The 70,288-nt window shown below is 37.4% G+C and overlaps 6 protein-coding genes across 6 annotated transcripts in view; 5 read left to right on the top strand and 1 right to left on the bottom strand.

The window, feature by feature from the left end:
• Nucleotides 1-66, bottom strand: part of LOC117276515 (uncharacterized) — a 2,306-nt gene extending 2,240 nt beyond the window's left edge. Inside the window, exon 1 of the mRNA XM_033655839.1 lies at nucleotides 1-66. This exon is cut by the window's left edge and continues 200 nt beyond it. Within this exon, the coding sequence (XP_033511730.1) occupies nucleotides 1-66 (66 nt within the window).
• A 19,362-nt stretch (nucleotides 67-19,428) lies between these two features.
• Nucleotides 19,429-25,409, top strand: LOC104117241 (ankyrin repeat-containing protein At5g02620-like). Its single transcript, XM_009628267.4, has 3 exons — nucleotides 19,429-20,012; nucleotides 23,255-23,670; nucleotides 24,287-25,409. Exons 1-3 carry the CDS (start codon nucleotides 19,559-19,561, stop codon nucleotides 25,235-25,237), a joined length of 1,821 nt encoding a protein of 606 aa, XP_009626562.1. The 5' UTR covers nucleotides 19,429-19,558; the 3' UTR covers nucleotides 25,238-25,409.
• A 5,586-nt stretch (nucleotides 25,410-30,995) lies between these two features.
• On the top strand, nucleotides 30,996-40,174 carry LOC138897805 (uncharacterized). The gene is made up of 8 exons (XM_070183820.1): nucleotides 30,996-31,152; nucleotides 31,273-31,436; nucleotides 32,230-32,876; nucleotides 33,003-33,270; nucleotides 33,639-33,763; nucleotides 33,921-34,203; nucleotides 39,913-39,982; nucleotides 40,101-40,174. The coding sequence occupies exons 1-8, from the start codon at nucleotides 30,996-30,998 to the stop codon at nucleotides 40,172-40,174; spliced, it is 1,788 nt and encodes a 595-aa protein (XP_070039921.1).
• A 74-nt stretch (nucleotides 40,175-40,248) lies between these two features.
• LOC138897804 (uncharacterized) lies at nucleotides 40,249-40,713 on the top strand. The gene has a single exon (XM_070183819.1). The coding sequence runs from the start codon at nucleotides 40,249-40,251 to the stop codon at nucleotides 40,711-40,713; it is 465 nt and encodes a 154-aa protein (XP_070039920.1).
• Nucleotides 40,714-47,072: 6,359 nt separating this feature from the next.
• LOC138897803 (uncharacterized) lies at nucleotides 47,073-47,456 on the top strand. The gene has a single exon (XM_070183818.1). It carries the CDS (start codon nucleotides 47,073-47,075, stop codon nucleotides 47,454-47,456), a length of 384 nt encoding a protein of 127 aa, XP_070039919.1.
• Nucleotides 47,457-52,464: 5,008 nt separating this feature from the next.
• Nucleotides 52,465-53,717, top strand: LOC138897802 (uncharacterized). Its single transcript, XM_070183817.1, has 3 exons — nucleotides 52,465-52,644; nucleotides 52,689-53,000; nucleotides 53,559-53,717. Exons 1-3 carry the CDS (start codon nucleotides 52,465-52,467, stop codon nucleotides 53,715-53,717), a joined length of 651 nt encoding a protein of 216 aa, XP_070039918.1.
• The last annotated feature ends 16,571 nt before the right edge of the window (nucleotides 53,718-70,288 follow it).

The following is a 70,288-nucleotide window of genomic DNA, read 5'->3' as shown; positions in this document are numbered from 1 at the left end:
TAGATGAGCCAAATGATCCCCTGCATTAAGAGACTTAACTAATATATCATCAATATAAACTTCCATGATTTTACCAATTTAATATTTGAACATCTTATTAACGAGCCTTTGATAAGTGGCTCCAGTGTTTTTAAGCCCAAAAGACATCATATTATAGCAATATATCCAAAATTTGTGATAAACGAGGTTTTTCTTGATCCTCCGGGTGCATTCTAATTTGATGATAGCCGGAATACGCATTAAGAAAACTCATCAATTCATGCTCGGTCGTAGCATCGATTATTTGGTCAATATTTGGCAACGAGAAAGAATATTTATGGCATCTCTTATTTAAATCCTTATAATCTATACATATTCTAAATTTATTCTTCTTCTTGTGAACAATCACTACCTTAGTTAGTCAATCAAGATAATTTACCTCTCGAATTGAACCTATATTCAACAACCGGGTTACCTCTTCTTTAAAAAATCTGTTCCTGACCTCAGCTATTGGCCATTTATTCTGCTTTATCGGAGGGAAGTTAGGGTCCAAACTTAACTTGTGGACAACTACTTCTAACAAAATACTTGTCATATTTGAATGCGACCATGCAAAACAATCAATGTTAATTTTACTATCATACCCCAACCTTGGGAGGTGCGACCGGCACGATTCTCGAAGGTCCGTGCGAATCGACGCGTGCTCTTACATCTTTTTATTCATAAAGTCTGAGCATTGAGGCCTCCAAGTAATAATCACCAAAATTTAAAATGAGTACAACTGATTAACAAAAGAAATATTGGCCTTTTATATATGATCATCACTGCCATCAACATAGTCATACCCAACCTTTACATGCAACTGTACACTAGCTATTGTTTGCAAACCTCTAAGAGTACCACAAAAAATATATATTTACACAACTTGGTCGGGACGGGTCCTACCATACCCAAAATATTTATAACATCTATTTCAGTACCTATTGACTTCTGAACAGCTACTTCGAGGAAGTTGAGAGTAACAACCAACAGCTAAATCGTGCACCTACTGAGGAGGAACGCCACCGGGTCTATCTGTACATGTAGGCATGAACACAACGCTCAAAAGAAAAGGGATGTCAATACGGATAATATACTGAGTATGCAAGACTAAGAAAAACAAATAAATTAGAGTCATAGCATAAGAGATGTGAGTACGTGATTCCAACTTGAATATCGAGGACAAACTGTGGAAACAATACACCATGGGTCATAAATGCTTGCGAACTTTTGTAAAATAAAGTCACTCATTGGAGCCATGCATTAATTATAATATATATATATATATATATATATATATATATATATATATATATATATATATATATATATATATATATATATATATATATATATATATATATATATGTATATGTAGCTTCAGCCATTCTTTGGGGCAAATTTTATCACTCCATACCCGGTCTCATAGAGGACTTAGTCGTACTTAGGAGGGCTCGGTAACCTCACTTCATACATCACTCCATACCCGACCTCGTAGAGGACTTGGTCATACCCGGCCTCAGGAGGCCTCGGCTGTATGCGATCTCAACAGAACTCAGTGTAGCCAGCCTCAAGAGGACTCGGTAGCCTCACATTCACACATCATCATACCCGGGCACACAAGGGCTCGATAATGCCTCATATCATGTCTCATCATACCCAACTAATCAATGGTTACATAATAGATGTCGTACCCGACCGACTATAGTGCGACTCGATAGAGTAAAATAGATACATATATATATGTGCATTGCAGTACCAGTTTTAAGAGATAATAAGTTTAAACTCAGAATGGATCATACTCTCCGTCTCCGACCACATGATACCAAATGAAAAAAATATGAGCTTTGAAAGAAATGCTACCAGCAAGAACACACAAGAACATGATAACATCATTGAGAGAACTTAGAACTTACCATACCTTACAGTACCTGAATCATTTAGAAAGAATGAGTGACTTACGCTAATTCATGCCAAGAAGGAAGGTTGCCCTCCATACTTTATTGAAGAGCTAAATTTACTTCTATGGTGGTTAAATTTGACTTTAATAAAATTTCAGAATCAATATCACCAGACAATAGGTGTTACAGCAACGATTCCAAGTTTCTTCAAGCTAAATCCTGCTAGATTCAGATTCACCTTTGACGTTGCCTTGATTTGCTTGGAAATTCTAAAGGGGTGTTGAGAGTATTTGAGAGGGCTTATTTTGGTGATATCTTCTAGAATGAAAGATAATGAACCTCACTATCCTTTTATACTATTACCAAGCATAGGAATTTCTGCCATTTCACATGCAAAATGGGTCGCCCCGCCCCGATTGAAGCGTCCGGTGAGATATTTGGCTCAAATTCACTGGAATGTGTGACCACATTCTAGCCCAAACGTGTCACCAGCTGATTGGCCACGCTATAAGTCACACTTATCACACTTTATGTAGGTGTGGGATGTAACATTTACAAAAATCAATAATCTTAAGTCTTAATTCGAGACTCAACCTTATTCCCAAATGGAACTTCCTTTCCAAGAATTCTGATAACAAAGCGCCTTGTTCGAGGTCCTCTGTGTTTGGCCTCGTTGCATCTTTTTCTTCCAGTACCTGGAAAGATCTAGGTACCTGATAAAAATCCAATGACTCTTCTTCTCCATCACATTCAATCGGAATGGAAGCGGGCACCGATTTTTGTAGTTGCTATTTGCTCGTTCCTTCCACCTTGCTGCTAGATAGAGTTATTGTATTCATTTCCCTTGGTGCAGGATGATCACCTTTGATCTGCTTTGATCCCCTCCATTATTGGGAACTTCAACAAATGATGATAAGTCGATAGCATAACCTTCATTTCATGAATCCATGGCCTATCAAGAATCACGTTATATCCCATATCACCATCAACCACTTCAAACAAAGTGGTTTTTGTTACACCTTCGGTATGTGTGGGGTAGTAAAATCTTCCCTCAGGATTTTACACTTGTTAGGTTGAACTCGGCCTGAAGCTTTGTTACCGGAACTATGTTTTCAATTAACTTTGCTTGTTCCAAAATTCTCAACTAGATGATATTGACTGAACTACCTGGATCAACCAATACACGTTTAATTTTAAAATCTAAAACATTAAGTAATATTACCAGAGAGTTTTTGTGTGGTAAAAGAAGGCCATCAACATATTCTTCCGTGAAAATGATTTCATCATCTCCTGATGCTTCTCGCATTCTCTTGTCATGAGTTATTGATATCTTTGTCTTTTTTTGCTATCGAAAACGTCACCCCATTTACTTCAACTCCACCAAAAATCATATTTATTGTTAGACGAGGTGACCCTGTAGCTGGTTTGGCTAGTTCCGTAGCATCCCGATTTCTCCCATAGTTGTTCTTAGCCCGGTCACTAAAAAATTCTCTAAGATTACCATTATTTAATAGTGCTGCAACCTCTTCATGAAAATGCCGACACTCCCCAGTTCTGTTGCTATGCGTTCCGTAAAATTCACACTATAGATTAGGATCCCTTTGACTAGGATATGACCAAATTGACTTCAAAAATCTAGCTTCCTTGATGTTTATCATAGCTAAAACTTGTTATACCAAGCTAATATTGAAGGTGTAATCAGACAACCGAGGATATGCTAAATCCCGGGACCCCGATGGTTCCTTCTCCTATAAAGTTTTGTTACTCCAACCACGATCTACACTTCTATCCGATACAAACCTGTCCGATAATTGAAAACCTTTATTTCCTCGCCCACCAGCTCTTTCATAAGGTTGAAAATGACTCCTGGAAGGCCTATGGTCTGCATCAAAATCAATTTTGAACACTCCGATTCCGATCACGATTGCGACCTTTGGAAGACACCGAAGAACTCAATTGATCATCTTTAATTCTGATTTTTGATTCATAACGATTATGAACGTCTGCCCATGTGGTTTCCTAAAACTTCAACATGCTTTTCTTTAATTTCCTGGAGGCATTGGAGCTTAATGGATTGAGGCATTTGGTGAACGCTTCAGCTGCCCACTCATCCGGTTCCGCCGGCACCAATATCCTCTTCTTTTGAAATCTGATCATGAACTTTTGCAACAATTCAGATTCTCCTTAAGAAATTCTGAATATATCAGTTTTTCTAGCTTGGACTTTTCTCTCCCCAGCATGAGCCTTAATAAAAAAATCTACATGCATTTCAAGAGAGTCAATCGAATGTTCAGGTAAAAGAGAGTCCCATGTTAAAGTACCATTTGTTAGGGTTTCACCGAATTTCTTCATCAAGACAGATTCGGTCTAATGCGGGCCCAAATTATTCCCCTTTACATCCGTAGTGTAAGTTGTTATATGCTCTTGTGGATCCAAAGTTTCGTCATACTTCAGAATATTGGGCAGCTTGAATCTTTTTGGAATCAACTCCAGGGCTACACTTGGTTTGAACGGCAACTGTGTGTACTTCTTTAAATTCGGCCCCTTCAACACTGGTGGTGCTCCCGGGATCTGATCCATTCTGTCACACCCCTTTTCTACCCCAGAAGATATATGCGTATTTATATGGGTTGGGTTAAAGAGTGTTTCCAATTAAAGTGAATAACGTGAGTAGGGATTATTTTACTTACAGAGTCGCCACTTGGAATTGAATTTTGGGGTGTTTCAAGTCACCTTTTATTTGAATCCCTAGTCAAAGGAAGGTTTGACTCTATTGGTCTGCGAAAACAAAGTCCGGGTAAGGAATTCTGTTGACCGGAGAGAAGGTGTAAGGCATTCCCCGAGTCCCGTGGTTCTAGTACGGTCGCTTCATTGACTACAACTTGGCTTGAATTAATTTTAGATAAATTATAATTTATTGGTTTCCATGTTTTATCTAATCACTTTTAATTATTCAAATATGAAATTATCTTTGAAACAAATCACGTGTGTGAATTCATTTTTTATTGTGCCAAAATCATGTCACGCGTACGTGTACACAATTAATAGCATTTTATTATATTAAGATTATTTTGGCCAAAGTTGCGCGAACACGTACTTCGGTTTTAATTTTGAAAATTGTAATTATGTCACGCGAACGTATACATAACACACGATGATTTGATTAATTTAGGGCACGCTTAAAGTACTCTAACGTACTCAAAAATTGTTTTCCTAAGTTTAGGATTATTGTAATGCTTAAGAGTTATACATTCTTCCGACTTAACACCACTCATGGCCTATTCTAATTCCTTGCCAAGAAAGAAACAACTTTAATTTTCCATGTATCCAATTTAACAAACTCACTTAAATCACCACTTCAACATGCTAAAACAAAAGAAATGTAACATAACTATAAAAGTAAGAAAACTAAATCAAAGTCCATATCATATTTAACAGAAATCGTCCAAAACAAACCTACATGTACTCAAACGAATTAATCTTTAAAACCAATATATAAACCAAATAATATGCAATCTGAACACAAACAATACGAAAGAGATCAAGTATTTTCCATAGAGCAAATGAAATTCATCACGAGCAGATAGAAACACTAATATATCAAAGCAAGTGTATACTAAAAATGTAAACAAATATTGAGAAAAATGGATTCGAGTGGACCTTTATATTGATGAATAAAGCTGAAAATTTGCAACTCAATCGAAATAACAAATCAACAATCGTTGGACGGAAACGTCGAAATTGCGAATTGGAACCTCGACATAGAAGCCTTGCCTGACTGATGAAGATGGGAACAATTTTAGGTAGTTTAAAGCTGTTTTTGGAGTTGTTTAGTGGCTGAAGTTTGGTGGTTTCATGGCTGGTTTCAGGTATGGGTTCGAGTGAAGTTTCAGTTGGTTTTCATTGCTGTTTCAAGGCTGTTTTCAGGTGGGTATGGGGGTGGATTTCTAGCTCGTTTTTGGGGGTGTTTAACTAGAGAAAAGTGGCTGTTTTGGGGGGTTATCGACAGCTGTGGGTGGACTGGTTTTCAGCTCGTTTTTTGGGCTGTTTTCAGCTAGTTTTTGAGCTGTTGAGGGAGTTTTGGGGCTGGATTTGCAGCTATGTTTTTGCTGGTTTCTCCTCCCCCCTATGGATGATTTTTTCAGCAATTATATAGAGTGTTTTATTGGTATTTAGGGTGGAGATGAAGCTCCCTTTTTTGTGAGTGTCCATGTGTGTTTGTGGAAGGATCATGTGAGGGAAGTGTTTGTGTGAGTTGTTAAAGAGGAAGAGTGGAGTGTGAGTTGTTAAAGATGAAGAGTGGGGGTGTGAGTTGTGAGGGAATAATTATGTTGGTGGTAAGGTGTGTGTTAAGTGATGTGAGGGAGTTGGGAAAAATCCAAGCATGGTAAAAAATTAGGTGTTCACAGCATGCCCCTCTTTGCTTGGAAACATTAAGAGTTTTCAGGCAAAGAAAAGATGAGCGATATGACTAATATATGGCCATACCATTATTCAAAAAGGAAGAGTTAAGAGAAAAGAGTGCATCCGAGTCCCGATTTTAGACAACCTACATATCCCGGATTATAGGGGAATCAGGTCGTGTATAGTTCAAGGAAAATTATAGAATGATGAGTTGGAGAGTCGAGTGAGGTTCTGTTAAGACTCCGGTTCGTGGTCCTGCTATTACATCAAAATCAAACGAAACTAAACAAGCCTATCAGCTATGAGTTACAAGATTCCTATCTATAAGTCTTTTGAAGCTTGATCTTGAGTCTTGACTGGTTGTTCATGCAGACTCTGATCTGAACCTTGATGCTTGCTACAGCTTCTTCTAATAAAAATGGAAAGTGCAATGCTTGTGACTTCAGTCATGTCTTGAGCAATCCGCATCTTTTCCATATGCTTCTGCATTTGGATTCACTTCTTTTCCTTTTCTTTTCTGGATTGCGAATTCTTCTTTTGGTTATCTTGAACCTTGTGCCTCGAGGTAAAACCTGCCCAGACACCAGAACAAACAAACGAACGAAATTTTCTGCCCCCGTTTTCACTAGAAATATTTCGTGAGTTATTGTAACAAAATTCTAAACTACTTCTTTATTGAAAGCAATAAAAGATCGGGAATGGTGTACCCCAAAAAGATCATGTTGAGAAAATATGGCCAGGGAATGGTATACCCTATATTGGCAATGATATCAGAGAGTGGTGTACCCTGCATTTAAGATCAAATCAACTAGGGAATAGTGTACTTCTACCCAGAAATATGAGTTGGATCCCCCTAGGCGAAAAGGTTCTACCTGGGTTAAACTACGTAAAACAGCCTGGGCGAAGAGTACTTCTACCCAGAACTATGGGCTGGATCTCCCTAGGCGAAAATATTCTACCTGGGTTAAGCTACGAAAAATAAGTCTGGGCGAAGAGTAGTTCTACCCGAAAATATGAGCTGGATCCCCCTAGGCGAAAAGGTTCTACCCGGGTTAAGCTACGAAAAAACAAAAGCTTGGGTGAAGAGTACTTCTACTCGGAAATATGAGCTAGATCCCCCTAGGCAAAAAAGGTTCTACTTGGGTTAAGCTACGTAAAACAACCTGAGCGAAGAGTACTTCTACTCGGAACTATGAGCTGGATCTCCCATAGGCACAAAGGTTCTACCTGGGTTAAGCTATGAAAAACAGCCTGGGCGAAGAGTACATCCACCCGGAACTATGAGCTGGATCCCCTAGGCGAAAAGGTTCGACCTGGGTTAAGCTATGTAAAACATCCTGAGTGAAGAGTACTTCTACCTGGAACTATGAGCTGGATCCCCCTAGGCGAAAAGGTTCTACCTGGGTTAAGTTACGTAAAACAACCTGGGCGAAGAGTACTTCTACCCGGAACTATGAGCTGGATCCCCCTAGGCAAAAAGGTTTTACCTGGGTTAAGCTACGAAAAACAAGCCTGGGCGAAGAGTACTTCTACCCGGAACTATGAGCTGGATCCCCTTAGGAGAAAAGGTTCTACTTGAGTTAAGCTACAAAAAACAACCTGGGCGAAGAGTACTTCTACCGGAACTGTGAGCTGGATCCCCCTAGGCGAAAAGGTTCTACCTGGGTTAAGCTACGAAAAATAACCTGGGCGAAGAGTACTTCTACCCGGAACTATGAGCTGGATCCCCCTAGGCAAAAAGGTTCTACCTGGGTTAAGCTACGAAAAATGAGAGGTATGAACAGTAGTGATGCATGCTAAAAATAAAGGAAAATTGGAGATTTTAAGGAAACTTACCTTTGGTGACATCGTCCTTTAGGAATCACCATTCTGTACTGCTTTGTTCTTGCTGCAAACAAAGAAAAATTGTGATTTTTTAAAAACTGGTGGTTTGTGTGTGGCCTTGATGTCTTTGGCAGCTTGGCTTTGTGCCCATTTTCTTTTGATGATGATTTCAACCTGCCACTAGATGTTTCCTGAGTGCCACTTGCATTTCTGGCTCCAGAGAGTCTTTGGCTTTTCAAACTTTGCCAAAACTGTTAGTCACTTGGGACTTAACTTTTTCAATTCATTTTGGCCTTGTAGGAACTTTCAATTTGATTTCCTCCTTACAAGAGTTTTTGATTTTGAAGCATTGGCCACCATGGCCAGTCGAGGTCGACTTGATGCCCTTGCCGAGGCTGGGTGCCTTTTTTGCATATTAGCTTGTATCAAACGAGAGCCTTGTAAATCAGTCTTGCCATCCCTTCTTTACCTTAGTTTTTGGAACAAAGTTGGACCTAAAGGGATTCAAAGAACAACAAACAATGGAATGGACAATGAATTTAGACAAGAGGTATCCCTTTCGGAGAAAGGAAATAAGGACTTATCTGGAGTACATGCAGACTTCAATGAACATGACATACCTTGGACTGGACGCCTGATTATTGTAAACCGTCCGACCCTTAAATATTCATCACAACTTTTGCTTCGAAATTGAGAAACCTTGCTTGGGATTGTGTCGATGCTAGTGACTGGGAGGATCCTCTTTTTGATCAATAGTGCCCTTTGCGGATTTTTACCAGCTGGCCTCTCTCATTTCACTTCTCATCATTGCCTTGTAGTGCTCTTTGCGAGTTTTCACCACAAGACTCTCTCATTTTCATTTTCTCTGCTCGTCATCGCCCTATGGTGCCCGTGAGGGTTTTCACTAATAAGACTCTCTCATTTTATTTCTCTCATTTTGGTTGCATCAGATCCAAATGACTGTATCCTCCAATTCTTTAACATTCTCATTGATTGATTGAAAGGACTTGAAAAGGATTTGGGTAAAAAGGATTTGGATTGAATTACAACTATGGAACCTTTCACGCGAACCCACCGCTAAACCATTGTAACATCTGCCCCTGTTTCAATTTTTTTTTTAGGGAATGTGGATTTTTATTTTGGTGTGACTGAACCCTAGAAAGAGGCTGCCTACGTATCCTTTCGGAATCAAGTCGAACGTAGTTCAAGGTAACATGAACTGTTTTTTTTCTTTTGTCTTTCTGTCTGTTTTATTTTCTTTCTATTTCCTTTTCCTTTTTTTTTCTTTTTTTTTCTTTTTCTTTTCAATAACTCCTTTAGGTTCCAAATAGGGCAATCAAAGAAAGGTAACCAGCTCAAAGGGTAGGCAAAAAGGGTTAATGGTGTTTGGGTAGCGAGAATGAAAGCCTTCGTCATCAAAATCAAAGAGCATTAAAGGTGCGTGAAGGGTCAAACATAGTACCTTTTTGACTGCATCAATTAGGAGCCAATTTCCTTTAGCTTCTTCATGATGCGGGAGGATACATCTCAAAACGAGTTGCTCCACTTCAAATTTCCTGGGCCGCACTTTCTTGTTGTAGGCACTAGCCATTCTTTGTTGGTACAACTGCCCGTGACAAACTGCGGCCAATCGCTTTTCATCAATCAGTGTCAATTGTTCCAATCGATTCTTGACCCAATCTTTATCCTCAATCTCGGCTTCAACAATGATCCGAAGAGAAGGAATTTCAACTTCTTCTGATTTCATTCGGACATGGCCTAGGCCTACTATTCCAATTCTTTGTTTATTTTCTCACAAGCCTTATCTTCAACACATTCTGCTTCTTGATTCATTATTTCGAGGTCTGACAACATTTTAGGATCTAGGCATGAAATCCGCAAGCATGTCATGTCATTAAAATCTGCATTGACAGAACTGAAAAAAGAATAAGAAAGGTGACAAGATTAAGAAAAGAAACATTCAATGAAATATTAATTTCATTTAATTTGATTTTTTATTTTTAAAAAAAAAATTAAAGATAGAAGGGTTTACATCAGAAAGTAAAACAATAAAGTAAAATATCCGGATCACAACCTGAGATAATCCGAACACAGAAAGGATAGCAAGACTGGCTACCGAGACTCCCGTCTGATGGGGGACTTTCAGGCTTGGCGACCGTTTTTTTGGCTTTTCTTCTATCTCGGCAATGGTTATAATGGCCTTTAGTGCCGGATCAAATTCATCATCTTCATAGATCATTCCGACTACTGGCCCATTGGTGTGAGTAGGCAGAGGATTGTTCATCATATTAGGGGCCTCTTCATCCCTAAGCATTATTGCCTTGACCTCGATGAGGTCTTTTACTGCTCTCGTAAGAGTCCAAATACCACTACTCCAGAGTGGTATTCACATCTAGCATTAGCCGGTGCGAGAGAGACTCAGAGTTTGGCCGGTTCAGGGCTATTGGCTACAGTAGACCTAGCCTGACTAGCTTTAGAACAAATTTGAGTATGATTCACCAACAGGGGTGAACTGATTCCATCTCGGGAGACTCTTTTTTTTTCTTTTTTTTTTTGAATTTGTTTTTTCATTTTTTTCTTTCTCTTTTTGTTGTTTTTCGCTCTTTATTTTTCTCTGTTATTTTTTGTCACTCTTTTCTTTTTCACTCAATTTTTTTTTGTTCTGTTTTTTTCGATTTATTTTTTCACTCAATTTATTTATGGCTATGATCGAATTTGATGTGGATTGCCTACGTATCATGACACCGCATGAATCAGATAATTACGTAGTTCAGGAAAAATCAAGAATAAAGTAAAATAAAGTAACTCTTTTTTTTTTACTCATATACAAATAATCACAGTTTTATTTTTTGGAATATTCAAAAGAAATAATTTTTAAAAAAAGAAAGAAAATATTTAATTTTTTTTTGGTAAATTTAAAAAGACAGAAAATATTTTTTTGGATTTTGATTTTTTTTTTGAATTTTGGGAGAAAGATATTTTTTTTTTTAAAAAGGAAGAAAATATTTTTGGAATTTTGGATTTGACGTCTCAAATAAAGGCTTCTAAAGAAGGAATTAAACAAATTTTTTTTTTTGGATTTTTGAAAATTGGGGGCCGGAACCGATGAGGTTTGTCTACGTATCTTACATCCGGTGAGAATCAGACCTGCGTAGTTTGGTAAAAATCGACTATGTTTTTCTTTTTTTTTATATGAAAAATAATCTTTAAAAACCATATGCACTAGACCACATTATTTTTTTTTCTCTTCGTTCAACTGATTTATGCTAAAGTCGGTTGACATGCAAGCCTCCCAAATAATGCAACAAGTAGCACATAACATGATATAATGGTCTCAACAAGACCTGTCCTAAAACAGAACTCGACCCCTATGTCGAGTGCTGCTAAGTCAAATGCACATGATGCAAATAAAACGTAGCCTACTAGGGATATTCATTGCTTGTGGCTTGTTCTTCTAAGTTTGTAAATTCTAAAGGAGATGGTAACCCGAGCCGAGGAGCGTCAAGCGTCACCAGTAGTAGAACAGCACTAGCTAGCTAACGGCTCTCCCGCCTAAATATGTGTGACTAAATCCTTCACCAGAAGCTGGTAGGCTAGCTGGCTTTATCTCAAGACATATATTTTGTGATGCTGGTATGCGAACACAACATAACTAATTATCAGAAGACTCAGAGGGATGCGAGAGAGGATACAATTTATATGTACAGTTCAACAATATCAAAACGGTAAAAACTAGACAAGTAACAAGGCCCAAATAAATCAAAATATATATAAAAATTAATAAAGCCAAATAAAGTCAATGTACAAGCTCGAATTATTGAAGTTCCCCAGCAGAGTCGCCAGAGCTGTCACACCCCTTTTCTACCCCAGAAGATATATGCGTGTTTATATATGTTGGGTTAAAGAGTTTTCCAATTAAAGTGACAAACTTAAGTAGGGATTATTTTACTTACAGAGTCGCCACTTGAAATTGAGTTTTGGGGTGTTCCAAGTCACCTTTTATTTGAATCCCTAGTCAAAGGAAGGTTTGACTCTATTGGTATGTGAAAACAAAGTCCGGGTAAGGAATTTTGTTGACCGGAAAGAAGGTGTAAGGTATTTTCCGAGTTCCGTGGTTCTAGAACGGTTGCTTTATTGACTACAACTTGGCTTAAATTAATTTTGGATAAATTGTGATTTATTGATTTTCATATTTTATCTAATCACTTTTAATTATTCAAATATGAAATTATCTTTAAAACGAATCACGTGTGTGAATCCGATTTTTATTGTGCCAAAATTATGTCACGCGTACGTGTACACAATTAATAGCATTTTATTATATTAAGATTATTTTGGCCAAAGTTGTGCGAATACGTATTTCAGTTTTAATTTTGGTTATCGTAATTATGTCACGCGAACGTATACATAATATACGATGATTTGATTAATTTATGGCGCGCTTAAAGCATTCTAACGTACTCAAAAATTATTTTCCTAAGTTTGGGATTATTGTGATGCTTAAGAGTTATACATTCTTCTGACTTAACACCACTCATATCCTATTCTAATTCCTTGCCAAGAAAGAAACAACTTTAATTTTCCATGTATCTAATTTAACAAACTCACTTAAATTACCACTTCAACATGCTAAAACAAAAGAAATGTAACATAACCATATAAGTAAGAAAACTAAATCAAAGTCCATATCATATTTAACAGAAATCGTCCAAAACAAACTTATATGTACTCAAATGAATTAATCTTTAAAACCAATATATAAACCAAATAATATACAATCTGAACACAAACAATACGAAAGAGATCAAGTATTTTCCATAGAGCAAATGAAATTTATCATGAGCAGATAGAAACACTAATATATCAAAGCAAGTGTATACTAAAAATATAAACAAATACTGAAAAAAATAAATTCGAATGGACCTTTATATTGATGAATAAAGCTAAAAATTTACAACTCAATCGAAATAACAAATCAACAATCGTTGGACGAAAACGCCGAAATTGCGAACCGGAACCTCGACATAGAAGCCTTGCCTGACCGATGAAGACGGGAACAGTTTTAGGTAGTTTAAAGCAGTTTTTGGAGTTGTTTAGTGGCTGAAGTTTGGTGGTTTCATGGCTGGTTTCAGGTGTGGGTTCGAGTGAAGTTTCAGTTGATTTTCATGGCTGTTTCAAGACTATTTTCAGGTTGGTTTGGGGGTGGATTTTCAGCTCATTTTTTTTGGGGAGAGGGGGGGGGGGGGGTTAACTGGAGAAAAGTGGTTGTTTTGGGGGGTTATCGGCAGCTGTGGGTGGACTGGTTTTCAGCTCGTTTTTTGGGCTGCTTTCAGCTCGCTTTTGAGCTGTTTTGAGGGAGTTTTGGGGCTGGATTTGCAGCTCGTTTTTTGCTGCTTTCTCCTCCCCCCTATGGCTGATTTTTGAAGCAATTATATAGAGTGTTTTGTTGGTCTTTAGGGTGGAGATGAAGCTCCCTTTTTTGTGAGTGTCCATATGTGTTTGTAGAGGGATCATGTGAGGGAAGTGTTTGTGTGAGTTGTTAAAGAGGAAGAGTGGAGTGTGAGTTGTTAAAGATGAAGAGTGGGAGTGTGAGTTGTGAGGGAATAATTGTGTTGGTGGTAAGGTGTGTGTTAAGTGATGTGAGGGAGTTGGGAAAAATCCAAGCATGGTCAAAAATTAGGTGTTCACATATCCGTGCATAGAATTCCTTAGCATTTTGATCCATTCGTTCGTTCATTTCCCTCATGAATCTCTTGAGCTCAGTTTTGAAAGGATCATTGGTACTATCATTACTCCCGGATCCACTACCTGCTTGATTTTTATTGAAACCGAACTCCTCCCTCAAAGCAACGTTACCGGTTCTTTACGCTATTTGATTTGCAGGCACGCCGTGAGGGGCTCGAACTCTTCCATTAGAATTATTGGAAGCAACCGAAAGTGCTTGCTTCAGCTCCGTCATTACACTGTCTTGTCTTGAGAGATGATTCATAATTTTTCTTTGTTGCGCTCTCAAAACTTTTACCGTTTCAACAACAGGTTCATCGTTCATGTCATCAGGAGTTTGACTTCTCACACGACGAGGATTTCGTTCTTCGCGAACTAGATTTGTCTCATCTCCTTCGTTGTGAGTTTCACTGGTTGAATCATCACGCCGGAAAATATTTTCATGCTCGTTGTTTGTTCCAACATTAAAAGAGTTGTTCAAATCGTTAACTGCTATATTTGATTTTTTTTTACTAAAGAAAAGCATCAAATTGCGTTAGTGATAGATAAATGGATCAAAGTAATAATACAATTGTCTATGCCCCACGATGGGCGTCAAACTATTCACCCGTAAAACGGTACAGTTGAATTTGTATCATGGTTTATAGACACGTGAATTAATTTGATCCAAGAATATAAATTAATGAAGAGCAGAAATGAATTAATTAAGTAAATTTAAAGAAAACACAAGCCTCGTGCTTTTTCAGCTTGGAAAAACTTGGCCAAACATAATTTCACTGAAGGTCATCCAACTTATCATTTATTTCAAAAAAGTCAGTTATCTATTTTTCATCACTTAAAAGTCATTCAACTTTACCTTTATAACTTAAAAGTCATTCTAGTTCAAAACTTATAAAATATTCAATAAAAATATGACATGGCATTACATTTAATTAAAAAATCTAATAATAATGCCACATAAGCTTAAATAGACTATGTCTAAGTTAGACCCATTTCTTCCTCAACCCGATTTCAGGCAGTTTTTGAATATTAGTTTTAATTTATTTTATATGAAAAACCGACAGATTTCGGTCGGTTTCTTAAAAAATAAATTTCGCAGGATTCTAAAATAGTTTCCCGCATTTTTGCGCCAAAAAAAAAAACGACCGAAGTCGGTCGGCTTCGTATATATATATATATATATATATATATATATATATATATATAGTTTGGAAAACCGACCAACTCGGTCGGTTGGCCGCAGTCGGTTTTGGCCGAATTTTTAGTAGTGAACTTCTACTATACAATTTCATTGTGGGTGTTTCTTATCAATATTTTGACTTTAATGGAATAGTAATTTGTGAAAATAAGTTCTTATTAGCTTGTTGTTCTTGTTTGTTAGTGGTACATTTATATGTTATGTGAGATTGAAGTCGGTTGGTTTTCCAAAATATTTTATTTTTTAGTTTTTTTTATGAAACCGACCGACTTCGGTCGGTTTTATTTTGCGCAAAAATATGGGAAACTATTTTAGAATCCCGCAAAAATTATTTTTTAAGAATTTTTCATATAAAATAAACTAAAACTAATATTCAAAAAATTGCTCGAAATCGGGCTGAGGAAAAAATGAGTCTAACTTAGATATGATATATTTAAGCTTATGTGGCATTATTGTTAGATTTTTTAATTAAATGTAATGCCATGTCATATTTTTTATTGGATATTTTATATGTTTTGAACTAGAATGACTTTCAAGTTACAAAGGTAAAGTTGAGTGACTTTTAAGTGATGAAAAATATATAAGTGACTTTTGTGAAATAAATAATAAGTTGGATGACCATGGGTGAAATTAACCCTGCTATTATATGTAAATACGTATCTGCTTAATAATAAATTAATTTAAGCATTTATAAGTACTTTTAATCAACTCATCCAAACACGCTCGTAGTCAAAGGAGAAAACTCTCAAGTGGTCCGGCTCATTGGTGACGAGCAAAGCAGTAAATGGTTGTACTATTTGACGGATAGCATAAATGGAGGAAAGTATACAAACAATCATTTTAAGGCTTCTATTTAGGGATTAGCATTACTTATTTTGTCCTGAAAATTTGAACTAAAAATTTAAATTTCAAGATAATTTATGATATTTGTATCCTAGAAAAACTAAAATTTAAGTTCAAACCCATAAATTTTGGCGTTGGGGTTGGGTACCTTTTTTTCCGCCGGCTTCTACAAGAGTGAACTTTTTGGCGATTCTCAAAGATTTGGGTGGGAATAAAACAAAAGTAATCGACTTTAAAGTCGCCAAAAGTAAATACTAAGACGATGAACAAATGTTGATGCAAGTGATGAGGTCAGATAGATTCTCCCTAGTATGTGCATTATATGAGGTATGTAGTTTCCAAGTAAAAGATAAGAAATGCTAGTGGATTTGAATTTATTTCCTACTTTTCGTCTGAGTAAGAACTTTTTTTTGAAGAAGAAAATATCACTCCACTTGGTACTCATAAACAAACAAAAACAATGTTTAAACGATTAAAAGAGGAAAACGAATATTTGTCATCTTGTCTTAAGAGACCACCAGTCCACCACCATCATGTTACTTAGCATTTTGCACCGCTATTGTTTACTCTTTTTCACATTTACGCCATATCTATTTACTGTGGAAATTTAACACTTGATTTATAATCTACAAAATCATTAAATATCATTTTGAACAAAGTTTCTTACATATGACAAGTATGCGCGGAGTAAACTTGGGACACTATAAGGAAATATAAAACAGAAAAGGGCTATATTTGCCCCAATACTATAAAATATAAGTTATATTTATCCTGTATTTCAGTTTTTTTTAGCATAAATACTTTTATCATTATACTTTTTATCATTATACTTTTGGATCATATTTGCTCGCTGTTAAATTGCTTGGTCCCATCCTTAAAAAAAATAGGTGGCTAGCCTTGATTGGATAAAAGACCCTCCCCCCAAATCTAATCCATCCGAATTGAATTATTACTTCTATTTTCTTTTAAACTATTTTTGAGATGGAATCATTCCATAATAAATAAATTTTCGTTTCTTTAGAAAAAAGGCAAAAATTAATCTGAATGTCACTACAACCACATGACCACCATCCCCACTCTCACTATTTGTCTATTTCATTGCATTTCCAATGGTGTCTCCATTTTGATCGGAATAATTAATGATCAAACAACGTTAGCTGGTTCTTAAAGTGTTAAAACATATTCGCAAAAATTCAATTGAAAAATCTGTGCACTTGATAAACGCAGAAGGGGAAGGTTATCTGCACTACGAAAGTCTTTTGCCGCGCGCTAGTCATCGGTTGTTCCGCCAACGCCATTTTTTTTTAACACACTGATAATGATACGTATTAACACACTGATAATGATACGTACTTACACTCCTTATTACTTATATATACACGTATATTGAGCTATAAAAAAGAAATTTACCTATCAAATCTCTTCTAAGAAACAAAAGTAACTGAGAAACCCATTCTTATTCTCGGAAAACTGACATTGGTAATTACATTTGCTTGTTTCTCTTTCTAAATAAATAGTACAGTATTTAATATAAAATGGATCTTGGCGGGTCTTTTTTATCCAATCAGGCCAACATGTCCTTTTTAAGACGAGACCAAGTTATTTAAAATTTGAGGCCAAATATGATTCAAAAGTATAACGGTAAAAGTATTTATACCAAGAAACTGAAACACAAAGAGTAAATATAACTTTTTATGGATTATGCATATATTGCCCATTCCGAATATAAAACCATTAAATGGCTCTAAAATACGTGCTTATACAACTTTTCTCAGAAGCACATGTTTTAGTAGTCCCACTAATTGATTAGGGCGTCGACTCATGAGCTCAAAGTCAAGTCCAACTGGACTTGTTGCAGTAATATTGTGTCAAGTTTAGCTCAAAATCGAACTATATTATAGTATAATCAAGCTTGAGACGAGCCCAAATCAGCTTGTTAACATATGTTTTCCAGCATAGTCTACAATTTTCTAGTGATAGACTGATAGGTTGAGAGATAATATAAGAACTAACCGTTTAAATTGAGGTTTGAATTTGAATACGGTTGAATCATGGGTACGGTCAAAACCGATTAAGTCAGTCGTACGGACTGGTCGAGGTGATAATACTTCGATCAAAGGGTATCTTCGTGACGACGGATTGAGGTCCGAAGTAAGGGCATCGAGCTTCGAGCTCTAAGACCGATCAACGACAAGCTCTGTATCATTATTGAGCTCATATCCAAATCGAACTATGAGGCAAAGCGGAGATTATCGAAAATGCATAGACCGACCAACACTCACCCCGAATATCGAGACTCCAAGTCAGAGTCGAGCTCGAACCAAGGCCGAGGGCTCGATCCAATACCGAGCTCGAGCCGGTATCGAGCTCACAGACAAGAGCCGATGCCACCGCACTAGGGGAGAGAATCTTGGCAGGAATCGAGGAAAAGACAATTCATCATGGGTTCTCCACTATATGTTTTTTATAGATAAAGTAGGATCCCTCTACTATAAAGGGCGAAATCCTTGCAAGCATAAGGGGGAGATGGTAAAAAGGACAACTTCAGAGAGATTAACACTTTTGGGCTCATTTACTTTGCCTTGTTCATCAATATTTCCTTTTTCTCTGCCTTATATTTCATTCTATACCAAATTATATCACATATCCTTAAAACCATATACAAATTTAACTCTATCCAATATTTTGGGTAAATAAATCACACGAATTAGAAATTCGAAATTAGGCCTGAAATCTGAATGCAATTAAGTTAAATATAAAACATAAAAGTGTACTTTCAAAACCAAAAAAAGAAGAGGTAACAATATAATTACATCACATAGAATAATTAATAAAAATTCCCAATTACTTATTAGTACTTCATATGTTCTAATTTAGGCGAACCTACTTTCTTAATCTGTTTAAAAAAAATGATCTCTTTCTAAATTTGAAATAATTTAACTTAAACTTCCAATTGTACCCTTAACGAGAAACTTTAATGGTCATAAAAACACTTTGGTATATAAGTTTCAAAAGAATTATATCCACACAAATATTATGACTTATATATGACTACAAATTTTAAAAGTCTTCATTTCTTTTTTAAATTTCGTGTTCAGTCAAATATGTTCACATAAATTGGAACGGAGGAAGTCTTAATTATTAATTTTAAGTTAATCACCAATTTTCTTACTCCTTACGTCTATAGGATATTAATTTTAATCTTTATCGTGATAATTACACGACTCAATCGAGCCAAGCGAACCAAGTAGATCAAGCCCGAACTTCCACCTAGTCGAGCTTTAATTGAACACTGATAGAGCAAATTAAACTGAGCCCGTCTCATTCTACATAGCCCCGAGTTGGCTCAGGTAAGTGCCTTTGGCCTAGCTAGTTACTACACTCCTCACCTACCCATGCAAAAGACTTATTTCACGGAAGACTTGACTTTCACCATTTTGTTCTGTCTAGAAGAGATGCCCACCATATATTTATGAAACGAAAAAAGAACACGTTATACAAATCCCTTAGGAATTTTCTTGGCAGCTGCAGATGTGGAAAAAAAAGACTTGAGTTTTCATAAATAGTCCCATTCCAATAGATAATGGACACAATCTACAACTCGAGCTTACAAATAACCTAAAAGTTACAAAGCATTATTCAAGAAATGGACCGGCGGCTTTATGAAGCAGTTTTCAAGGGAGATATTCCAGCCATTCATAAACTCATAGAAGAAGATGAAAACATAATAAAACAAACCATTCCAGGATCATTACACACCATATTGCATCTAGCAGCTAGACTTGGCCACGTAGAATTGGCCACGGCTATCGTGAAACTGTTCCCGGAGATGGCGTCGGCCGAAAACCGGGATCTTGAGACGCCTCTACATGAAGCATGCAGAGAAGGAAGGATTGAAATTGTGAGAATCCTGCTTGAGAATGATCCTTGGGTTGGTTACAAGACGAATTTGTGGGATAAGAGTGTGCTTTATGTAGCATGTGAGAGAGGTAGAATTGAAGTGGTTAAGCATTTGCTTAACAATGTCCAAAGGCTATTGATGCTTGAAGTTGATATGTTGACTAGTTCACTTCATGTTGCAGCTTCTTCCGGCCATACAGGTAAAAGTTCCGCCATAATTTGGATGTTCAGACTTCGAATTAGTCTCCTTTTCTTTTTCTTATGTAGTGTTATTCAAGCCGGCTTAAACATGTACATCTCAACTAATCCATCAATTGTGTACCTAGGGGCATCAAACGATCGGGTCGGGTAGGATATGAACGGGTCAAAATAAGTAAATTATCCGACCCGACTCATATTTAATACGGATAATATGGATATCCATATTATCCATGACTTCTTGAATATGATCACTTTTGGGAGAATTTCTAATCTCCAAACTTAAGGAACCCCCAATTTAAGTCTTTCAAAATGTAAAAGTTAACCCATTAGTTATCCATTGGTTATCTATTTTTAAGTGGATAATATAGTTCTTATCCATATTCGACCTGTTGTTAAAAAAATCGTTATCCAATCTATTTTTTAATGGATAATATGAGTGAATAACTGTTTTCTTTTAACCATTTTGCCATCTCTGTGTGTACCTATTATCTCCAATGCTGATCGGGTTATCCTTCTACCAAAACTTAGACAGATTAGAAGAAATCATTTAGTAACAGTTTTTTTTGTTTGTATATGCTGAGATTTAAGCCCTAATATTTGACGTTACTACTACGCCAAACTCTTGGGCGCAGCTCGAAGATTAGACTCTCTCAACATTGTTTGACATTTGCATATTAACATGCCTTGGATTGATGTTACGTTCATGCACAAATTCACTATGTGAACTTATTAAGGAAACATAGCTAGTAGCTAGTAGTCACCAAGGAGTTATATTCTACAGCTAAACTAGAACTATATGATAATGTTACTTCCATCGTCCTATTTTATGTGTCACAGTTCATCTTTAGCTTGTTCTAAAAAAAAAGATATATTTCTAAATTTAAATATAATTTAATTTTAAACATATCATTTGACTTTTAATGAGATGATTATAGTCACACAAATGTCGATGGCTTGTTTAGACTACAAATTTTAAAGTTTTTTTTTTTTTTATTAAAAAACACGGTGCACAGTCAAAGCTATCACAATGGGATGGAGGGATTATTATGCAAATACTAGGCAAATAATGGAAATTTGCTTCGATTTAGGATTATCCATAGTCTTGGATAGTAGGAAAGGGAGCTTGCTTTGGTTAAGAAAGCTTGCGAGCACAAAAGGTAGTGACAATAAAATTTAGCCAAGTTATGCCTATTTCCTTATAACCAAATTAAACTAGTAAAGAGTTCATCCAAATTAATGTCTGCGTTAGCTTTTAAACTAAATAATTTAGGTCTATAAATTAGTACCATCTTTATTCTAGGAAAAGTATTACTATCTCAAATAAGCTTAAGACAAAATCCGTCTTTGAACTGAAATCAGTTCAATTTATCAATGTTGTGTTGGATTTGAGGTTGGGGTAAGAGGGAATTATACTCATGTGACAAACAGAGTCAGAATTTAAAATTTGTGGGTACAGAAATTCTATTTCATTTAAGTTATTAAATTTTAGGATTTATAATTTGTATATATCTAATAAATTTGTTAAGTTAAATAAGAAACTGGTGGCAATAAAGGATGATAACGATGGATGTTGTCGGTAAGAGCAAGTTTCATAGAAGAGACAAATAAGAAAATTAGTTTTCGCAAAACAATTTTTAAAGCCATCAAAGCAGACAATTTGTGAAAGATAATAAAATACTTTTCATCATGCCAAAAGAACACGTACGTAAATGTGCTTCTTCATTTTAACTTCCGTACACATCAACTGTTATGTCATACGCAGTGTCGGACCCAGGATTTTATGTAAGCGGGTTCAATCTTAGAAGTATATAAATTTAGTAGTAAAATAATAGTTATCAAGTGGGTTCAAATAAAATATTTATATAAAATTTACACAGCTTTAATCTTAATTTATACATATATATAATATTATTTTTTTATGAAGCGAGTTCAAACCCGCTATCCACCGCTTGGGTCAGCCACCGGTCATAGGTCCTCTATTTTTCCAATGTTCACACGGCCAAAGTCTACGTCTGGGCCAAGATCCTCATTGCTTGACTAATTAAGAACGAGTGTCCTATCCTTATCCTCTTCTTCTTTGTGTTTTAGCTGTTGCCGTTAAATGTCACTTTTTTTTCTAAAAAGGAAAAATTCTCTTTCCAAGTTTATTATAAAGTCACCTTTATATATTTGTTTATACGTTTACATCTTACAACACTATTTTTCAAAGGAACTCAGCACCACTCAATATAGTTAGTTCTATAAAAAGTAGGAACTGTTACTTTTTTCTTTAGGAATCATCCATAAAATTCTGAGTGAAGACTCATTTACGAGAGAAAAATAGATTAAATAAAGTGTCTATGTTGATTATTACTGCGACTAAATTTGTTTGTAATATGATCTATATTGTATATAACTTCTTGCTTGTTACCAAAAGGGAAAAATTAAAATGTTGAAGCATGAAGCAATGAGGAGGAATACATGACATCGAAACCTCGAGATTGTCATAAAACTATTTCATGACCCATATGACTATGTATATCAACAAGACTTCATAAAATTTAAATCATGTTTAAGGATTCTATAGAAAATCCCTTTAAGACCACCAGATGTATATTCTTTATGCTAGGTTTGACTTGATTTATAAGTATAATTTAGGGTATGTTTGATACGACGGAAAATATTTTTTGAAAAATATTTTTAAATTTTTTCATGTTTGGTTGGCTTAAATATTCTGAAAAATATTTTCCTCATGAACTCATTTTTCTCCAATTGGGGGAAAATATTTTTTCCATATCAAGAAAAGGGAAAACATTTTCCAACCTCCCCATCCCACCACCCCACCACAACCCTCACCCACCCCACCCCCACTGCAACCCTCACCCACCCATCACCTCACCACTACCCCTAACCCCCACCTCCCACCCCGACCCACCACCTCTAGTTTTTCACTAACCAACAAAACATGAAAAAATAAGTGATAAATATACTCATGGAAAACATTTCTCTTCATCCGAAACACACCCTTAATGACATAAAAAAATCGTCCTATTGTGGATATAATAATTGATCATACAAAAATCATGAGAACGGCGATAGTGATCTTTATTTTCTTTGGACACACTAAATGAGACAACACTAAAACAAGAAGCTCTATTGTAGGAAAATTCAGAAAATCATATACGTGAAGTTATTGGACTGAGAGTGTAATTAAGACCAATTAAAGTACTATCATTCTTAGCTTTCTCTAATTAATTTGCAGAAATAGTGAAGGAAGTGGTTAAAGTGCGACCAGATTTTGCTTGGAAAAAGGACTTGAACGGGTGCAACCCGTTACATATAGCTTGCAGCAAAGGGCACTTAGATATAACTAGAGAATTGTTAAAGCTGGACATGGACCTCTCTGCCCAACAAGATAATGAAGGCAGAACACCACTTCATTGGGGTGTAATTAAAGGACGAGTGAGTATCATTGATGAGATACTCTCAGTGAGTCTTGAATCTGCTGAAATGATAACCAAAAATGGAGAGACCATTCTCCATTTGGCTGTCAAGAATAACCACTTTGAAGTGCTTAAGTTTTTGATGGAGAGTCTTAATGTTTCGAATCTCATGAGTGTTCAAGATAATGATGGAAATACCATTCTCCATTTGGCAACTGTCAGGAAACTCACCACGGTAACATATTACTTTTGCACTTTTTTCTATTTCAGTTCTAGGTTAACATCTTGTCGTGCCATTTTATGTGAAGGTATATGATCATGCATGGAGTTCAAGAAAGAACGAAAAAACTTTTAAAACCTATGATACATTAGTCCTAGGTGATTTAATGCTCGGCAAATTTAGCCTTTAATTTTTCGGCGACTTTAAGTTATAACTCACTTTAAAGGTAATGAAAACTTTCTTGTTCATAATCAGTTAAGTTTCCTGAAAAGCAAGGCAAATAATCTTCTACAGCAGGTTTTTTTTTTCTACGGCAGGTTAAATTACACTAGTTATGTGGAAATTCATTTTATGTATTACACTAAAAAATTAAAATTAGCTACGAACTTCGCTACTAATTTGTTGCTAAATCAGCCGTAGCTTAGAGAATTTCTTGATAATCTATCAATAATCTGTCGCTAAATATATCGAATTACAGACGGATTTTTCTCTTTAATTAGTGTTAGTATATATACGATATTACTCCTTTTATCCCAATTTATGTCCTTGCACACCAAGTTGCACAAAGACTACATTTTCTAAATTCGAAGCCCAAAACTAAATGTTCTCTTCTGTACACTCCTCTCTTCAGATGGTCATTTATCTACTTAAGCTTGGGATTGAAGTAAATGCATTGAATCAAAAAGGATATACAGCTTTAGATGTAGTTGAAGCAGATGCAAGTAACTCAGGTGCACTTGCAATCATCCCAGCATTACAAGAAGCAGGTGCTAAAAGATGTGACCAATTACCTCCTGTTTTTCAAGACATCCAGCAGCTAGCATCACCAAATCCAGGCCTAAATATGGTTCCCTGGCCAAGAAAAAGTACCTTTGAATCTCCATCCTCCTCATCTCAATATTCTTATAATCATCAAAGGAAGCACAATACTAATAGTTATCGCGCTACTAGGGCAAAGAAAATCGAGCTCCAAAGTGAAGGTCTAAGAAATGCAAGAAAAACCATAACAGTTGTAGCAGTGCTAATAGCAACTGTCACGTTTGCTGCTGGAATTAACCCCCCTGGTGGATTTAATCAACTTAGTGGAAAAGCATTATTGGGTAAAAGTGCAGCATTTAAGGTATTCTTGGTATGTAACATTGTGGCACTATTCCTTTCCCTTGGAATTGTTAATGTTCTTGTTAGTGTTATTCCATTCAAGAGAAAGACAATGATGAAACTAATGGTGGCAACACACAAAGTAATGTGGATTTCAACATTTTTTATGGCATCAGCTTATATAGCTGCAATATGGGCAATTATGCCACAAGGAAAGGGGTCTAATTGGGTGCTAAGTGAGGTTGTGGTTATAGGTGGAGGGTGCACTTTGGCTGTGTTTCTCAGTTTGGGAATTTTGTTGGTTAGACAAATGCAAAGGAAGACAGATTGGAGAAAAAGAAGAGAAAATAAGAAGATGAAAGAGGAAAGTCCAAAGAGTAATACTAGTACAGTTGAAGAAATGAAAGTTGTGAAGAAAGATAGTCACGAGGGTAGCAGCAACTCAGATGTTGATAGCTCAGATCAAGGTTATCATTTGTATTAATAGATGATTAGTTACCTCCATTTGTAGATTCTTATGATCTGCAGTTCTTTTTAATAGAGAATAATTAAAAGCCATATGTATATTAGTTCCTTGTACAATATTATCAGTTGACAGATGCTATTTATTTGTTGAAGTATTTTCCATTAATAGAGACTTGTATCCTTTCATAGTATATATCTTCTAGATGTGCATCTTGTTGTTGTACGGTATAAAATTGATGAGCGACAGATGAATACTCGACTAGTTGACACGTGAAAATAAAGGTTAAGTGACATATGAGTCAGCAAATAGCTGGCACCGGTTATGAATATGTGATCGGTGCTGAATAAGTTCCGAAGGCATTGGAACCGGTGACGAAAATATAAAACGAAGATATCGGTTGAAAAAGACAGCATTTAATGAGCAACTATTACAAATTTTTTTTACATTAATGCCCAACTGTTATGTAGCCATCAAGAGGGGTTTTATTCATATTAAAGAACAGCTTAATTTGGGGATCTTGTCTCCCTGAATTGCGCTATAAATAGGAGAATTAGTATTCATTAGATGACACGAAAAATCTTTCTATACATAAAAGGAAAAATCTATTCTCAAGCAGAAACAGAAAAAAATAGTTTCTTCCCATAAGCACTTTTGAGAAAAATACACTTAGAAGCACTTTTAAAAGCATGACCAAACACTAATTGCTTGTGATGACCCGATAGGTCATTATAGTTTTACCCTTTATTTTTGTGTTTCGAGACCTTGAATAGCTCCGTTTAGCCTTCCTCTATTTACATGTGTAGTCCGTGTCCTTTTTCCGAAAGGTTTCTATGAGAAAATTGATGAAAATGTGAAATCGTACCTTAAAACTCATTTGAGTTGACTACGATCAATGTTTTGTGATAACGTACCCCGAATAAGTGTTTTGACGATCCCGGTGGATCCGTATCGTGATTTGGGACTTAGGGGTATGCGCAGAATCGAATTCGAAAGTCCCTAACTTGAATTAACGCAATTTGTTGAAAACTAGTAATTTAAAGCTTTAAAGGATTCATAAGTTTGACCGTATGTTGATTTTATTACTACCGGATTCGGATTTTAGTTCCGGAACTTGGTATAGGTTCGTTTCAGTATTTATGACTTGTTTGCAAAATTTGGTGCAAAACGAAGTTGATTTGACATGATACGGACGTCCGATTGAAAATTTAAAAAGTTCTTAAGTTTCTTTGAAAACTTCATTTGTTTTGGTGTCCGATTCGTAGTTTTATGTGTTATTTTGATGTTTTGATCGCGCGAGCGATTTCGTATGATATTCTTGTACTTCGATGCATGTTTGGTTTGGAGCCCCGAGGGCTCGAGTGAGTTTCGTATAGGCTAACAATGATTTGAACTTAGGAAAAATGCTAGTTTAGTTTCTGCTGGTTTCTGGTGAATGCTTCTCGCGATCGCGAAGATACTCCCGTGATCGCGAAGAGTAGTTTGGAACTGGGGTGGATTTTCTCATCGCGAAAGCGAGGTTTTGGTCGCAAACTAGGAGCAGTGGGGGGTCTTTCCTTCGCGAACGCAGCTACTCAATCGCGAACGCGTAGTGTTAGGAGGCGGGGGCTGGGAATGGAGCTTACTCTACGCGAACACGAGCCTAGGCTCGCGAAGGTGAAGGCGAGGTGGGCTAAGCCTACGCGAACACGTAGAGTGTTTCGCGATTACGTAAGCCAACTGGGCAGTGCCCTTCGCGAACGCGTCATGTGTCTTGCGAACACGATGAACACCTGGCGCCTAGTCACTTAAACTTCCAAAAATAGGGATTTGACCCATTTTCACCATTTGTTTATTAGAGCTCGGCCTAGAGGCGATTTGGAGGAGAAATTTCATCACCCTTTCATAGGTTAGTGTACTTTAACTTATTTTTTTTCTATTTCCATCAACACCCATTAATTTCTAACCTTGATCTATGTTCTTTCATGGTAGAAAATTAGGGATTTGGGAAGAATTGTTTTTTTTTTTGCAAATTTGTGATTTAGAACTCACATTGAGGTCGAATTTCGAAACTAATTACATAATCGGGCTCAGGGGTGAATGGGTAATTGGGACCAAGCGGGTCCGGGGTTGACTTTTGTTGACTTTTTGAGAAAAGTGTAAAGCTCTTAACTTTATATCTTGTAATTGATTTTCCTAGCATTAATTGATGTTGTTGAGTCGATTTTTGGTTAGATTCGATTGGTTTGGAGGCGGATTTTAGAGGAAAGGCCCCGATATAGCTTTGATTTGCTTGCGAAGCGAGGTAAGTGTTGGGTTTAACCTTGATTTGAGGGAATAGGAACCCTTGAGCTATGTGCTATGTAAATTTCATGTGTAGCGGCGTATATGCGAGGTGACGAGTGTATGTACGCCGTCAATTACTTGTTTCCATGCTTTTCCATATTTCATTAATTATTTTATTCCAGGTCTTAACTGTTGCATACTTTAATTGCTTTCTATGCCTTAACTTGCCACTTGTCATTTATTATTCTCGTATTAAAAATGTTAGTTTCTTCCATGCTTTCATGATTAATTGCTACTTGCCTTAATTGTCTTACTTGTACAGTCTAACTGTCATATATTTGGCCTATCTTATTGCTCAGTATTAATTGTAGCATTTCTTGTTTTGGTACGAGATTCTTTTATGGTTTTGCTTTTATATTCGTTAATCGTAGAGATTCTTGTGATTCGAGTTATTAAATTGAATACACTTATTAATTTTATTTATGGATCGGGTTGCACGCGCGCAGCATGTAGAATAAGAAAGGATTGATATTGTGGGATCGGGTTTTCCGTCGCAACAGATTTTATATGTGATTTTGATATGGCGAAATAAGGGAGGAAAATGATATTCATTCTGATTATATGGTGGGATTAGGTTGCGTGTCGCAATGGATTTGACATGTTATTATTGAAATTCATATGGTGAAATAAGGGAGGATTGTGTTTGTATAGTGGGATCGTGTTTCACACCGTAACTTGTGAAATAAGGGAGAATTGTGTTTGTATGGTGGGATCGGGTTGCGTGCCGCAATGAATTGTGTGTGTTGTATTCCTTATTGTATTGTGTTGGCTTCAGTGCTTTCGTACAAGATTATGAGGATTGGTATTTTTGGTGTTACTGATTTCGATGATTGAGTTTATTTTCATAAGTTAGTTGCCTGACTCTTTTTGCATCTCTTTCCTGTTATCATTATTATACTGCATACATGTTATTATAAGTGACCCGTCTTTGCCTCGTCACTATTTCATCGAGGTTAGGCTCGACACTAACAGAGTACATGGGGTCGGTTGTACTCATACTACACTCTTCACTTCTTTTGCAGATTTTGGGGCCGGTCCCAGTGGCATTCAGTGGACTGATCGGATTGACGATCGGACAGAGACTTGAGGTACAGCTGCTCGGCGTTCGCAGCCCTGAAATCTCCTTCTACCTTATCCTAGTTTTTTATTTCTTTTCAGACAGTTTACTTTCATTCAGACCATTATCTGTATTATTCCAGTCGCTTGTGCACTGGTGACACGAGTTCTGGGATTGTATCTAATTATTGTGGTTATTTTAGTTTTTCTCATTTTATTTCAATTCTATTTTAGTTATTACAGTTTAAGTGGTATAAATTAATCTGTTTGTTAAAAATGGCTAAAAACTATTCTAACATTGGCTTGCCTAGCAAGTGAAATATTAGGTTCCATCACGGTCCCAAGGGTGTGGATTTCGGGTCGTGACAAGTTGGTATCAGAGCACTAGGTTACCTAGGTCTCATGAGTCACAAGCAATCTTAGTAGAGTCTGGAGGATTGGTACAGAGATGTCTATACTTATTTTCTAGAGGCGATGGAGTTTAGGAAGAATGTCACTTATTTCTTACTCTGTCATGCGATTTTTATTCTATCATTGATGATTGAAGCCTTTTATCCTTGTTCTCTCACAGATGGTGAGAACACACACTGTATCTACAGCCGAACAGGAGCCGGAGCCCCTTGTGGCAGCTACGACTAGGGGAAGAGGTCGACGCCGAGGTCATGCTAGAGGTAGAGGCAGAGCTCAGCCTAGAGCTCGAGTTAGGGGTGGGCATAATTCGGTCCGAATCGAAGAAACCGACCGAACCGAACCGAAAATATTTTTATTTCAGTTTCAGTTATTTTGTTTTTTCGGTCGGTTTCAGTTTAAAATTTTAAAATTTTAGTTTTTTGGTTCGGTTTTCGGTTATTAATTTATTTGGTTCGGTTAACCAAAAAACTAAATTATTAGCAAACCAACAAATTTTCGGTCGGTTTCAGTCTAATTTACCAAAATTTTGAAAGAAAACCAACAAATTCGTCAGTCCAATTATTATATAGAGAGAGAACAATATAATAATGTTCAAACCGAAAATCGATTAGAAATAAACCTGACCAAAATTAAAAAACCGAACTTATTTCAGTTCGGTTTCGGTTTACAAAATCGAAAACCAAATAACCGAACCGAATTTCTTGAAATCGAACCAAACCGACCGAACGCCCACCCCTAGCTCGAGTAGCAGCACCCGCAGTGGAGCCTTAGGTGGATTTTAAGGAGGAGGTTTCCGCTCAGATTGTTCCCGTCGGACCAGCTTATGTTCCGGAGGGGTTCATAGCCACTCCAGTAATTCAGGACGCTCTAGTCTATTTGGTGGGACTTATGGATCATGTGGCCTAAACTGATACATTCCCGGTGGCACCAACTGTCTCTCGGGCTGGGGGAGGAGCACAAATGCCCGCTACTCATTCCTCGGAGCAGGTGGCTCCCCAGTATCAGACTCCAACAACACCTTTAGTTGGGGTAGTTCAGCCGGTTGTTGCGGCACGGGCGGGTGATAGGCACGCTTTGTCTTCTGAGGCAATGTTGAGGTTGGATAAGTTTACCAAGTTCTTTCCTGTTCATTTCAATGGTGCATCGTCTGAGGACCCACAAGATTTCCTGGACCGTTGCCACGAGGTATTGCGCAACATAGGTATAGTTGAGACCAATGGGGTCGATTTTGTAGCATTTCAAATGAATGGTTCCGCCCAAAGATGGTGGAGAGATTGTATGTTGACTAGACTAGCTGGTTCACCTGCACTTACCTGAGATCAGTTCTCATAACTATTTCTAGAGAAGTTCATTCCTGTCGCTCTGAGAGAGGAGTACCGTATGAAGTTTGAGATTCTTCAGCAAGGGGGTATGACTATCACCCAATACGAGACTTGATTTGTGGACCTAGCTCACAATGCCACTATCTTGCTTTCTTCTGAGAGGGAGAGAGTGATGAGATTTATTGATGAGCTCACTTTCACTCTCAGGCTTCAGATTGCCAAGGAGTTCGGGAGTGATATTTCTTTCTAGATGGCCGTAGATATTGCTAGACGGATCAAGTTGATTCGTGTTCAGGAGAGGGGGCCGGTGTCAGATAAGAGGCCTTATTATTCTGGCAGTTTTAGTGGTACCACATCTGGAGGCAGGTTGGTAGAGGCCATCATCCCAGTCCATTTCATTCAGTGCTTCAGGCATCTCATAGTGCTTCAGGGAACCGTGGTTCTTATGTGCCTCATTTTGGGTAGCCAGCCTATAGTGCACCATCATCTCCTATTAGTGCACCTCTGATTCAGAGCTATCACCATAGTTATTCGGCCCGTTCGGGTCAGCTTTAGCTTCAGCAGCCACAACAACAGGATGTGTATTTTGAGTGTGGTGGCATTGGTCACATCAGAAGGTTCTGTCCGAGACTTTGGGCGGCATGCCACAACAGAGTTCCCATGCCATGGTTCCGGCACCAGTTGCTCCACTGCCCGCTCAGCTAGCTAGAGGCAGGGGTCAGGAATCCAGATATGGAGGTCAAGCCGTTAGAGGTGGAGGTCAGGCCATTAGAGGTGGAAGCCATCCAGCTAGAGGCCGTCCCAGAGATGTGGTTCAGAGAGGTGGGCCCCAACCCTGATGTTATGCTTTCCAAACTAGGCCTAAGGCCGAGTCATCTGACGACGTTATCACAGTGATTGTTCCAGGTTTGTATAGATATGCTTTAGTTCTATTTGATCCAGGATCTACTTATTCCTACGTGTCATCCTGCTTTGCTTCATATCTGGTTGTGCCTCGTGATTCTTTGAGTGCTCCTATGTATGTATCCATGGCTATGGGAGATTCTATTGTTGTTGATCGCGTCTATCGCTCGTGTGTGATTACTATTGGGAGGCTTGAGACTAGAGTAGATCTTCTACTTCTTGATATGGTAGATTTTGATGTTATCTTGGGTATGTATTGGTTGTCACTTTATCATGCTATATTGAACTGTCACGCCAAGTCGGTGACCTTATCCATGCCGGGGTTGCCTCGATTAGAGTAGAGAGGGACTCTTGGCCACTATACCAGCAGAGTTATTTCTTATGTGAAGGCTCGATGTATGGTTGAGAGGGATGTCTAGATTATTTGGCCTATGTCCGTGATTCTAGTGCGTAAGTTCCTTCCATAGATTCAGTACCAATTTTTCGTGAGTTTGCAGAGGTGTTTCCTGCAGATCTGTCGGGGATGCCACCCGACAGGGATATTGATTTCTGTATCAATTTGGGTCCGGGCACTCAGCCCATTTCTATTCCTCCATACCGTATGGCTCCGCTAGAGTTGAAGGAATTGAAGGAGCAGTTGCAAGATTTTCTAGATAAGGGATTCAATAGACCTAATGTCTTTCCCTAGGGTGCGCCCGTGTTGTTCGTGAAGAAGAAAGATGGGTCGATGAGGATGTGTATAGACTATCGACAGTTGAATAAGGTCACTATCAAGAACAAGTATCCGTTGCTGAGGATTGATGACTTATTTGATCAGCTTCAGGGTGCCAATGTGTTTTCAAAGATTTATTTGAGGTCTAGCTACCATCAGTTGAAGATTAGGGCATTCGATGTCCCTAGACGGCTTTTCAGACTCGGTATGGTCTTTATGAGTTCCTAATGATGTCATTTGGGTTGACAAATGCCCCGACAACATTTATGGATTTGATAAACCAGGTGTTCAAGCCCTACTTGGATTCTTTTGTGATTGTATTCATTGATAATATATTCATCTACTCCCATTGTCGAGAGGAGCATAAGCAACATCTTCGGATTGTACTTCAAACTTTGAGAGATAGCCAGTTATATTCCAAGTTTTCAAAGTGTGAGTTTTGGTTGGACTCAATTCCCTTGTTGGGGTATATTGTATTGGCAGAGGGCATGGAGGTAGATCCTAAGAAGATTGAGGTAGTTCAGAACTGGCCTAGACCTACTTTAGCTACAGAGATCCAGAGTTTTCTGGGTTTGGCGGGTTATTATCGCCGGTTCGTGGATGGGTTTTCATCCATTGTAGCCCCATTGACTAAATTGACCCAGAAGGGTGCCCCATTCAGATGGTCAGTTGAGTATGAGCTGAGCTTTCAGAAGCTCAAGACTGTTTTGACTACAACGCTAGTGTTGCCCACCGGTTCAGGATCCTACACGGTGTATTGTGATGCCTCTCCTTTTAGGCCCGGTGCAATATTGATGCATGATGGCAGGGTGATTGCATACACATCACGACAGTTGAAGGTTCACGAGAAGAATTACCCTGTTCATGACTTAGAGTTGGCAGCCATTGTTCATGCGCTGAAGATTTGGAGGAACTATCTTTACGGCATGTCGTGCGAGGTATTCATGGATCATCGAAGTCTACAATAATTTTTAAAGCAGAAGGATCTTAACTTGAGGCAGATGAGGTAGTTGGAGATGTTGAAAGACTATGATATTACTATTTTGTACCATCCCAGGAAGGCCAATGTGGTGGCCGATGCCATGAGTAGAAAGGCTGTGAGTATAGGTAGCCTTGCGTACATTCCAGTTGGTGAGAAATCGCTTGCAGCAGATGTTCAGGATTTGGCCAATCAGTTCGTGAGGTTAGATGTTTCGGAGCCCAGTCGTGCTCTAGCTTGCACAACCGCTCGGTTTTTCTTGTATGAGCGCATAAAAGAATGTCAGTATGATGATCCCCATTTGCTTGTCCTTAAGGACACAGTGCGACACAGTGGTGCCAAGCAGGTTACTGTTGGAGATGATGGGGTTTTGCGGATGCAGGGCCGTATTTGTGTGCCCAATATGGATGGGCTTTGTGAGTTGATTCTTGATGAGGCCCATAGTTCCCGATATTTTATTTATCTCGGTGATGCCAAGATGTATCAGGACTTGCGAAAATATTGTTGGTGGAGGAGGATGAAGAATGATATAGTTGTATATGTAGCTCGATATCTAAATTGTCAGCAAGTAAAGTACGAGCATCAAAAGGCTGGTGGTTTGCTTTAAAGGTTAGAGATTCCTGAGTGGAAGTGGGAGCGTATCACTATTGATTTTGTTGTTAGACTCCCATATATTCAGAAGAAGTTTGATGCGGTATGGGTCATTGTGGACAGGTTGAACAAGTCAACACATTTCATTCTAGTGGCAGTTACCTATTCTTCATAGCAGCTAGATGTGATCTACATTCGCGAGATAGTCCTTCTTCACGGTGTGCTTGTGTCTATCATTTCAGATCGAGGTATGCAGTTCACGTCACACTTCTGGAGGGATGTACAATGTGAGTTAGGCACGCGGCTGGAGTTAAGTACAATATTTCATCCCCAGACGGACGGGCAGTCCGAACACACTATTCAGATAATGGAGGATATATTTCACACTTGCGTTATGAATTTTAGGGGTTCTTGGGATCAGTTCCTGCCACTTTCAGAGTTTGCCTACAATAACAGCTACCGCTCGAGCATTCGTATGGCTCTCTATGAGGCATTATATGGGAGGCGGTATCGTTCGCTAGTTGGATGGTTCGAGCCGGGGGAGGCTCGTTTGTTGGGTACAAATTTGGTTCAGGATGCCTTGGACACGGTTAAGATTATTCAAGATCGACTTCACACCATTCAGTCTAGACAGCAGAATTATGCCGATCGTAGAGTTCGTGATGTTGCATTCATGGTTGGAGAGAGGGTATTCTTCCAGTTTTCACCCATGAAGGGTGTGATGAGGTTCGGATAGAAGGGCAAGTTGAGCCCTAGGTATATCAGACCCTTTGAATTTTTGAGAGAGTGGGTGAGGTGGCCTACAAATTCGCATTGCCACTTAGTTTATCAACAGTTCATCTAGTGTTCCATGTGTCCATGCTATGGAAGTATCACGGTGATCCGTCCGCTGTGTTAGATTTTAGCTCAATCCAATTGGACAAGGATTTGACTTATGAGGAGGAGCCGGTGGATATTCTAGCCCGACAGGTCCTGCAGTTGAGGTTTAAGAGTTATCCTTCAGCTCAAGTGCAGTGGAGAGGTCAGCCGATCCAGGCAGCCACGTGGGAAGCCAAGTCGGACATGCAGAGTAGATATCCACACCTTTTAGCTAGTCTAGGTACCTTTCTATGTCCGTTCGAGGACGAACGCTTGTTTTAGAGGTGGAAAATATGATGACCCGATAGGTCATTAATAGTTTTACCCTTCATTTTTGTATTCCAAGACCTTGAATTAATCCATTTAGCCCTCCTCGATTTGCGTGTGAAATCCGTGTCCTTTTTCCAGAAGGTTTTTATGAGAAAATTAATGAAAATGTGAAATCGTGCCATAAAACTTATTTGAGTTAACTACGGTCAACGTTTTGTATAAATAGACCCAAATCGGTATTTTGACGGTCTCTGTGGGTCCTTATCGTGATTTGGGACTTGGGCGTATGCGCGAAATCGAATTCGAAATTCCCTAACTTGAATTAACGCAATTTGTTGAAAACTAGCAATTTAAAGGTTTAAAGGATTCATAAGTTTGACTGTACATTGACTTTGTTGCTACCGAGTTTGGATTTTGGTTCCGGAACTTGGTATAGGTTCAATTCAGTATTTATGACTTGTTTACAAAATTTAGTGCAAAACGGAGTTGATTTGACTTGATTCGGACGTCCAGTTGAAAAATTGAAAGTTCTTAAGTTTCTTTGAAAATTTCATCATTTGTTTTGGTGTTTGATTCGTGGTTCTAGGTGTTATTCGGATGTGCGAGTGAGTTCGTATAATGTTGTTGGGCTTAAATGCATGTTTGGTTTGGTGCCCCGAGGGCTCGGGTGAGTTTCGGATAGGCTACGGATGAGTTGAACTTAGGAAAAATGCTGGTTTAGTTTCTGTTGGTTTCTGGTGAATGCTTCTTCACGATCACGAAGATACTCCCGCGATCGCGAAGAGTAGTTTAGGACTGGGGTGGATTTTCTCATCGCGAACGCTAGGTTTTAGACGTGAACACGGAGTAGTTGTGGGGGGGGGGTCTGCCCTTCGCGAATGCGGCCACTCTATCGCGATCACGTACTGTTAGGAGGGGGGCTGGGAATGGAACTTACTCTACAGGAACGCGAGCCCAGGCTCGTGAATGCGAAGGCGAGGTGGGCTAAGCCTACACGAATGCATAGAGTGTTTTGTGATCGCGTAAGCCAACTAGGCAGTGCCCTTCGCGAACGCGTCAGGTGTCTTGCGAACGTGATGAACACCTGACGCCCAGTCATTTAAACTTCGAAAAATAGGGATTTCACCCATTTTTCACCATCTTTTCATTAGATCTCGGCGTAGAGGCGATTTGGAGGAGAAATTTCATCACCCTTTCATAGGTTAGTGTACTTTGACTTGTTTTTTTCCATTTCCATCAACACACATTAATTTCTAGTCTTGATATATGTTCTTTCATGGTAGAAAATTAGGGATTTGGGAAGAATTTGAGGTTTTTGCAAATTTGGGATTTAGACCTCACATTGAGGTCAGATTTCAAAACTAATTATATAATCGGGCTCGGGGGTGAATGGGTAATTGATTTTTGGTCCGAATCTCAGGTTTTTAGCAAGCGGCCCCAGGATTGACTTTTGTTGACTTTTGGGGAAAAGTATAAAAATCTTAACTTTATGTCTTGTATTTGATTTTCCTAGCATTATTTGATGTTGTTGAGTTGATTTTTGGTTAGATTCGATTGGTTTGGAGGTGGATTTTAGAGGAAAGGCCCCGATATAGCTTTGATTTGCTTGCAGAGCAAGGTAAGTGTTGGGTCTAACCTTGATTTGAGGGAATAGGAACCCTTGAGCTATGTGCTATCTAAATTTCATGTGTAGTGGCGTATATGCGAGGTGACGTATGTATGTACATCGTCAATTACTTGTTTCCATGCTTTCCCGTATTTCATTAATTATTTTATTCCATGTATTAACTGTTACATGCTTCAATTGCTTCTTATGTCTTAACTTGCTACTTGTCATTTATTATTCTCGTATTAAAAATGTTAGTTTCTTCCATGCTTCCATGATTAACTGTTACTTGCCTTAATTATCTTACTTATACGCTTTAACTATCATATATTTGGCTTGTCTTGTTGCTCAGTATTAATTGTAGCATTTCTTGATTTGGTACGAGATTCTTTTATGGTTTTGCTTTTATATTCCTTAATCGTAGAGATTCATGTGATTCGAGTTATTAAATTGAATTCACTTATTGATTTTACTTATGGATCAGGTTGCACGTCGCAATAGTTAGAATAAGAAAGGATTGATATTGATATGGTGGGATCGGGTTGCACGCCGCAACGAATTTTATATGTGATTTTGATATGGCTAAGTAAGGGATAAGTATGATATTGAATATGATTATATGGTGGGATCGGGTTGCGCGCCGCAACAGATTTGACATGTTATTATTGAAATTGATATGGTGAAATAAGGGAGGATTATGTTTGTACGGTGGGATCGGGTTACACGCTACAACAGGTGAAATAAGGGAGAATTGTGTTTGTACGGTGGGATCGGGTTGCGCACCGCAACGTACTGTGTGTTTTGTATTTCTTGTTGTATTGTGTTGGATTCAGTGCTTTCGTACGAGATTCTAAGGATTGGTATTTCTGGTGTTACTGATTTCGAGGATTGAGTTTATTTTTATAAGTTAGTTGCCTAACTCTTTCTGTATCTCTTTCTTGTTATCATTATTATACTGTGTACAAGTTATTGTAAGTGACCCGCCATAGCCTCGTCACTACTTCGTCGAGGTTAGGATCGGCACTTACAGAGTACATGGGGTCGGTTGTACTCATACTACACTCTGCACTTCTTGTGCAAATTTTGGAGTTGGTCCCAGTGGCGTTCAGTAGATTGCTCGGATTAACTATCGGATGGAGACTTGAGGTACAACTGCTCGTCGTTCGCAGCCGTAAAGTCCCCTTCAACCTTATCCTAGTTGTTTATTTCTTTTTAGATAGTTTACTTTCATTCAAACCATTATCTGTATTATTCTAATTGCTCGTGCGCTGGTGACACAAGTTCTAGGATTGTATCTAGATATTGCGGTTATTTTGGTTTTTCTTACTTTATTTCAGTTCTATTTCAGTTATTACAGTTTAATTGGTATCAGTTAATTTTTTTGTTAATAATGGCTAAAAACTATTCTAACGTTGGCTTGCCTAGAAAGTGAAATGTTAGGCGCCATCACGGTCCCGAATGTTAGGCGCCATCATGGTCCCGAGGGTGGGGATTCCGGGTCGTGACATTGCTGCTTAGTAGTGCTTTATAATTAATTAGCCAAACACAAATTGCTTCTCATCAAAAGTACTTTTGAGAAAAGCACTTTTGAAAAAAAGTACTTCTCAAAATAAGTTGATTTTTCCAGCTTGGCCAAACATGCTATAAATATTGTAACTGGAAATATTTTGGTGTATTTGTATTAAAAAGGTGATAATAAACACTTTTATACTAAAATGACTGAAGTATTCTTAAAGCTTTTACAAAAAAATAAATTTAAAAGCATCTTTATATGAAAAAGTACGAATGGTGGAAATAAAATTAAGTTGGAATTAGGTCTTTTATTTTGGGAAAGTTATTCAAGCAAAATAGAAATTGGCTGGTCGATTGAAATTAATTTCATTCGCTAGTCAAAAGGTGTATAAAATATATATGTAACTATATATATACATTTTGTCAGCTATTATTTTTTGGAGTGTCTAAAAATATATATTTCTCAAGTTATTTAGCGGATGACAAAAGATTAAGAATAAACTTGGTCAAAACGAAAGTGCCTAAGTTGAAATATTATAAATTGGAGGTAAGAAACTTATGACTTTTAGATAATTTTGGTTTATAATAACTTTTGCTATTTACTAAACACATTATGTAAAAACATATTTAAAAACTAATTTGACTAACTTATAAGCTTACTCAAACATACTCATCACCCTCCTCATCCAAATACTCATCCTCAATAATCTCTTCCTATTTAGCAATGTCCAAATCTGTTATCTTTCCTCTTCTTGTCAAGATCCTCTAGAACTGCAAAACAATTCGAGACTATGTTTTATCGCGCCCCTTTCCTTAGAGAAGTATGCCATAATTTTTATCAATTTATACATGACCTAAAATCCAAGAAATTACTTGTGACTTTTCTCAAGATTTATAAGACCAACTTGCAAGGTGTTGTACAATCAAGAAGTTGTCCACAATTTATAGCAAGATACTAATGGCCTTTACCTTTATTGCATTTGCCTATCGTTCTTCTAGTAGTTTTGTGAAATTTGAAGCATGGTGAAGCACTATCGTTGCTTCTATTTCAATGAATTTTGTATTGACCTGAGCGGTATAGATTTTGATGATTGACAAAGGAACACATGCATGAAGCAGGTCCATGGACACTGTACATATGTTATGATCAAAATCAAGCAAAAGGCATACACGTGCAAGGGATAAGTATAAGTGGTTATTTCTGATAATCCCTTAATAAAAAGATTGCATATTTGATAAGGAGAAGAACTACTTACTTGAAGAGAACTCTATCCCAGATAAAAAAAGAGTTAGAAGTTGAAGATAACTAGAACTCTTCTACCAAGGAAGAGTAAAGCATCGGACTTCTAGTTAATCTTTATTTTACTAACTCAATAAATGTTAATGTTGTTCTCTTTTATAGGTATCACACATATAGTGAATTTAAGCAAGAACTGCGAGCAAAATAGCAAGGCATTTTTGTGAGCAATTTTTGTGAGTTATAAAGGTGCAAACTTGAAGGTACATGAACCAGATTGAATAACCAGTTCCATGTGTCTATCTTTAATTCTAGTTCAATTGTAGTAGGAGCTTTTGAGTTGTACCTTTCAGCTTTCTTTAGAAAAAAATTGTAATAGGTACACGAGTTGTATCTTTCAAATTAGAGTTAGCTTGAATTAGTCGCAACGGCCTGTGGCGTGTTGCTACAAGGATTAGAGTTAATCCTTAGGCTTGCAAGAGTTTGTAAACAATGTTGTTGGCTCAAAGTTGTAGAGAAGTGTTTGGAGTAAATCCTACTAGGAAGTAGATCGTGATTTTTGTTTACCTTCTGAGCTGAGTGTTTTTCACTTAAAACTACTTGTGTTCTTTGCTTTCTACATTACTTATTCCGCAATTATAGTTTAAGGAATGCATAGAAGAACCAGGTCATTCTAAATTCCAATTCACACGAAAATTGAACACCACACAAATAACCCCCCCTTGTGTGGTATTAAAATATAAAACAACAATTGGTATCAAAGCAGGTTATCCTTGAAGAGGCTAACACCTTAGGAAAAGATCTAGATAAGTGCACCATCTGGAAATTGGAAAGGGCAATTCACTGCTAGGCCACCACTCTTCAATGACCAGTACTACTCATGATGGAAGGTAAGGATGAGAGATTATTTGTAGGCAGAAGATTATGAGCTACTGGATATAATCAATGATGGATCGCTGTCAACACTCAAGAAGAATGCTGAAGGTAAGGATGTTCCAAAAACAAGAGCTGGTTGCATTGCTGAGGATTTGAATAAGTAGGAGAAAAATGCTAAATCCAATAAGTGGCTTGTCTGTAGACTTGGTCCTGATGAGTACTGCAGAATATAAGGCTGCTCCACTTCCAAGCAAATATGGGACATACTGCAAGTGGACCATGAAGGAAAAACTCAAGTGAAAAGATCCAGAGGAACTTTGTTGTTTTCACAACTTGAAAATTTTGCCATGAAGGATGGATAAACCATTCAGGAGATGTACACAAGGTTAACTACCTTGACAAATGAATTGAGGTCTTTTGGAAGGATTATATCTGAAAAAGAAAGGGTTGAAAAGATCCTAACTAGGGTTTTAACAGTCACTTGGGAAAGCAAAATCACTGCCATTCAGGAATCAAAGAACATTGCTACACTTTCCTTGGATGAGTTGATTGGAAATCTCAAAGCTTATGAGCTTAGAAGGCAAACCATGAAGATGGATGTACCTAAGAAGGAAAAGAGTCTAGCACTCAGAATAACTGAAGGTTCTGATTTAGAAGAAGATGAAATGGCAGTGATTACCAAAGATTTTAAGAAGTACCTAAGGAGAGAAAAAGGTTCTTCAAGAAGTAGAAGCTACAACAAAGCCACAGCTTTAGAAAAGCAAGTGACGGATGGATGCTACAAATGTGGAAAGTCTGATCACATAATCAAGAATTGTCCTATGTGGGAGATCGAATAGAAAACGAAAATAGATGATCGAAGGAACATGAAAAAAGGAACATGTCTATCCCAAGAAAAACAACAACAAATGATCAACCAAAACAATGGTCGCTGCTTGGGAAGTGTCACGACCCAAAATTCAACTAGTCGTGATGGCACCTAACCCAACCCGCTAGGTAAGCCAATTAACAAGTATCCAATATAATGAGATTTATTAAGAGAAGAAATAATAATACAACTGCTTTTATATAAGAATTTCCCAAGGACTGGTAGTACAAATCATGAGCGTCTAAGATTTAGATTTCTTTACAACAACTGAATTGAAATAATTACAATATCTGATTGAAATGTAAATGAACATAATTCGAATCTAATGCTATCAAGGACTAGTGATAGCCATAACTGGAACGCGGATACATCTTCTGATCCAGCTCCCTCCATACGCAGCAACATCAACATCCAACATCTGCATGCAATGTGCAGAAGTGATGAGTACAACCGACCCCATGTACTTAATAAGTAACAAATCTAACCTTAGGTTGAAAGTAGTGACGAGCTGGGATAAAAGGTCAGAGTCCAACTCCAATAACCAGTAACAGTCATAACAATAATAATAAAATGGACATGAAAATGACTCGAAAGTAAGATGCTCAACTCGGTCACAGTTACGGAAAGATAGGCAAAATTATCAGGTATAACAGTAAATCCAAATCTTTCACCGGAACACCAAAACATATGAATAAGTTTGTAAACTGTGATTTTTCCCAAAAACCTTTTAACAATAAATAAGATGTTTCATTTTCAGAGAGCATGAGGAAAATACGTCTCTATGCCTACATGTAAATATACAAGTGAAATCATGAATGTTACCAAAACTGGGTAGGATGAGGAAATGCATCTCTATGCATGTATCTCAAGTACGCATGTCAAATGAAATGCATCTCAATGATGAATTCATGTACTCACACTCTCAGAGTACTCAATCCCATTATCCCGTATTCTCACTCATCATTCTCAATACTTAACACACTCAGTTACTATGTACTGTACAGGGCAGATCCAGCCCAAATGCAAATAAACCAAGGCAGATCCAGCCCAAAGATGCAAATAATCCAGGGCAGATCTAGCCTAATACAAATGAACCAAAATGAAAATAAACCAGGGCAGATCCAGCCCAATGCAAATGAACCAGGGCAGATCCAACCCAATACAAATTATTGCTAGCAATTACGCCCATTGTGGTTGTGCAGACTCCGGAGGGGCTCCTTCCAGCCCAAGCGCTATAATAAGCCAAATCCCGACATGAATCAATAAAGCATGTTGCGGTGTGCAACCCGATCCCATAAATATTACTCACAACAAGCCCTCGGCCTCACTCAATCAACAATATCTCTTGTCTCTCGGGCTCACAACACTCATGCTAAGCAGCCCTAATCAATGATACAAGATGTGACAATATACGATAATAGAGACTGAGATATGATGTGAAATGATGAATGCGACTGAGTACATAACTGCAATTAAGCAAATAACTCAACAGCAAAGAACGACCACTGTGGGTCCCAATAGTACCAGCATATAGCCTAAACATAATTTCTAGCATACATTACAGCTCAAGTGCTTTAACACATAGAGTATAGTAAAAATGTTCAGATATGGTAGCTACACAGTTCCATGGAATCGACTAAATTACAACGTACATAGTGCACGCCCACGCGCCCGTCACCTAGCATGCACGTCACTTCAACATTAATCACATAACACGTAATTCAGAGTTTTATACCCTCAACACCAAGTTTAGAAGTGTTACTTACCTCGAACAAGACAAATCCAATACCGAGCAAGCCAAGCGATGCTCCAAAAATGCCATCCTGCACGTACCGACCTCCGAACGGCCCGAAACTAGCCAAAAGCAACTCAAATATATCAAATAACGCCAAAGAAAATAAACCCAATCGATAAAGATCGAATCTTTAGTCAAAAGCCCAAAACCAACCCAAATGTCCAACTTGGGCCCGCACCTTGGAACCCGAAAACACTTATAAAATCTGACAACCCATTCAATTACGAGTTCAACCATACTAGTTTCACTCAAATCCGACTCTGAATCGATGTTCAAAACTCAAAAGTTCGCCTTTTGAAACTTTAGACACCCTATAGATTCATGAAATATAGACAAAAACGAGTTAAGGATGCTTACCCCAATTAGTGTGGTGAATTTCCTCTTCAAAGTCGCCCAAACCGAGCTCCAAAAATGGGTAAAAATATTGAACCCTCGAACTTAAAGCATTCTGTCCAACACTCTTCGCATTTGCGGACAGTAGGTCAATTTTACGACGTTCGCTTCTACAACGAAATCCCTCGCTTATGCGAATACAGCTTGGCTCAGCACCCCCTCGCACCTACGGTAATAAAACTCCGCTTTTGCGGAGACCTTAGTGTCTGCGCTCCAACTCATCGCACCTGTGCATCCGCACTAGCGCTCAAAATATCCTCTTTGGCGATCTTCCTCACCCAACTCTCACCTCGCTTCTGCGACTCCTTTATCGCTTCTGCCACCATCGCACCTGCAAAAAATCAGCCGCAGGTGCGATCACACCAGATCCTACCACCAGCAGTCTTAGCAAAACATTGATGCAAACAATCTGAACTTCGTCCGAAGCTCTTCCGAGCCACTCGGGACCCTGTCCGAATATACTAAATAGTCCAATAACACAAGGCGAACCTACTCGAGGCCTCAAATCACGCATAACAATATTGAAACGACAAATTGCACCTCAAATCAAACATAATGAACTTAAAATCTTTCAACTTCCAAAACTCGCGCCGAAACATATCAAATCAACCCGGAATGAACCCAAATTTTGCACACAAGTCCCAAGTGACATAACGAAGCTATTCCAATTCTTGGAACCACAATACGAGCCCGATATCATCAAAGTCAACTCCCGGTCAAAGTTATGAACTTTTCAAACCTTTAAATTTTTAATTTTCGCTAATTAGTGTCGAATCCTTCTAGAAATATTCAAATGCAAATCCAGGCACATGCTCGAGTCCAAAATCACCATCCGGACCTAACGGAACTATCCAAACTCTATTAAAGGGTCAAATTTATAAAAGTCAAACTTGGTCAACTCTTCCAACTTAAGGCTTCAACGATGAAATTCATTATTCCAAATCAAACTTCGGATAACATGAAAACCAAAACCGACGATACACACCAGCCATAATACATCATACAGAGCTATTCATACCCTCAAACAACCGAGCAAAGTGCAAATACTCAAAACGACTGGTCGGGTCGTTACATCCTCCCCCACTTAAACATACGTTCGTCCTCGAACGTGCTGAGCGTCGTTCCAAAGCTATCAAATCATCGTGTAACCTTACCATGCACATACCCGGGGTGATTCCACGTCACCCTAATCCATGTAAGCCTGACAACATATCATAACTGAAGAACCTTAATTCAACCTTAGCTCATAAGCCTCGGAACCTAATTTCCAACATCCGGAATTCCTACAAGACCCGAATCTCGTATCTACACACTGTATAAGTTTGAACAAGCTGTATTAAGTCATATCCATAACCCAAGGTGTAATCACATGATATACCACACAACTCACATACTCGTAGCAATAATTACCGGTCATAGTAGTTGCTCAAAACAAACCCAATACTAGTAGTAAACCTCATATCAAGTAAAACCTCCTTCCAAACCTTCGTACACTGCCGATGATAAAAGAAACATGCAGAAACTCATAAGATACGAAGTCAAATCCTAAGATGACTTCTGATATCACTCTTCCAAACACACTGTAATCAAATTCGATAGCAATCACTTCCGGTCCAAAGATTTATCTCATCAAATACAAGATACTCTACTAACATGCCACACAAATACTACATAGAGCCACAAACCGTGCAACCCGTGCACCAATATGCAACAATTCAAAGGTACTCAATCATGGAAAATGACTCAACTGAGAGAACCACACCGCAAGCTCAACAAGTACCACTACAACGCAATGCTAAGAACCCATCATACACTGTAGAACCAAAACACACGAATCTAACACAAAGGATCATATTCCGACATAACTCTGCTGCAATGCGTGACCCCATCCAAACACTGGTCCGTATGAAATACCGCAAGCCACCATGCTCAAAATCAACAACTACACACAATTCGACATCAAATACACGAAGTGTATGACCATAACCACGGAGAAGCAACTAGCACAATATACCATAGTCCAGAGATAACATAACCAAGGCGTAATCAACCATTCAACACCCTAATATTCATCTTGATCAAATTTAGCTATAAGGCCCAAATAGGAACGCACCATGTGTGCCTATAACCAACGGATCCCAACCCCTCGTAGCATAGAAAAATAACTCATAGAACATCTCCGAACACGAATAAGCTCAACTCTAGACAAATGGCACATCCCTCAGCAACATCAGTACAAAGTCAATCAATCCGACCCGGTGTAGAATACACATCCTCATTGGGCATGCCAATGGACCCAAAATCCACTCTGGTCACCCACAAATAGATAAATAACCCTCCGAAAGTACACAATGACTGAACCATAACACATACTATCATCTGGCTATCTTCGACCACATCTTCAAATTTCACAACCACAAAACAATCTGTTTTTGAGAATTCATGGTCTCCAAGTCCATAGAACACATGAATCACCATATCTAATCCTAACTCCACTTCCCGAATGTCAGACCCATCTGTCATACACGATCATTCTACGAAGAATACTTCCATAATTCTTCCGTGCCACATAGCAAAATCTGAATATTAGTAGCCGATCAACAAGGCGAGTACCTCAATAACAATGAAGTATCCGTAAGTCTGAACACAGTGTACCTTCTGAAATGCACACCATCCTCAGGAATTACCAAGTAGTTATAATATTCATCTAAATATCTGAAACTATCCATGCTGTCCAAAATTCATGACCTTCCCTCCAAATATGAATAGTGACCTTGCATATACAAATCTCAACCCCACACAACACACTGCATCTATCATACCATCATATGAAAAGTACAAAAATCTGATAATCAACTCTGAGTCACCAGCAGAATACATACCCGGTCAGTCAAAAACCTTCCATTTGATCCCATCCCGAAGAAAACCATAATATGCAACATGCTCCTCACGTCGGTAGGAAATATCCATCTCAACCATGGTGAAAACCATTGAGAACTCTTCGAAACCCATTTGCACATAACCAACAGAATTATCAAAACTCCGTTCCGAGGTCAAATTCACAAAAGTCAAACTTGGTCAACTCTTCCAACTTAAGGCTTTAGCGATGAAATTCATTCTTCAAAATCAAACCCCGGATCACCTAAAAACCAAAACCGATGATAAACACCAATCATAATACATCATACGAAGTTACTCATGTCCTCAAACTACCGAGCGAAGTGCAAATGCTCAAAATGACCGGTCGAGTCATTACAGAAAGATAACTCAGATGAGGGTTCTGATGAGGATGACGATGATAATGAACGAGCTCTTATGGATATTGAAGAATCTGAAGAAAAACCTGAGGTAAGTTTTCTTCAATTAAAAGATAAGATCAAATTCCTTTCTAAAGAGAGATTATCTTAATTACTGTTGGAGTTAATTGATTAGTCTGAAGATGTAAGTACTGAAAAAGGAACAACTATCAAAGGAGTGTGTTATTTTAAAAGCAGAGTGCAAAAACCTAGAAATTAAGGCTTGTGAAACTGAAAAAGAAAATACTATTTTGAAGAACCAAGTTCATGCACTTGATATAACTATCTTAGAACTTATATCTGAAAATCTTAAATAGAAGTTAGGAACAAGTAAAGAAATAACTACTGTCACATAACTCATACTAGAAGAAGAATTAAGAAAGGTAAAAGATGAGCTATACAAAAAGGATAAACAAGTAAGATTTTTGAAAAAGGATTTGGCAAAGGTTAAACATGAGCTTGATCGAATATGTAAATAGAACAAGTCATCTGATGCAATTTAATGGCTACAAGAACATCATAGTAGCAACAGAAAGGGACTTGGCTTTGGGAACTCTTCCTCTAAATGGGATCCCAAAAGGAAGTAACTCACACTTCTTGGGAATAAGATTTGCACTCACTATGGTAACACTGAACACTATAAGAGTGAATATGTAGCAAAAGAAAAAGTAAGTCTAACAAACAAAAAAATTGTTCTAGAGAAGAATAAGCTGCCAAGTTAGGCAAATAAGAATCTGATTTATCCTTTTGCTTATAGAAAGAGATCAAAACTAGTTTGGGTTCCTAAGACTAATACTTGATATTCTTTTCTAGGTCCAAGTGAAGGAGAGAAGCCAAATATGATACATGGATAGTGGTTGCTCAAAGCACATGACATGGAATAAGAACCAGTTCCTTTCACTTGCAGCCTTTCAAAGAGGTAATATCTCCTTTGGAAACGGAAAGAAATATGAGATCATTGAAGTTGGTAAGGTAGGAAAATCTGATTCTCACTCAATTAAAAATGTCTACCTGATAGATGGACTAAAATACATCTTGATAAGTATCTCACAACTGTATGATAGAGAAATCTTGGTAGCTTCCACCTCTATAAAATATTTTGTGATTAATCTTACCATTGACAATATAGCTTTGCAGGGAAAAAGAATGAACAATATATATGTAGTGGATCTGTCCACACTTTCAGATAATGAACTCATTTTCTTGAGTGTCAAGGACAGTGATCCCTAGGGGTAGGCATTCGGGTAGTTCGGATTAGATATGATAATTTTGGTTTGAATTTTCAGTTTTTGGATTGAAGAAATGACAATCCAAATCCAATCCAAATAAGTTCAGATTAGATCGAATTTTTTAAGTTCATTTCAGATTAATCGCTTTAGATATTATGGATTTTTGATTTTGAGCATATAAGTTGAGATGTTTCTACTTTTAACAATAAAAGAATATCCAAATGAAGTACTCATGTTAAATTGCCTGAAAAGTTCCTCATTCTTGCCGCAATCATCCAAATAAAGTATTCAAGTAATGAAATATTTATCAAAAAATACAACAAAGACATTAATACAACGATAAGATGTAGCAATAGTAAAATCATGTCCAAATAGAAAGCATTCTGACAGTAACTTAGTAATTAATATTGAATATATGAAATAATATATAATGGTTAGGTATTAAACGTATTACTATTGGCATATGGATAATGGACTAAATATAAAGTATACAAATTTTGGATTTTTTGATATCCAAAATTCCAAAATACCAAATCCAATATCCAATCCGAAATCCAAAAATTTTAAAAATTAAATCCAAAATCCAATCCGTAATCTGAAAGTCCAAACCAAAAATCCAAAAAATTCAGATTTCGATTTGGATTTTGGATTTGCCCACCCCTACTGATCCCCTCGTTTGGCATAAAAGACTTGGACATTCTAAGTAAACTCAACAAACTAGTCTCTAAGGACTTGGTGATAGGGTTGCCTAATATTAAGCTCAAGGAAGATAAAGTTTGCGAGGCTTGTGCAAAAGGGAAGCATGTAAGATCTTCTTTCAAAAGTAACAAAATGGTGAGTACTAACAGGCCGATGGAACTGGTCCATATGAATATGTGTGTATCAATGAGGACAATGGGCAGAGATGGTAAGAGATATGTTGTGGTGCTTGTTGATGATTACTCTAGATTTACTTGGATACTGTTTTTAACATCTAAAGATGAAGCATTTGACATGTTAGCTTCATTTGTTAGAAAAACTCAAAAACAACTAGGTAATCAGCTTGCATCAATTAGGTCTGATCATGGTACTGAGTTTGAGAATGCTAAGTTTTCTGAATTTCGTGATGAGCATGGCATATATCATAATGTTTCCGCTTCTATAACTCCATAACAAAATGGAGCAGTTGAAGAAAGAATAGGACTTTGGAGGAAATGGCTAGGACCATGTTACTTGATAGTAAGTTGCCTTATAGCTTCTAGGCAGAAGTTGTGAACATTGCATGCTACATCATAAATAGGTGCATGACTAGATCTCTTGTTTAGAAAACTCCCGATGAGTAACTTAAAGGGAGAAAGCCAAATATATCCCATCTTAGGGCATTTGGATGCAAGTTCTTTGTTCACAATAATGGAAAAGACTCCCTAGGAAAGTTTGATCCAAAATGTGATGTGGAAGTATTCTTGGGATATTCTTCACATAGTAAAGCATATAAGATATACAATAAAAGAACTATGTGTGTAGAAGAAAGTGTACATGCTATTTTTGATGAAACTAAGATTCTTTTTGAGAGGCAAGAACAAGATGATGAAGAGATTGGGATGATAAAAAACTCAAATATGAAACCACAGTCTAGCCTGAGCTGCATCACAAGAAGGAACATGTGATGGATCAGGTCCTTCTACCCAGTGCAACCTGACAGGGGGAACTAACCAGAGAGGAACTGAGCCTCAAACCTCGATGGAACCTGTCCATGAACCTATTGATCAGCAATAAAACAATCCCGGAACATCTAGAGAAAACAAGTTGGTTGTGAAACCTTACAATTATCAAAGTTCGCATTCCCCTGGGAACTTAATTACTGATCTAACCTTTGGAATTAAAACCCAATTTTTAAAAAAGAATCTTTGTGGGTTTGATGCTTTCTTGTCTCTTATTGAACCTAAACATATTTCTGAGGCTTTGCAGGATGCAAATAGGGTGAATGCAATGCAAGATAAACTTACCAAGTTTGCTAGAAATCAATTTTGGCTTCTAGTACCAAGAACCAACGACAGAACAATGATTAGCACTAAATGGGTCTTCAAAGACAAACTTGATGAAAAAGGAACAGTTACAAGGAACAAGGCAATATCGGTAGTTCAAGGATATGGTCAAGAGGAGGGTATAGACTATGACGAGACACTACTAAAAAAATCAGGTTTTAGCGACAGACAAATTTTGTAGCTAAACAGAAAAATCTGTCGCTAATCTTATTTAGCGACAGATTAGCAATGGATTATCAAAAAATTCTGCTAGCTACGAGCGTTTTAGCAACAGATTAGCGATGACGTTCGTAGCTAATTCCAGTTTTGTTTTGTAGTGAGACTTTTGCTCCAGTTGTAAGATTGGAAGCAATTAGACTCCTTATAGCCTTTGCTGCTTACATGAAATTCACTCTCTATCATATGGATATCAAGAGTGCCTTCCTCAATAGTTATCTAAAGGAAAAAAGTGTTTGTCAAGCAACCTCCTAGATTTGAAAGCAAAGAATGTCCTAAGCATGTGTACAAGCTTGATAAGGCACTTTATGAGCTTAACCATGCTCCAAGAGCATGGTATGAAAGATTATCCAAATTTTTGATTGAGGATGGCTACAAGAGATATAAAATTGATAATACTTTATTATTTAAAGAAAAAGGTAAAGATCTCTTGGTTGTTCAGATATATGTTGATGATATAATTTTTGGGGCAACAACTGATAGGTTAAGTAAAGAATTTGCTAAGCTAATGAGGAGTGAATTTTAAGTAAGTATGATGGGTGAGCATAATTTCTTTTTAGACTTACAAATTAAATAAAATTAAAATAAAACTATGATCCATCAATAAAAGTATGTCAAAGAGTTGCTCAAAAGGTTTAGGATGGAAGATTTAAAAGAAATTGACACTCCTATAGCAACAACCATAAAATTGGATTTGGATGGACATGGTTCATCTGTTGATCAGAAAATATATAGGGGAATGATTGGCTCTTTGTTATATATCTCACTACTAGTAGACCTGGCATTGTTTTCAGTGTAGGCCTTTGTTCTAGGTTTCAGGAAAGTCCAAAGGAGTCTCACTTGAAGGCTGTCAAGAGGATCTTGAGATACTTAAAAGGCACAATTGATCTTTGCATATGGTATCCAAAAGGTAGTAATTTTAATTTAGTAGGATATACTGATGCTGATTATACAGGTTTTCTTGTGGATAGAAAGAGTACTTCAGGTATGACATATTTTCTTGGCTCATGTCTTGTATTTTGGGCTACCAAAAAGCAAAATTCTATGGCATTATCTACGGCTGAAGCTGAGTATAGTGCTGTTGCCTCATGTTGTGCTTAATTGTTGTGGATCCAGCAGCAATTAATGGATTTCAGAATTGATGTAGGTTGTATCCCTATCTCTTATGACAATACAAGTGCAATCAGTATGACCAATAACTCGGTCCATCATAAAAGAACTAAGAACATAGATGTTAGGCATCATTTTCTAAGGGATACTTTTGAGAAGGGTTTGATCACTGTGGAATTCTATACTACTAATAAAAAAATTGCTAACATCTTCACAAAAGCTTTGAGTAGGGATCACTTTGAAAGGAACATGTTAGAATTAGGGATAATTAAGATCACCTAAAAGATACTGATTCTAACTCAATGATTGGTTAGAAATTTGTGAATTTTGTAAATAATTAGATTTGATATTGCTCAGTCTCATACTTTTATTATTATACTCTTGTGCCATGTACCAAAATGTCCCATTGATGTCTAATGATATTACCCTTTCTTTCTTGGAAAATTCAGTCTTAAAAAAGAGAACTTTCAGTGAAGAACCTGGTTCATCGAGCTTATAAGGTATGTATTCTACAATCCGCATAAGTTGAAATAATTGCATATGAACTATGATCTGAAAAAGAGTCCAAGTTTATCCTAAAACTCTTTTTAAATAAATCAGTTATAAATGAACCAGTTTCACTACATGACCCATGCGCCATAATTGCCGAAATATTTGGGGAAGAGTCCAACATCTCTTCAAACTGATACTCCCAAGGCGAAAAGATTTCTAACCTCCAAAAGATGCCATTATACACTCTTCCCTCTTTAAATTGATTCAACTTTCTCTTCTTCTTCTCTCCAAACCTTTGAAAGATCAAAACACCAAACCCCTAAATTTCTCTCAGATTCTTTCAACTCTCTAAACTAATTAGATGGCAAACACAACTGAAAACCCCAAGAATTCTGGGAATCGTTCTTCACCACCCAAAGAACTTTCACCCACACCTTCAACCACTCAAACCCTCAATAAAAAAACATATGAAAATGATGGCATGCAAAAGAGTAGCAAGCAGAGAACAAGACAAGAAGTTGAATGAAATATTGAAGGCTAGTCAAGCAGAAGAACCATAAAACTCTAATGATTCTTTCCAGTCTACGACTGAGGGGGAAGAACCAGTTTCTTCTTAAACTGAACATGTAACTTCTGGGTTTAAATCCTCTACTGTTGGGTCAAAAAATATAAAATATCTTGAAAACAGGTTTGTGTTGGTTGGTTCTATTACTGGTGTAGAAACTGTTGGTATTGAAAATATTTGTGGTAAAAATAAAAAAGAAATAGAAAAAGAGAGTGAGGGATTAAAGCAAATGTAAGGGGAGGGGAAGAAGAAAGATTGGCTGGATATACTTCACCCACTTCTGTTAGGTTGGATGAAGAAATTGGGGCAATGATGGTATGGAGTGAAGACAAAGTTGATGAGGAAGGAATTATTAAAAGGGAGACTTAGGAAGGAGGTAGTGGATCTGGTGACACTACTGCGGTTGAAGGGTTGGTCAGGTTGAGGAAACAGTTCTAAGAACATGTACCTTCTAGGAAAGAACCACTTCATGACTTGCTACAGAAAGTATCTGCTAGCTACAACCCCAAAAAGAAAAAGAGTTCTGGTGCTAAACCCCTGAAAAGAAGATGGGTGACAAGTAGAGAAAGGCTGCCTCTTCTATCCCTTTAGAGACTCCTCCCATGAGAGAAAGAACTACAAGGAGCCAGAAAAAGCAGAGTGAGGCCAACATGAAAAAAGCCTTAGCTGAAAGTGCCAAGAGGGTTGTTGCCAAGAAGAAGAAGAAAGTTGGAGAAACGAGTAAGGCAATTCAAATAAACGAGATGGACCTGGACCTTCAGGATGAGGATGAGATAGAGGAGGTATAGGTAACCACTCTAGTGCTAAGAAAAGAAAGACTTCTCAGAAGAAGTCTCAAGAAAAGGCTTCTGCGGTAGAAGACTTTGTTTTGTCAAAAAGAACCAGGTCTGCTACAAAAGCAAAAAAAATTCAAGTGTTGGAGCAAGAAAGTGAAGAAGAGACTGGTAATGAGCAAGATAAGCTGGTGAAGTTCCAGAAAAGAACTATTATGAAGGTTAGGCTTCTTCTAGATGTAGAGGAAGAAGGAATGGTCTTGCTGCTAGAAAAATTGGAGTTACAAGGATGGAAAGACATGGTCCTTCAGTTGGAAAAAAGGTTGGCCAAAGCTGAAATTGTGGAATTTTGTGCCAACTGTGAGGTTTAAAATAGAAGGGTCACCAGTGAGGAGAAATGAGTGAAAATAATCTTTGATGATAAAGATCTTGGGGAGATTTTAGGTATACCTGCTGAGGGGTATAATGACTACACAAAGCTGAAATAGCCTAGTCTAAATGATCTTCCCACCTCACTGATTATCACCAAGAACTTTGCTGATAGTGACTTGGAGCAAGAACCCAGAGCTGTATACAAAAGTGAGATGAAGCCCTTTCAGAAAAGTGCTCTTTGAGTTTGTGAATAAAGTGGTTCTGCCCAGGTAGGAAAGAAGCCATGCGGCTACCTTTATGGACCTGGTCCTTATGGAGTTCCTAGATAGTGGGAAGCAGATTAACTGACCAGGTTTCATAATCCAGCTCCTTCATAGGGTTGTTTGCGGTATCAAGACTCATGCCATCCCCTATGGGATGTATGTAATGTTAAAGATTACTTTGGGGTCAGAACATTGACTGATTGTGACTACCAGGTCCAAACTACGCCCAAAGAACCTGGTTCATCCAAGAGGGTACCTAATAACAACAATGTCAGAGCATTGAAGTAGGAGAGCGGGGCTAAGGATGTTGAGATTGAAAGGCTAAAGAAACAATTGGTTGAAGTAGAAGGTGAGAGGGACTCTCTCAAGTCTGAGCTTGCAAAGGAGAAAGAAAAGAATGATGGTATTCTTCAAGATATGTTAAAACTGTTTCAAGCCAAGAGCTAAGAACCTGGTCTTTTCCAGTCCTAAACCCTTCCTAGCCCAGTTGTAACCAGTCCATTTCTATGATCCAAGTGGGAATTTGCTATTTTTTGCTCATGGTTCTATGTTTTTAATTTCTCTTATGCTTTGTGGTAGGATCTTATCAATAAATGAAATTCAATGCTTTTGCTCAAATTGTTTGACGTTGATATTTCTTATATAGCTAATATCCTTAGATTGAAAAAGAGAATATTGAATCCAAGATTGCATCTGAAGTAGCCCAGTGGCCATGAGTAATATTTGTTGAAATCTGGTTACTTGAATTAATTATATAACTTTTCGATGATGCCAAAAAGGGGAAGATAAAGTATGCTTTTGATTTGGACTGTGATATTTATAACCTGATGAACCTAGTCCTTGATGTTTTGTGACTTCAAAATGAAAAGTGTTATGACATTGTGTATGATGTTGAGCTGAGTTGAAACATGTTCCATGCTTTTGAAAAGCACATAGTTTGTCATTACCAAAAAGGGGAAAATTATTGACCTAAGCGGTATAGGTTTTGATGATTGAGAAAGAAACACATGCATGAACCAGGTCCATGGACACTGCACACATGTTACGATCAGAATCAAGCAAAAGGCATGCATATTGAAGGGATAAGTATAAGTTGTTATTAATCATAATCCCTGAATGAAAAGATTGCGTATTTAATAAGGAGCAGGACTCACTACTTGAAGAGAACTCTATCCAAGATAAGGAAAGAGTTATAAGTTGAAGATAACTAGAAGTCTTCTACCAAAGAAGAGTAAAGCATTAGACTTCTAGCTAATCATTATTCTACTAGCTCTATGTCACGACCCAAAATCCTAATCTGTCGTGCTGACGCCTATCTCGATACTAGGCAAGCCAACAACCTCAATAAGCCACAATTTCTTTTAAGTTTGAAAATATAATATTTAAACACAATCCACAAGTCTTGCAAATACCGATACACACATTCCCAAAATCTGGTGTCATTGAGTACATGAGCATCTATACATTACAAGTCTGGAAAATGTGGTCTGTAATAATCTGAGACCAAATACAATAAACAAAAGGATAGGGAAGGAGGGACAAGGTCTGCAAAATATGGCGGCTACCTCTGAATCTCCAAAAAATTGACTGTGTGAAAGAATCAACACCCACTGTATCCGGGATCACCTGGATCTGCACACGAAGTATAGGGTATAGTATGAGTACAACTAACTCAGTAAGTAATAATAATAAATAAAGAACTGAAAGTAGTGACGAGCTTCTCAGCTAAGTCCAAATACAGTACTTTCCAATATAAAAGAGTAGGCATGCTCTCAAGTTCAACATTTAAGATTTCACTGAAATTTCATAACAAGTTTAACCGAAACAGAAAATAATGTTTTCATATATAACAGCTGAAATGCAGCAAGTAATGAAATCAATGCATCATCTCAGAGTAACAGTCACTCAGTCCTCCCATTCACTCCAACCTCACAGTCACTCTTTCCTCAGAGTTGCTCATTCCTCACAGTCACTCATCACTTGGCACTCGGCACTCGCACTCAGTAGGTACCTGCGCTCACTGGGGGTGTGTACAGACTCCAGAGGGGCTCCTTCATACCAAGCGCTATATCTAGCCAATCATGGCATAAGTCAATTGAAACATGCTGCGGCGTGCAGCCCGATCCATAAATATCCTCACAATCAGGCCCTCGGCCTCACTCAGTCATCAACCTCTCTAGTCTCTCGGGCTCTCAGAAATCATGATAAGCAGCCCAACAACAATGATATGATGCATCAATAATGAATAAGAGAGACTGAGGTAAAAATGTGCAAATAGAACTGTGACTGAGTGCAAAATAGTAATTTAGCAAATAATTTCACAAGTACACGACCTCTGTGGAACCCACAGTGTAAACATATGATTTAAACATGATTCATAGATTAATTTCTCTAATATGGAGAAAAATATACGGATATCAACAGATTTTTCAACTACACAGTTCCATAAAATTGACCAAGTCATAATTCCTACGGTGCACGCCTGTCACCTAGCATGTGTGTCACCTCAAAACCAATTACATAATACATATTCTGGGGTTTCATACCCTCAGGACCAAATTTAGAACTGTTACTTACCTCAAACCGTACAATTCTTTATTTTGCAATGTCTTTTCCTCGTGAATTGGCCTCCAAACGCCTCGAATCTAGCCATAAATAATTTGATTCAGTCAATAAAATTTGTTGGAATTTATTCCATAAGAAAATACTAATTTTTCAACAAAATCTGAAATTTAGCTCAAAAATCGCTTGTGGGGCCGACGTCTCGGAATCTGACAAAAGTTACAAAACCCGAAAGCCCATTCAACCACGAGTCTAACCATACCAATTTTACCAAAATCCGACATCAACTCGACCCTCAAATCTTCAATTTAAACCAAGAGGGTTTTCTAAATCTTTCAACTTAATTCACTAATTAAATGTCAAAACAACCATGGATTCGGATAATTTAACCAATATTAAGTTAGGAACACTTACCCCGTTGTTTTTCTTGAAATTTCTCTCTCTCCGAGCTCCAAATTGGTAAAAATCTTTGCCCAGTCATTTGCTCTACGCGATCGCGGACAACCACACGCGATCGCAAAGCACAAATTTCCACTGCCCAGATTTAACCCTACGCGATCGCGAATTTTTTCACGCAATCGCGAAACTCACTCTCACAGGCCTACGCGATGGCGAACTCGTCCACGTGATCGCGAAACACAAAACGCGTGACCTCTACTTCTGCTCCACTTATTCTACACGAACATGACCTTCTTCACGCGTTCGCGAATAACAAACTCGCATATCTACGCGATCGCGAAGAACAAAATCATCACTGCCTCAAACAAGCCTACGCGATCGCGGACATTCTCATGCGATTGCGTAGAAGGAAATCAGTGACAGAAAACCAGCATTCTTCAGCTGGAATGGCAAGTACAAAATTGATCCGTTAACCATCCGAAACTCACCCGAGGCCCTCGGGACCTCTACCAAACATACCGTCAAGTCCCATAACATCATACGAACTTAGTCGAACCCTTAAATTACCTCAAACAATGCTAAAACCACGAATCATACCCCAATTCAAGCCTAATGAACTTTGAAATTTCAAGTTTCCACAAACGACGCCGGAACCTATCAAATCAAGTCCAATTGACCTCAAATTTAGCACATAAGTCATAAATGACATAACGGACCTATTAAAAGTTTCAGAATCGTATTTCGACCTCGATATCAAAAAGTCAACCCCCCGGTCAAACTTTCCAAAAATTTGACTTTCGTCATTTCAAGCCTAATTCCACTACGGACCTCCAAATAATTTTTCGGACACGCTCCTAAGTCCAAAATCACCATACGGAGCTATTGGAATTATCAAAATTAAAATCCGAGGTCGTTTATACATAAGTCAATATCCGGTTAACTTTTCCAACTTAAGTTTTTAATTAAGAGACTAAGTGTCTTATTTCGCTCCGAAATCCTTTCGGACCCGAACCAACTAACTCGGTAAGTCATAAAACAACTGTAAAGCATAAATTGAGCAGTAAATTGGAGAACGGGGTTATAATGCTCAAAACGACCGGCCGAGTCGTTACACTCTATAAATATTAGTGTTGTTCTCTTTTATATGTGTCACACATATACTGAAGTTAAGCAAGAATGGAGAGCAAAATAGCAAGGTATTTTGTGAGCAATTCTTGTGAGTTTCAAGAGTGCGAACTTGAAGCTACATGAACGAGATTGAAAAATTAGTTCCATGTGTCTGTCTTTAATTATAGTTCAATTGTAGTAGGAGCTTTTGAGTTGTACCTTTCAGCTTTCTTTAGAAGTAATTTGTAATAGGTACCTGAGTTGTATCTTTCAAGTTAAATTAAAGTTAACTTGAAGTAGTTGTAAAAGCATGTGGCGTGTTGCTACAAGAGTTAGAGTTAATCCTTAGGTTTACAAGAGTTTGTAAACATTGTTCTTGGCTCAGAGTTGTAGAGAAGTGTTTGGAAAAAATCCTACTGTTGCATTTTTTTTTACCTTTTGAGCTGAGTGTTTTCCACGTAAAAATACTTGTGTTATTTAATTTCTGCATTACTAATTCTATAGTTTAAGGAATACATAGAAGAACCAGTTCCTTCTATATTTTAGTACACACGAAAATTACACACCACACAAATTACTCCTTTCACTCTAGTGTGGTATTGAAGTATCAAATATCAGATTGTGAGGCTCATTAGGCCCGATTGATTCCTGAAGATTGCTTATTAGGCCAAAAAAACAAGGAAACTTTCGGATCCCTCTGCAAATGGTTCATTCTCGTTTCACAATTGTTTCATTACTTTCATCAATCCTTACATAACCTTCTTTTTGAAATCCTGACGGCCAGGCTAACAAATAAGACACTATTTTACCAAAATATCGTATCTTAGATCCACAACAGGATATTCGTTTGTGTGTGTTTCACCTACTGCACAAGTAGGAAAATTCAAACGACCAGGCGCTCCTGAATCGAATTCTGCGTGTTATGATAAGCCTTCTCCTACATATTCTCCTTCTGAGATGGAATGGAATTCTTGTGTTATGACCGGTGTTTTAAAAGGCGTGGGTGTAAGGCAGGGCGTTTTACATATGCCTCAATGGGGCGTAAGCCCCAGAGGTATTTAATTTTTAATATTTTATAAAATAATATAATGACAGTTAATATTTATAAACAGGTAAAATTCCATAAAAATTGAAGAAAACGATATATATGTATGCTCCATCCCCACAAAAAACTAATCAAAACAATTTATTATACGTTACTTACAAGCACAAGTAATTTGAGTCTAAAAGAATAAAGTTTTCTATATGGAGGGAAAAAAAGGATGATTAATTTGCAATTTAAACTTTGAATTTGCTGCTATGAAGAAAAATGTAGTTCTTTTTATATTTGTAAAAAAAATTAATATTCGTTGCTTTTGAGAGATATTAGCAGACTAGCGGACAAGATAAAAAATTAGAAAAATCATGAATTAGGGCTTAAATCAATAAAAAAGGTCTTTACTTTTAAATTAAATACTTTTGAGTTCCTTTTTAAATCTTTTGAGTAATTACCACACTGACTTTTGAGAATTTGAGTATTATATGAAGGACTAATTCAACAAATTTTGTTTTAATTTGAAAAAGTCTCTCGGGCTTACTCCTTACTAAAAAAGCGCGTCCCGAACGCCCGGGAGTACGCCTCAAATTGCGGGGCATACGCCTCTTGAGACTTTCGCCCCACACCATCGCCTCGGAGCATTTTTGGTACGCCTCGCCCCGGGACTCGCCCCGAAAACGCCTTTTAAAACAGAGGTTATGACTAAGTCTTTTAGCATCCTTTATTCCTCCTACCTAAATGCTTTTTTACTTCAAACTCTATATTAGTAAAACCTAGTGGGTCCAAGAGAGATTTGTTGAGCAAGTATAAAGAGCTTCAAATAATCCCTCCCCCACATATAGATGCTAAGGAAAGTTGAGGGTTAGTTTTACAACATGAAAGAAATTGACCGGTACTCTTACTTGTCTCCGGTACTCTTACTTGTCTCCGGTACGTGCATTATATCAAGTACAAATCTATTTTTGTCCGGAAAACCTATTTACAGGTCGTTTTGCAGAGTTCATTAGAAAAATAATACATGCATTATCTTTGTGTATTAGTAATACTTTTTTTGATATACTTTTTTAACTTATGTATAATTAATACAAACATTAGCTACACACCCTATTTGGTATTATCCTATGCATAGCTAATGAATAGCAAACCATGGTATTAGCAATACCAAGGTTATTAATACATGCATAAGCTTAGTTAAAGACATAATTGCCCCTCAAATCCCTCAAAACCTATTCCAAATACTTTCTGTCGTATTTTGTATATTTATATATTTTGATATTTTAATTAATTTTTTCCCTTTAGGATTCTACTATAATTAAAAAAATCATATTTAATACTAAATTTGATTTTCAAATCGTTCAATGTATAAACTGAAGTTTCTTTATTTGTTAAACATTTACCTATTTTTTTAATAATTGATATTTTGTATTATATGTCAAAGCAATTAAATTTTTCTTCGCTTTTAACTTTAATATTTCAATTAGTTTTCTCTTTTAGTTTTGTTCTCCTGTAAAAAAAAATGGCATTAGAGAGAGTAAATAATGTGGAGGGTAATAAAACTGTTGCGGTAAAAATAGTAATGTACAAAGTTAAAGAATGGGGAGGGTGTTTTTGTAATCAATTTTAAAAAAAAATTATACAATGCTTTAATACACCAAATCAAATAATGAATAAGAAATAATCACAGCATAACTAATGACAGCATAATTAATCCTAACATTACTAATACCACCGTTACTAAGTACACGCTATTCAATAATATTTTAGTACCTCCTACCAAATGGCCCCTTAGTCTTACGGAGGAATAAGGACCAAAATCAATTACAAAGCTGCGACATGAGACCAATATATATTTGCAAACCGCATAAATCTAATCAATTAAGATCAATATTAGTAACCTGTTTAAAACAAATATTGAGAAAATTTCAATGAGCATTGAAATGGTCCATGTCTTTGAGTATAACAACTTCATCTTATTAATTCAATAAATGTATATACATACAGCATGCAGCTTCACCATTAAAAAATTGTGGGGTTTTGTTCAAAACTTCATCACTGAAAAAGAGAGGACCAGAGGGAACAAGGAGACAACACTGGTTTAGGATTTCTACGATCCATTTTGCCTTTCCAAAAATATTTTGTAAAGCTTACTTACAATATTGGTACTCTGTTTACTTCACCCTTTGGAGTGCTCTGATGGCATATTGCCAGCAGTCGGAAGTAGGCGTGTTCATGAACCAAACCGAAAACCGAACCAAACCGACTAAAAAAATCGATAATTTTTAGGTTTTGATTTGGTTTTGGTTTTAAATTTTAAAAAGCGATCAAATTTGGTTTAGTTTTGGTTTTAATAAAAAAATAACCGGAAAAAACCGAACCAAACCGACTATAGAATTAGCTATTTAAATTTATTATTACACCTATATATATGTATATTTTTATATAAAGTTTCTAAAATATTATGGTACATATTAGTCGTTTGTATTTTAAATCTAGTTCTTTGCTATTACAATAATCTAATTCTTTTTACATTCTTGTTTGATTGGTAGTTTGCTTTTGCTAAGTACAAGAATTATTTCATGTTAAACATAATCGATTTTTAATTGAGTATTTAAATTATTCATCACTATTTAAGTTGCTCTAGTGGTGAGCACCCTCCACTTCCAACCAAGAGGTTGTGAGTTCGATTCACCCCAAGAGCAAGGTGGGGAGTTCTTAGAGGAAGGGAGCCGAGGGTCTATCGGAAATAACCTCTCTACCCCAGGGTAGTGTCACGACCCAAAATCTCACCACAGACGTCGTGATGGCACCTAGTCTCTAAGACTAGGTAAGCCGATTTCAATTACATTTTTGGAGCTATATTTTTTTTAAAATTAAATAAGTAACCAAAACTAACAGTTGAACAAATATGAAGGTACAACCTCCCAAGACTGGTAGTACTGAGTCACGAACTCTAACTGAATACATGGAATGATCACGAGTACCGAATATACAATACTCTTTGATTAAAATTAACAGGACAATGAAATGAAAAGACTCCAAGGGACTGCGACGACCAAGTAGCTCTACCTTGAATCCTTACGATCCCGCTTTAACTCTTCTCAAGTTCGATGTCTCCAATACCTGGCTCTGCACAAAAATATGTAGAAGTGTAGTATGAGTACACCACGGTCGGTACCTAGTAAGTATCAAGACAAACCTCAATGCAGTAGAGACGAGGTACAGTCAAGACACTCACTAGTCTAATAACCTGTGCAATATAATATACAAATAATAGGAAACAAATAATAATAAGGGCAGGATAAAACAATCAGTGATATGCACAACAGATAACAAGAATACCATTAATATCACTCAACAATTAATAAACACAATTACACCCAATTAAATCAAGTCCTTCAAATAAATGTCTTTCACATATAATTCTTCCAAATAACTCTCTTTCAAATATAATTTTCTCAAATGATTATTTTTTTCAAATATAATTTTCTCAAATAAATATCTTTCAAATACAATTCTTTCATATAATACTTTCTATGTAAAAATCCTTCCAAATAAATATTTTGAATATAATTCTTTCAATTAAAAAGTCACCATGTGACACCTCATTTCATAATCATAAAAATACGGGTCTCGGCCTTTTTTTATATTTTCACGGCACCTCATGCCCATAATTGAATCATCATATTTCCCCGGCACCTCGTGCCCTCATTTCATATCACAACAGCATGGACAATTCACGTGTCAATTATCATTATCATTTCATCACAGCACCTCGTGCCCACATTTCATATCACAACTGCACGGACAATTCACGTGCCAAATATCCTTATTATTTACTCACGGCACCTCGTGCCCATATTTTATTTTATAAACCGCCTGGCAATAGCCACAGGCTCTCAATTTCAACATAAATCAGATTGTTATCAATTTACCAACAACAAGACAAATTGCACAACGTATAAAAGTAAACACAAGAAAATCACAACATCACATGAAAATTATCAACACCACAACCCCATATCATCACATATCATCCCTGACAATAGCCACCTTTATCGCTCCTATTGCCACCCTTATCACTCCTATAGCCACCCTTATCGCTCCGCCCAGACAATACCAATAGCCATCCTTATCGCTCCTATTGCCGCCCTTATTGCTCCTATAGCCACCTTTATCGCTCCGCCAAGACAATATTCCAACAAACACAACAGTGAAATGCCACCCTTATAACCACATAATATCAACAATGAAATGTCACCCTTATCTCCCCAAAATAACAACTCACACAACACAATAATTTACACGAAAAATTATCACAGCAACATAACAAAATCAATTCATATCACAATTTGCCCAATGGCCACAACCAAATTCCAAAGCTACAATCATGTCAATTAATTTCACAACAAATAACCAAAAGCTCCACACAATGTGTACAACACCCAAAAATAAACAATAGAGATAGAAATTACTCAACATAAAGTAAGTCTTCATTAAATTTAAATTTTCAATAATTATATAAACACCTCTTCTTAAGCTCATTTAATTAATTTTTTGCAGAGGAAAAATTCATAATGAAATTAAATTCCAATAATTATCAAACCAACAAATTCACGAAATTACATAAATAATCAAGTAACAATCACATCAAATTATCATATAACAACAGATTCAACAACAACAAGGATTTAGGCACGACAATTAGATGATTAAATATATACCAACAATTACCCAATTTACCACACAATATGCTCAGGACTTTAACTCAATAAAATTTACACATATAAGCCGAGTACGTACTCGTCACCTCGCGTACACAACTTTTCACATTTCACAAATGGCACATAAGACTCGATGCCTAAGGGGTAATTCCCCCACTCGAAGTTAAGCAAGACACTTGCCTTTTTGAAGTTAGGCCGATATTCTAAAATAGCCTTCTTGCTTGAATTGACCTCCGGACAGCTCAAATCTATCCAAATTAATTGCATAACTTCATTAAAATTCATCGAAAATAATTCCGGATAATAATACGTCGACTTAAAATTTTATTCCAAAAAGTCAACAAAAGGACCCGCCTCTCAGAACCCGACATAATTTTCATGAAATCCCAACACCCATTCCGATACGAGTTCAACCATACCAATTTTATCGAATTCCAATAACAAATTGACCTCCAAATCTTAAATTTAAACCAAGAGGGTTTTCTAAATTTTTTAACCCAATTCACTAATTTAGTGATAAAAACAATAATAGATTCATGTAATTTAACCAAAATCAAGTTAGGAATTCTTACCCCAATATTTTCCTTGTAAAACTCTCAAAAAATCGCCTCACCCGAGCTTCCTTGGTCCGAAAATGGAAGAATGACACGAAGCTGGACTTTATTCTGCTGCCCAGGGGTTTGTTCTTCGCGTTCGTGAGACTCCCCTCGCGTTTGCGAAGAACAAATTCTTCAAAAAGTCATTTTCAAACTCTTCTCACATAGCCTTTAGTATAATGGTCATAACTTTTTGTACAAAATTCCAAATGATGAATGGTTTGACTTTCTGAAAACTACACTCCAAGGGATATAACTTTCATTTGTTGATCATCTCCCAATTCCTTATGAATTATGACATATAAGCTTTCAAAGTCAGTCCTATGCAACAGAGATTTCCAAACTCTTCCCGGACAGCCTATAGTGTATCTACCATAACTTTTTGTACACAACTCCAAATGACATATGGTTTACCTTTCTGAAAACGACACAACGGACTACAACTCTCATTTTTGGATCATGTCCAAATTCCTTATAGATTTCTAGATATGAGCCTCTAAAGTGAGACGACAAACAGTAAAATTTCCTTATTCGCGAACGCGAAGAACAAAGTCCTAACAACAAAATCCTTCTTCGCGAACGCGAGAGGCTCCTCGTGAACGCGAAGAACAACACCAGAACCAGTAACCAATACATAACACGAACCTGCTCGAGGCCTCAAATCACATCAAACAACATCAAAGCCACGAATCATACCCCAATTCAAGGCTAATGAACTTTGAAATTTCAAATTCTATATCTTGTGCCGAAACACATCAAATCAATCTGGAATGACTTCAAATTTTGCACACAAGTCATAACTGACATAACGAAGTTACTCCAATTTCTAGAATTGGATTTCGGCCCCGATATCAAAAAGTCAACCTCCCGGTCAAACTTCCCAAAAATTCATTTTTCGCCATTTCAAGCCAAATTCCTGTACGGACCTCCAAATAATTTTTCGGACACGCTCCTAAATCTATAATCATCATACGGAGCTATTGACATCATCAAAATTCCATTCCGAAGTCGTCTTCACATAGTTCCGACTACGGTAAAAATCCTAAGACTTAAGCTTCCGTTTTGGGGACCAAGTGTCCCAAATCACTCCAAATCATCCGGTAACTGAATTCAACCACACACGCAAATCAATACACATAATAAGAAGCTTCTTAGGGACTTATGCCGCCAGGCGAGGCTTAAATTCTTAAAACGACAAGTCGGGTCATTACATTCTCCACCTCTTAAACAAACGTTCGTCCTCAAACGTACTAATAATTATTCTAAGGTTACCGAATTGATGATTTTTACTTTTACACATATACTCACGGTTGATTCCACGATACCGCATTTAAGATAAGCGCGACAACACCATCTCATTTGAGATAATTTCTTTTCTCCATTCTTGTAAGCTTTAAAGCAAAATCCCTAATTCTCCAATTATTTCCAAAATGCCTGATTTTTACAACAACTCACGGTATTAGTCCTAACTGGCTATAGCAACTCGTGCCTACGCACACATCAACTTTCTTGATAGTGTTGAAGTACTTCAAATTTTTTTTTTAGGTGTTACATTCTCCCCCCGCTTAGGATCATTCGCCCTCAAATACATAACATAACTTATCTCTTCCTTTGCAAATCTCAATCCTCCAAATTTTACTAACTCCCAAATTTTTCAGAAATTGCGGCAGAGTCTCCCTTGTAAACAAGCTTATCCACCTGCCAGAGTGACACCAAAACAACTCCTAATAATACATCCACAACCTAATAAAATACTTCAAGGTATATATGAATAACACCAACCTCCGCATTACAAGCATTGTATTATCATTATAATATCAGGACATGAAGCACATCATATGCATGTTCATCACCACATCTCAGGTCTTAAAAGCTGTTCATAATTAATTCCGGCATCATCAATTAATCTCATGTTAACCACCACCTCATTTTGAATTTTCACAACACTGACAACAGAATGTGAGGCATGAAAACCTCATGATTACCTACTCAGATTACTGAGTCATATTTAACGCCACCTGGGCACTCACCTCATAGGCTAAAACTCAATGTTTACAGCACGAAAATGGAGGAATATGAACAGAAAAATATACAAGAATTATCAAATAAGCCTAATAGGCATGACTCTCTATTAATATTATTGTACAAATTAATTTCACAAAGGGATAATTTTAAACTCATAAATATTTCACCACAAGGACCTCGTCCTTACATAACTTCCACGGCGGCTTGTAGCCCAGTTTAAATATTTCACATCATGTAAAAATGCGAGGATCTCGTCTTCAAATCCGAATCACAATTATGTTGCACCTTGTGCCAACTGAAATTTTCAATTTCCTTTCTTTCTTCTTTTTAATATATTTCATAAACAATTTTCACAACATATAATGAACTCTCATACCGGTAGGGCGTATAATTCATAAATATTGGAATCAATTATTCCGAAACATATTAAACCCACTGTATTGAATAATAAAATTTTGCTTTTGGACTTATAGCCCGCAATGGTACACAAAAATAAAGTGATAGACATATGCTCACATCTTTAAATCTCCCAATAGGGATACACATTTAAGTGGGTCACAAATTTACGAAGCTCACCCATAAGTGGAGCATAATAGGAGGATTCACCTCAATATTCAAAACCAAATCAAATTAAGGAAAATATCCTTTTATAATAAAAATTAGGATCGTACCTATAACGACACCATCTGGTGTATTGGCCTCAGCCAAATCATAGTGATTAAATCAACGGGCCGGGCCTCCACCTCTTAGTCGCCCACAACCCGCCTGTCCTCCACCTCTAGATGACTGTTGTAGCTGGAGTGTTCTGATAAAATCTACCCCTCCCAAGTCTAGGAAAATCTCTCATGATATGCCTAGTATCACCACACTCATAACAACCCCTCTGAGGTCGCGACTGCTCGTACTGAGTCTGTGCCGGATAACTGGAATAACCACTGTAAGAATCTCGTGTCAGTGGTGCACTGTAAACTGGAGCACTCCGAGTAATTTGATGTGCGGACTGAGCTAACCGACTGCTCTAGCCTCCGCTATAATGGGTTCTAGCTGAAGAGTAAAATCCACTGAACCCTCCAGATCTTCGAGACCTTTTGGCCTCCTTAGACTCCCTTTCCTCGCCTAAAACACCCTCAATCTTCCTTGCAATCTCCACTACTTGTTGAAATGGAGCATCAGTTTGCAACTCTCGAGCTATGCATATTTTAATATCATAATCGAGCCCCTCAATGAATCTGCGGACCCGTTCTCTGATTGTAGGAACTAAGATAGGTGCATGACGGGCTAACTCACTGAACCTAATAGCATATTCTGACACAGTCATAGTGCCCTGACACAACCGTTCAAACTCTGTGCGCCACGGATCTCTGAGAGTCTGGGGAACAAACTCTTTCAAGAACATTTTCGAAAATTGAGCCCAAGTTGGTGGTGTGGCATCGGCTGGTCTACCTTCTTCATAGATTTGCCACCACTGATACGTTGCGCCTGACAGTTGAAATGTAGTAAAGGCAACTCCTCTCACCTCCACAATACCCATGGTGCGGAGAATACGATGATAATTTTCTAGAAATTCTTGGGCATCCTCTGTAGATGTGCCACTGAAAGTTGGTGGATCGTATTTTTTAAACCTTTCAAGTCTCTTTTGTTCTTCTTCTAATGCCTCGGGCCTGACCTCAGGCCGAATCAGAATAACTGGTTGTACCGGTACTACACCCGGAACCTGACCAACGTGAACCTGCTGCTCTAGAGTTGTGATAGGAGTCTGAGCTACTTCTCCAATCTGCGAAATATTTGGTGCAACAAAGAACAATCCCGCCTGAGTTAATGTACCAAACATACTCAGGAACTGCTCTAAAGTCTCCTGAAGCCCGGGGGTAACAACAGGTGCTTCTGATACCTGTCCCCCAGCTAGAGCTACTGGCGGCTCCTCAACTGCTGCTCTGACAGATGCTCCAGTCACGACACGTGCCCTTCCTCGACCTATACCACGGCCCCGGCCTCTTGCATCCCTAGTAGTATGCGCGGATGTCTGCTCAGCTAACCCGGTAGAACGTGTCCTCACCATCTATGAGAGAATAGAGATACAAAGGCTCAAATTCTACAATCAACAAATCCGCACGGCAGGAATGAAAAAAGTGGAAATTTCCTAACAGTTCTGTAGCCTCTCGAAGATAAGTATAGACGTCTCCGTACCGATCCGCAAGACTCTACTAGACTTGTTCGTGACTCGTAGAACCTATGAACCTAGAGCTCTGATAACAACTTGTCACGACCCAAAATTCTACCACACGCGTCATAATGGCACCTAGTCTCTAAGACTAGGTAAGTCGATTTCAATTACATTTTTGGAGCCATATTTGTTTTTTAATTAAATAAGTAACCAAAACTAACAGCGGAACAAATATGAATGTACAACCTCCCAAGACTGGTAGTACTGAGTCACGAACTCTAACTGAATACATGAAATGATCACGAGGACCGAATATACAATACTGTTTGATTAAAATTAACAGTACAATGAAATGAAAAGACTTCAAGGGACTGCGACGACCAAACAGCTCTACCTTGAATCCTTACGATCCCGCTTTAACTCTTCTCAAGTCCGATGTCTCCAATACCTGGCTCTGCACAAAAATGTGCAGAAGTGTAGTATGAGTATACCACGGTCGGTACCCAGTAAGTATCAAGACTAACCTCAATGGAGTAGAGACGAGGTACAGTCAAGATACTCACTAGTCTAATAACATGTGCAATATAATATACAAATAATAGGAAACAAATAATAATAAGGGCAGGATAAAACAACCAGTGATATGCACAACAGACAACAAGAATACCATTAATATCACTCAATAATTAATAAACACAATTACACCCAATTAAATCAAGTCCTTCAAATAAATGTCTTTCACATATAATTCTTCCAGATAACTCTCTTTCAAATATAATTTTCTCAAATAATTATTTTTTTCAAATATAATCCTTTCAATAAATCTTTTCAAATATAATTTCCTCAAATAAATATCTTTCAAATACAATTCTTTCATATAATACTTTCTACGTAAAAATCATTCCAAATAAATATTTTGAATATAATGCTTTCAATTAAAAAGTCACCATGTGACACCTCATTTCATAATCATAAAAATACGGGTCTCGGCCCTTTTTCATATTTTCACGGCACCTCGTGCCCATAATTGAATCATCATATTTCCTTGGCACCTCGTGCCCTAATTTCATATCACAACTGCATGGACAATTCACGTGTCAATTATCATTATCATTTCATCACAGCACCTCGTGCCCACATTTCATATCACAACTGCACGGACAATTCACGTGCCAAATATCCTCATTATTTACTCACGGCACCTCGTTCCCACATTTCATTTTATAAACCGCTTGGCAATAGCCACAGGCTCTCAATTTCAACATAAATTAGATTGTTATCAATTTACCAACAACAAGATAAATTGCACAAGGTAAAAAAGTAAACACAAGAAAATCACAACATCACATGAAAATTATCAACACCACAACCCCACATCATCACATATCGTCCCTGACAATAGCCACCTTTATCGCTCCTATTGCCACCCTTATCACTCCTATAGCCACCCTTATCGCTCCGCCCAGACAATACTAATAGCCATCCTTATCGCTCCTATTGCCGCCCTTATCGCTCCTATAGCCACCCTTATCGCTCCGCCCAGATAATATTCCAACAAACACAATAGTGAAATGCCACCCTTATAACCACATAATATCAACGGTGAAATGTCACCCTTATCTTCCCAAAATAACAACTCACACAACACAATAATTTACACGGGAAATTATCACAGCAACATAACAAAATCAATTCATATCACAATTTGCCCAATGGCCATAACCAAATTCCAAAGCTACAACCATGTCAATTAATTTTACAACAAATAGCCAAAAGCTCCATACAATGTGTACAACACCCAAAAATAACCAATAGAGAAAGAAATTACTCAATATAAAACAAGTCTTCATTAAATTTAAATTTTCAATAATTATATAAACACCTCTTCTTAAGCTCATTTAATTAATTATTTACAGAGGAAAAATCCATAATGAAATTAAATTCCAATAATTATCAAACCAACAAATTCACGAAATTACATAAATAATCAAGTAACAATCACGTCAAATTGTCATATAACAACAGATTCAACAACAACAAGGATTTAGGCACGACAATTAGATGAATAAATATATACCAACAATTACCCAATTTACCACACAATATGCTCAGGATTTTAACTCAATAAAACTTACACATATAAGCCGAGTACGTACTCGTCACCTCGCGTACACAGCTTTTCATATTTCACAAATGGCACATAAGACTCGATGCCTAAGGGGTAATTTTTCCACTCGAAGTTAAGCAAGACACTTACCTTTTTGAAGTTAGGCCAATATTCCAAAATAGCCTTCTTGCTTGAATTGACCTCCGGACAGCTCAAATCTATCCAAATTAATTGTATAACTTCATTAAAATTCATCGGAAACAATTCCGGATAATAATACGTCGACTTAAAATTTTATTCC

The sequence above is a fragment of the Nicotiana tomentosiformis genome, chromosome 8, assembly GCF_000390325.3.
Source record: "Nicotiana tomentosiformis chromosome 8, ASM39032v3, whole genome shotgun sequence".
Taxonomy (NCBI): Eukaryota; Viridiplantae; Streptophyta; class Magnoliopsida; order Solanales; family Solanaceae; genus Nicotiana; species Nicotiana tomentosiformis.
This window is presented reverse-complemented; position numbering and strand designations above follow the sequence as displayed.

Coding starts and splice junctions, on each gene's coding strand:
- LOC104117241 (XM_009628267.4), top strand. CDS start 19,559: ATGGACCGGCGGCTTTATGAAGCAGTTTTCAAGGGAGATATTCCAGCC. Junction 20,013..23,254: donor AGCTTCTTCCGGCCATACAG/GTAAAAGTTCCG, acceptor ATTAATTTGCAG/AAATAGTGAAGGAAGTGGTT. Junction 23,671..24,286: donor CTGTCAGGAAACTCACCACG/GTAACATATTAC, acceptor TCCTCTCTTCAG/ATGGTCATTTATCTACTTAA.
- LOC138897803 (XM_070183818.1), top strand. CDS start 47,073: ATGGATAGTGGTTGCTCAAAGCACATGACATGGAATAAGAACCAGTTC.
- LOC138897802 (XM_070183817.1), top strand. CDS start 52,465: ATGAGAGAAAGAACTACAAGGAGCCAGAAAAAGCAGAGTGAGGCCAAC. Junction 52,645..52,688: donor ATGAGGATGAGATAGAGGAG/GTATAGGTAACC, acceptor AAGACTTCTCAG/AAGAAGTCTCAAGAAAAGGC. Junction 53,001..53,558: donor AATTTTGTGCCAACTGTGAG/GTTTAAAATAGA, acceptor GCATTGAAGTAG/GAGAGCGGGGCTAAGGATGT.
- LOC138897804 (XM_070183819.1), top strand. CDS start 40,249: ATGTACACAAGGTTAACTACCTTGACAAATGAATTGAGGTCTTTTGGA.
- LOC138897805 (XM_070183820.1), top strand. CDS start 30,996: ATGGTTCCGGCACCAGTTGCTCCACTGCCCGCTCAGCTAGCTAGAGGC. Junction 31,153..31,272: donor CAGAGATGTGGTTCAGAGAG/GTGGGCCCCAAC, acceptor TATTTGATCCAG/GATCTACTTATTCCTACGTG. Junction 32,877..33,002: donor AACTATCTTTACGGCATGTC/GTGCGAGGTATT, acceptor GTACCATCCCAG/GAAGGCCAATGTGGTGGCCG.